At 49.5% G+C, this 60,948-nt stretch overlaps 1 long non-coding RNA gene across 1 annotated transcript; it reads right to left on the bottom strand.

Annotated features, from left to right (window-relative positions):
* Window positions 1-200: 200 nt before the first annotated feature.
* LOC144165281 (uncharacterized) lies at window positions 201-27,593 on the bottom strand. Its single transcript, XR_013321438.1, has 4 exons — window positions 20,184-27,593; window positions 20,002-20,123; window positions 18,864-19,836; window positions 201-419 (listed from the first exon to the last, which is right to left on the bottom strand). It is a non-coding gene; the product is annotated as an uncharacterized LOC144165281 (long non-coding RNA).
* Between the last annotated feature and the right edge of the window lie 33,355 nt (window positions 27,594-60,948).

The following is a 60,948-nucleotide window of genomic DNA, read 5'->3' as shown; positions in this document are numbered from 1 at the left end:
TAAATAGGAAAGAAGTATCTGCAACGCGCCTTGATAAGGTCTCTCACTTGGTTCATGTGATGGAGGCTTTGCTGAAAATCCACCAGGAACTTTCCGAGCGGCATCCGTGGCTGCACTTGAAACCTACAGCTTAAAGACCTGTGCCAGTCCTCCACGTGGTTTGTTGTTCAGAGGTTATCACTGTCATCACTGTGGTTCCACAGAGCAATTTGGCCTTGTGATGACAGCCACTGGCGCTCGAAATACGACGCGAACTCGCCGATCCCTGCGTCGATTCTGGCGTTCCCGGCCACGGGCATCAGAGCCTTGAGGCATGACATCCAATGGGGAAGAACCAGGGGGAAAGGAAGGAGTTCCAGCCCCACCAGCTCCCTTATCCAATTTTTTAGAGCTGAATCCTGCGTGTCCCTGTACAGCGACTGCAAAAAAAAAAAAAAAACGCGTTTGTTTCTGAATTAGGTAGCGAAGGGGATAAGAGAGGCAAACAATTTTCACGAATTCATGTTCCTATAAACATCGACTGATAAGAAACGCACCCGTAAGCCAAGCTCAGCCAGCTTCCGCATGAAGCACTGGCTGAAGTGAAAGAAGCATCCTTTCACTAACTCCAGCGAACACAACTTCGCAGGCGGAGATAGCAGACACCTCAAAGTCGAAGTGGCCCACCCCCAGTGTTCCCACGGTCCCGTGCCTGGCACACAGTGCGTTCAACTTCGAAAAGCTTTGTGTAGTCTGCCCTTGTTTTGCTTGGCATTAGGGCAACCACCAGTGGTAGCCCTTCTCCTCTGAGGAACCCGTGCACGCTGTATGTTTGAGAAAAATCTGGAGGGCAGTAATCGAACGTGTCATCGCATATCTAGTGCTTCGACTTATGCAAGACCTGGAGGTCTTGCTGCTAAGCAAATACCAGGAAGGGGGGATCCGCTTGCTCTAACAGCACCAGCCTTTCAGTGACATTGTTGGTTGTTCGTGACTCCCATGTTTGGGTCGACATCTCCCAGACAGCTGGGGGGGTCACCTATTCTGTGTAAAGTCGGATACCGCTGGTTAATTTTCCGGTAATACTGTGACCTCACGGTCCTTGTAATAAGACATGACATGCTTTCAAGCATACTCTTGGTGATTGTTGCTGTCAATTTGTGGGGGCATGTCTATGGGATTGGTTCAGGCGCTGGAGAGCAGCGTTACTATCGCAGAATATGGTGACCTTTGGCGGTTGAAGCTCCGAGGCAAGATCGGCCGCCAAGTGGAGGACAGCAATTTCGGCAGTGGTGGTGCTGGCGGGGAAGGGCAGGCGGCACTGCCTAGACCTGTTGGCCTGGGGGGCGATGCACGCCGCCGCCGCGCTGGCCGGGGATCACCAAGCCATCCATAAACTGGATAATTTTATTATATATCACCATCAGGGTATGCTTGAACAAGTCAACAGAAAATCACTCGACAGCTGAAAGAAATCATTCAGGGTAGTTTGCTTTTTGGAGAATGCAAACTGAATCAGCTTTCTTCCCAACTTCGGGGGGTAGAAGACTTTGCCCTGTGAATCTTAGTGTTGCTCACAGTATCTCTGAAGAGCTCTCAGATGCTTGTCAGCTGACATTTTTCGCTCCACCATGTCCTCCTCATCCTCCCCTTATTCCGGTTCATCCTCGAGGGCACGTGCACCATTTACTTATGCCAGGATCGCATCATGTGTAAGCTCTTCAGGGCACACGACGTCCACATCCGCGGAGACAAAACCTTCAAAGGACTCCGGAACATGCGCAGTCTCTTGGATGAGGGCCCAGGCTTCATTCTCAAGGCTGTCTTCCTTGGGGTCTTCCATGTGAGGCCCCTCTTTCCCCATGTCACCACATTTAAAGCCTGCTTTTGTGAAACAGTTTTTTACAATTTCACTTCTCAGGCCATTTTAGACGGCTGGAATGACCTAACAGCAAACCTCACATGAGCGACAGTGTTGCGGTCTTGCTGCATGTCGAAAAACAGGTGTTCTAGCAACCGTGTCCTTCCTGTACTGCAACTTGACAGAGTGCACAATTCCTTGGTGTATTGATTGAAGGTGAGATGTGGTGTTGGGAGAAAAAAAAACAATCTTCGTGGCTTTGAGCACGGGGACCTTTGTGCGGCAAGAGGCATTGCCCGCAAAGACGCGCACATGCTGAAACTGTAGTTCACCTCTGGGGAAAATGCAGTGTGGTAGCTGCTAGCTCAGCATACTCCAGGTGGAGTGCACACTACAAGAGCAGGAGCAGGCAAGTTGTCCCCCTGAGGTTGGTTGGCTTCGTGTGTAGTGCCTCTTGCTCGCAAAAAGCATTGCAGCGCCACTGGTGATCAAAAATATTTGCCATAAACCTTGACTTTCAAGGTAACTGAGTGGCAGCATTTGATTAAAGAGGAATTCAGGGCTCAATGGGCCAGAGCTGGACCATTAGTTGTGAGGTACGCTATAGTGCGAGGCTCTGAATTAATCTGCCCACCTTGGTTTTTTTTAACATGCACGTAGCATGTACACGGACCTTGTATAACTTTGCCTCAATCATAAATACAGTTGTTGCAGTCAGGTGTCAAACCCGTGACCTCGTGCACAGCAGCAGCATGCCCCAGCCGATGAGTTACCAGCCGGTCAAGACTCTTCTAAGTGGCTCGAAGCAGGTACATAGGCATGGAATTCACTTTTGAAGCAATTCTCGAAAACAAATTTTTAAAACGGTGAAAAATGTGATTGTTATTCATTACAGAGGAACTTGTGATCGTTCCGTTGAGAGCCAACTGTCGACTATTGTTGTTGATCTGAGAGTAGAAGATGAAGGTCCATGAATTTTTTTGTTGACCTTATTATTTCTGATGCACATTAATGAGACATTGTAGGCCAGGCAAAAATGTGCGACTGGTTTTCAGCTGGAATCGAACTACTGTCGAGCCCAGATATATCGATAATTCGATACATAAAATATTTTTTTTTGCATAGGATTTCCAAGGGGATGTTTGGACTGTTCGATAAATGCAATAATTCTATATATCTGGGTTTGATATATGCGGGATCGACTGTAGTTCAACTTCAAATGGTTTGTGGAACCGTACCCAGTTAAACTGGCCCTGTTGTTTTTCTGCAGCTCTTTCTTACGAGCTTATGGATAATAACTTGTTTAGAGGCATAACCTTTTTGCAAACAAGTTACAAGTGTACTACACGTATCGTTAGGGGTGGCGAGGCCACGCGTGCAGGAGCCTTTAGCAGAAGGTGTGTCGGCTTTGGGTTTGAGTTTGTTTGGAGAATTTAGAGATAAGGAAAAAGAAGTATACATAGGAAAGAATGGGGAGGGTTGCTGCAGGCATCCATCACAACACGAGCGTCTGTTCAGACGGGGCGGTGAGGGAGTGCCGTGTTCATTTCCTAGCATTCACAGAAGCACTCTGCGCACAACACAGAAATGGACCCCGCATGTCACAGCACATATATAACATTCATGCGCTGGCATCCTTGGGGCATCACACGCCCTTCGAACAGGCCTCACCCCGGAGACTGCTCTGAACATGCTTACGGTGATCCCACTAGATGTCAGGTGACGGGATCCAGCCACTTTATGCAATTCTTTGAAAGGCAGGCAAGCTGACATGAACTCCCTCTGCATGTGGCGACGACGCTTCTCTCTTATTGCCTCTTGTGTCGGCTGCAGTTGCTTACAATAAAATACAACAGGCCCCAGTTGAACTGGTCCCAGTTGGGATGGAGTTGGGAATGCTGCCAGCTGGAAATAAGATGGGAATGGCCCCAGTAGGAACTGGTCCCTGTTGAACTTGTCTCAGCCCTTGACTGGCATAATAATCCATGCTTAAACTAACGAATAGGGAGTGACAAATACACAATTCTATTCATTGAGACCAGGGCTGAATTTCAACCCTCAGGCTCCTCTAATTGTGCCCCGCCTGCCACCTCGCACTCCGTCCCCTCCACCACTTTGAACCGTGTCTCCTCCACCTCCAAGGCTTTGTTCACCACCTTCTTCCGTTGGGCCTTTGTGACATCCTGGATCTTCTCGGTTAAGATGCGAGGCAGCAAGGCAAGCGTTGCACTGACGTCCACTTTTTGGGTTCTTCCCCGGTACTCCGGAGGCGCTGAAAGCATAATCATCCATTTAAGTACAAGGCAATCGAAGCGATTGTTGCCATATTGTAAATGAACAATGCCAAGTACTGTATTTTCGGGATTATAAGTCGCACTTTGTACGTGAAGTGTTCGTAGTTCATGCGCCCAGTTGCCGTAAAGCTGTGCTCACCCTCTGTCATCCACGTCTCCCACAAATGCAGCAGTGCAGCTTTAAAGCTGCGATTGACGGCAATATCTAAAGGCTGCAGAAGCTTTGTCATACTGCCTGGAATTACAGCAGGCAAGCAGTTGACAGCCTTTACTTTCCTGAGCATTTCGTAGATAAAATGCGCATTCAATCTGTGATGATGAGCGCACCTTTTTTTTCGCATGGAAGAAGCCACCTGGACGCCTCGAAAAGCATCTGTCAAGCCGAGTGGCGATCATTTTTTCGTCCGTCCATGCTTTCTCATTCGTTTGGACGATGACAGCTGAAGGGAAGCTATCCATCAGCAGTGTCTTCTGCTTCAGTATCAGCAGTGGTGGCAGTTTCATCCCGTCCGCACAGCAACAAGAACGACCATAAAATGTGACTTTTTGTGCCCTGTTCTTTGCAGCAGCACCAACTTCTCGCCCTTTTGCACAACAGTTATGCCCGTTGGAATGTAAAACATCAGCAGAATTTCATCCATGTTGACAATATGATGTTCCGTGATCTCATTTTTTGTGCACTTGTTTCTTCACGAATGCCTCGAAGTTCAACTTTTCTGCAAAGTCTTCCGGCGGCTTCTTTCAAAAAGTGGTGCACGCACTGATGGTCATGCAGTTGCGCCTCATAAATCCGAGATGGTTTTCCGGCAAAACCGGCATGCTCCATTTCTTTAGCCCGTGTTTGCTCTTTGAGGCGCAGCTGCACTGTTGACAATTCCCTGCCTTCGACACGCTGTTCCAGTACCCATGCACGCAAACAGGCTTCCAGCTCGGGCCATTGGGTTTTCTTGGTACTTTTCAAGGCTGTGGGCTAACGTACGGGATAGCAGAGGAACCCGGCTAGCTTCACTAGAGAAAGTGCTATGCGCCGTACACTAGCCCCTGCGGAATCCGAAGATATGCAAGGGTTCGGGTACTCACATGCGCTAGACAGGCTCCTGCGATCCAGAGTAAGGCTTTATTGCGTGGCAGATACAAGTCATATACCAGACAACACGACTATCTCTTGCGGGGAGACAGTGGCTCCGTTCGCTCACTCCAGTCACAGGACTCGGACCTTGATATCCGTCATCATGGCCGCGGGAGCAGGGGACGCATCCAGTGCGATCGATCAGGGCAGAATCTCTCAGCAGAGTCCCCGTGGAATGCTCTCGCGGGCTGCTCGTCGGCTCAGGTGGAGGAGAGGAGGTCTCCTCCGGCGACCAGGAAGAGGGCGGCGAGGGAGAAGGCGGCGAACCAGTCCTCCTTCCCCCTTGCCCTTCGCACTCAGTCGCGGCAAGCCGGTTTGGCGCGTCGCGCAGGGTCATGAAGCGGACACGGCTTACGTGACGCGCCGGCTACCCAAAGTGGTGGCTACCAGCTTGCCCAAAAACCTGTGCGTACAAGGCCTAGGGACACTAAGATTCCCCCCCCCCCCCTCCTCCTCAAGACCGACGCCGCCGACGGGCAACCCCCCAAAAAATGCACCTACGCGGCCGCTTCCTCTGATCTGGTTTAAAGGGAAGCTGAAGCGCTTTCCAAAAAAATTGAGTTAGATTAACAGTTATATTGTTTCTTGCGCGCTGATTCCGAATATCACATTGAAATTTATCGTACATGAGTCCAAGTGGCATTTATCTTGCAAAAAGCGCGGCCCCGTTTGAAAGACGCGCGCTTTTCGTCTTCTGACGCCCCTGATTGGCGGCGCCCATCATGACGTCAAAGGAGGACACCCTTCGACCGCGCGGGTTGTCGGAAGCATTGCGAACGATCGCACGGTTGCCTTTGCGGCAATTTAGCTTGCAGTTTAATTTTCGAACATGACTGGAAGTTTGTTTTATAATTTCCCGTGCTGTTGGTTCAATTATCTTGGAGCTTAAATTTGCTTTACACGACAGAGAACCCCAAAGCAGTGACTGTGACGTCGACTAGTGGGTTCCATCAAAATATTTTTGAATTAGGCAACCAGCATAGGGCGATTTTATACCTTATGTTAATATTAGGTACTGCCTTAACTGTTTCTTATTATACACAGAACCATTTATGCCGAAGATTAATGGGCGTTTTATAAACAATCTATCAGCAAAAAGCACGTACGAGCACTGTGCAAAAAAATAGCGTTCATGCGCTGTAAACGTATATGCGAGACACATCTTGCCGGTACACGCATAAACAAACAAGCAGACTCTGCTTCCGCATTTCCTTTGTTCGTTGTCGCCCACCCCAGCCCCGTTACTCATCCCCGTACACAGACCCACACGCGCGCGCCATTTCGGCAGCGCCCCGCACGGGGCACCTTGAGCAATCTTGGTGACGGTACTGGCGATACCGCGGACCCCGAGCCCCCAAACATACGCTGGATCCAACCGTGGCAATGTGTTTATAGGTGAAGGGTTAGAAACCATGAACGGTGGCTGTCGGAGCCCAGGTCAAGCTCCGGCGGATGGGCTCCCTGTCTGTTCACCAGGCAGGGAGCTCCGGGACCTCTTTGGCTACCAGGGTAAGGTCAAAGAAGAAAGTACCCCCGTCTCCCTGCTTCCCAATGTATCATATGGCATTTTCCAAACCCCCCCCCAAACGTGATCGGCCCCCGAAAAGGGGCCGCACCGAAGCTTCATTCCCACCCTTGCCAACAATTGCATCCCAAAAGCCAGATAACTATCCGCGCTTCTTGATTGTTGAATCTCTTGACAAGTCAAATCCCATCTCCTCCCAGTCAGTGTTCCTTATCACCAAATTCCTTGAAGGCATCCTTGGCAAGTCTTTCCAAGCCAAGAAACTGAGAACCGGCGAAGTTCTGGTCGAGGTGAACACTCACCAGCAAGCCACAAGCCTCCTTACCCAGAATCGCATGGCAGATCTGGACATCTGGACACCGTAGCCTCAATAGCTCTCAGGGTGTGATTTCTGAGCCAGATCTGATAAATGAGACGGAAGCCGATCTGCTTGAAGGTCTGAAAGGCGAGGGCGTGACGGCAGTGAGGCGCATCACCATGCGGCGAGATGATAAGCAAATCATGACAAAGCATATAATCTTGACATTTGACCGTTCCACACTCCCCGAATCCATCAAAGCAGGTTTCATTCACTGTTCTGTCCGGCCTTACATCCCGAACCCGCGGCGCTGTTTCAAGTGCCAACGGTTCGGGCATGGCACCACCTCCTGTCGCGGCAAAACAACGTGTGCAAAATGTTCATCCCAAGATCATGATACAGATAACTGCCAGGCTCAACAATTAATGTGCAGCAATTGTCATGGACCTCATGCTGCGTACTCCCGCACGTGTGAAAGGTTCCAGATGGAAAAGAAAATAATAAATCTCAAAATCACTGAAAACATTACCTTCCCAGAGGCGCGGAAGAGGTTCGCCTCTTTTCCCCTGGGGAGGTACGCCGACGCAGCTCGCCGGGGGGCGGAGCGGCGTCTTGTTTCGGCGGGGACCCAGTACCGAGAGTCGGACTTGGTCCCGCCCCCGCCCCCCCCTGGGTTGCCTCTTGCAGCCCAACCCGCCTCCGCACCGCTCGCTCAGCCAGCAGCGGCTGTGGTGGCATCCACGTCCGGTGCGGATGCTGCTGCACCCACCGTTTCCCCCTCTCCACCGGCCCGAAGCACACGCAAGGGCCCGGACGAGATGGAGACGGAGGCGGTCGCAGCGACCCGCTCCCCCTCCTTACTGCCTGTGCCATCTGGGGTGCTCCCCACGCCTTCGGCACAGGCAGCGCAGGCAAAGAACACCCGAAAGGGTACCACGTCAAGGGGGCCCAGTCCGCTGGGCACCCCCTTGCCATCAGATGACGACATGGACGTCGAGCCCTTCCGGCTTTCATCGCAGCGGAAGGAACGGACTGCGACGTCCAGGTCAGTAGAGAAGGCCAGAAAGCCCCTCCCAAGAGTGCAAGCCCCGAAAGACCCTACATAATCACTCTCCAGTAGCTCTATCACATCATAATGGGAAGAGAAAACATAGTTCAATGGAACTGCAGAGGCCTTCTGAATAATCTTGACGACGTGCATGAGATTCTGCATGCCAACCAGCCAAGTTTAATGTGTGTCCAGGAAACACATCTGAATTCCAAACACACAAATTTCTTGAATAGTTACCTGGTATACAGGAGAGACAGGGATGGCTGCACACACTCTTCTGGCGGTGTTGCCATAATCGCCCGAAAATCCTTAGCATGCCACCCTGTCACCTTGAATACCGTCCTTGAGGCTGTAGCAATACGCTTAATAATATTTAATAGGTTGATAACGGTATGCTCCATCTACATTCCTCCTGATGTTACACTTTTAAGCTCTGACTTCGAGGCGCTGGTTGACCAGCTGCCCGAACCGTACATTCTAACAGGCGACCTTAATGCTCACAATTCTCTTTGGGGCTCTTCTCGTACGGATGCCCGGGGTCGCCTGATAGAGAGGTTTCTTACATCCTCTGGAGCATGCCTTTTCAACAATAAACAGCCTACATATCATAACATAGGACACAACACATACTCATGTCTTGACTTGGCTATTGGTTCGGCAATTCTCTTTCCATGTCTTGAGTGGGGTGTGGCCACGGACCCATATGGTAGTGACCATTTCCCTACTTCATTAACGTACATAGGTAAAGGCCCAAGCAGTCCATCTTCCCATAAAAGGTTTAATGAAGCAAGAGCTACATGGAATACATTTACAGAGACATCTCAACTACACCACACATCCATAGGACACCTACACGTTGAAGAAGCTACCCAACTGCTCACGGCGCACATCCTCGACGCCGCCGAAAAGTCCATTCCCCACGCCTCTGGTGCCCCGCGCAACCAGCGGAGGCCGTGGTGGAATGAGGACTGTAGGCGGGCGCGAGAGGCCCAGAACAAGGCGTGGGGTGTCCTTCGTCGGTACCCCACGTCGGGTAACCTCATTTTGTTCAAACGGGCCAAGGCGTTAGGAAAACGTGTGCGCCGTGAGGCAAAACGAGAGAGTTGGCGCTCATTCATAACATCTATAAACTCGTACACAGACACACGGAAGGTATGGACACGTATACGCAAACTCAAAGGACAACATACACACAGCCTGCCCCTGGTCAGTACAACAGGGGACACACTGGAAGACCAGGCTGACACACTCGCACAATACTTCCAACACGTGTCCAGTTCAGCACACTACACGAACACTTTCTTGAAGTACAAAGCCTCTTGTGAAAAGAAGTCCCTACACGATAACATCAAATCACAGACTTCTTACAACTCCCTGTTTTCACTACATGAGCTGAGGGCTGCTCTGAGCACGTGTAAACCCTCAGCTCCAGGCCCAGACAACATTACATACACAATGATACAACACCTACACGCAGACACACTTGAAGCACTTCTACATCTATATAATAAAATATGGCTTTCGGGGCACATTCCACACTCTTGGAGGGAGGCCATTGTAGTAGCTTTCTTGAAGGAGGGAAAGGACCCGTCGTCCCCCTCAAGTTACCGTCCAATAGCCCTGACGAGCTGCCTGTGCAAGCTCTTCGAGAAGATGATCAATCGCAGGCTCGTGTACTTCCTCGAGTACAATGGTCTTCTCGAGAGCTGCCAGGCAGGCTTTAGGGTGGGGCGATCGACGAACGATCAACTGGTTGCACTTGACTCATACATCAAGGATGCCTTCGTACATAAGCAGTACTGCTTAACTGTCTTTTTCGACCTCGAGAAGGCCTACGACACCGCTTGGCGTTATGGGATCCTTAGTGACCTCAGGTCATTCGGTGTTTCGGGTAATATGTTCAACACCCTTGTTAGTTATTTGTCGGAGAGAGCGTTCAGAGTAAGAGTTGGTTGTGCACTTTCAAAGGTTCACGTCCAAGAAAATGGTGTGCCGCAAGGTGGCGTGTTGAGTTGCACTCTCTTTATCGTAAAGTTGAACTCTCTGGGAAAGGCACTTCCACCAACAATCTCTTATTCTATGTATGTAGACGACGTGCAAATATCTTTTAAATCATGTAATATGTCAATATGCGAACGTCAAGTCCAGCTTGGTGTCAAGAAGCTTGCCGGCTGGGCAGACAAGAATGGGTTTAAATTGAATCCTGCAAAAAGCTCCTGCGTTGTGTTCTCGAGGAAGCGCGGGGTCCATCCGGACCCAGACATTACTCTGAATGGTGTGTCGCTTCCTGTGAACAAGGAGCACAAGTTCTTAGGTGTTGTGTTTGACCATAAACTCACATTCATTCCACACATCAAGAAACTTAAACATAAATGTCTGAAAACAATGAATATACTTAAGGTTCTCTCCCATCAATCGTATGGTTCCGACAAAGAACTCCTACTACGGCTCTATACTGCGTTGGTTGGGTCTCGGTTAGACTATGGCAGTGTGGTATATGGGTCGGCGACTAAAACAGCGTTGCGTATGCTTGACCCAGTGCTACACTTGGGGCTGCGGCTTGCGTCGGGTGCTTTTCGCACTAGCCCTGCTGAGAGTCTTTATGTCGAGTGTAATAAGTGGAGCCTTGAGAACCAACGAACATACATGGACTTGCTTTATGCTTTTAAGATTTCATCGCTGAATAATCATCCTTTTTATCCTGTCTTTAACGATACATCAACATCCCTGCTCTTTGTAAATCGCCCATCCGTTCCTCTGCCCTTTTCACTTAGAGTGAGAGAGCGAGCCTCGGATCTCAGTGCTTTGTTTTTAGATGTGTACAGGTCATCCTTTTCTAACAGTTTACCGCCTTGGCAAGTTCGCCCTGTGTCGTGCGACCTTTCTTTTATGAGACTTGACAAAAATCGTGTACCACGAGCTGCAATACTGCAGCACTTTCTGGCTTTGCAGTTTAAATACACATGTGCCGAATATTATAGTGACGCTTCTAAAACCTCCAGTATGGTGTCGTGCGCTGCTCATGGTCCTAATTTCAATGCAGCCAGAACCATGAACGTGCACACATCAATTTTTTCTGCAGAAGCGTATGGAATTTTACTGATTGTACGACACATACTTGAAAATCATATTCCAAAGTCTATCATCTACACAGATTCCTTGAGTGTCGTTCGCGCACTGTCATCGCATACACCCGCCAAAAACCACATAATTAATCTTGTATTTAACACTATCATGTCTGTGTATGCAAAGAAGCATGAGCTGGTCCTCTGCTGGGTCCCAGGACATGCAGGGATCGCTGGGAACGAGTTGGCAGACGAGAGGGCCGGTGCTGCTGCACTCAGGAACACTGTGGACATTACAACGGTACCCTACACAGACCTCAAGCCACACATAAGACAACACTTGCGCAGAACATGGCAAACACACTGGAATGAACAGACAGACAACAAACTACATGTAATAAAGCCACACTTGGGACGGTACACATCTGACTCGCACAACAGACACACGGAAGTCGCCTTGGGTAGGCTGCGGATAGGGCACACCCATGCAACCCACTCGTATCTGCTGACGGGATCTCCTAGACCCCAGTGCGGCAGGTGCGGAGAGGCCCTATCCGTAGTGCACATACTAATCACATGCAAGGCACTTCACACAACACGACACAAACACTTCAGAGAACTCTACAGACAACATATTCCCCTACATCCATCTTTTTTCCTAGGTGACGATGCCATTGTTTCCGTCAAACGTGTGTTTGAGTATCTGTCAGAAGTCAAGTTTTTAAACCTCATTTCCTATCACGCATCATGAAATCTGGCCCTTTACACCAGCCATCCTCACTGTCTTTTATTGATTTTACTTTTGTTCTTGCTTATTGATTTCAGTGTCTAAGTTCTCACCTCTCATATTTAACCACTGTTTTGGCGCTCTTTGCCCTAGTTGGCCTTGCGCCATTAACATCCAACCATCATCATCATTTCGGCAGCGGCGCTATACGGTGCCTCCGCGATTGCTAGCTGCTGCACTTCGATGAGTGGCGTCTTACTGCTTCACATGCATTTATTCTGAAAACACTGCAGCATACTAGTGCCTGCTCAGCATTATTGGGTGTAGTAGGGCTTGATTTTCGCTTGTGCGTTGCGCAATATGCTACAATATTACGGCCACGTCGTTATAATTAACAGACCAGTCGGACAAGACAGTTACGTTGTAGTTACGTTACTTTAGGTAACAATCACCAAACGTTTGTGATAATGAATCGTTGGCCTGTTTCAGCATTTCTAGATTTAAGCATTTACCGCGCTAGTCGGACAGAGGCCGTATATTTACTCTTCACTCCTAATTTTTTTAGTATCATCATTATATATATCACCGACTATCAATGGAGCACACTTGAGGTTCAGTGACAACAAGTGCTTGCCAGGTTATAATATGCAGCCACACGGAACCTTCGGGAAAAAATTAGGCCCCGCAGTCAACACAAATTATGGCACGGTGGTGGTTCGGAGTGGTTTTTTTTTTTTAATTCCAGACAAACATAACTTTATCGTGACATGTATACTTGCAAAATAAGTAATCTGGTTGTCTTGGTTCTTTTACTTTGTAGGAATACTGTTTACCTCTTAGCCGGGAGAGAACTTCTATCAGGATTGGCCCCTTGTTTTAGTTTCGCCAAAAAATTGTTTTTTTGAACACTGTCCTGAGCCCATAGGGAAAGAAAACCGACGCGTTTAACGAAACAAGTATTCCCTGAACAAATGTGACTTGGTTTCTGGAATAGAACGAAACATCCCCGGCCAGAGTACAGCAGTATTCCCCATCCTTCCTAAATCTAGAATCTAATGTGAACATTCACGTCCGTCGCATCAAAAAAAAAAAAAAAACGCATTGGAGCGGTTTACAAAGTATTTAACGTAGTGTAGTATATTATCTGTCATCAAGCACAGCCACCTTGGCTGTCGCTTCCGTATGTTATCAAGCATCCCGGCGTGGCATTATTCTGCTTAGGAATACGGCATGATAACGTATGCCTCGTTTGGCGTTCGTGCATACTTTTTGAACACGAACATTGTACAAATGAGTGCTATCAACCACAACAACAAGTATCATTCACAAGGAAACACGGCGAAAAGAGCATGGCCGAGGCGGCCGATCCGGCCGGAAGTCCAGGTATGACGTTTTACAGCCGGTTTTCGCCCGCGCTCTTCGGTCTTCCGGCATCGCGCGGCGAGATGGGGGCGGGGCATCGGGCCACTTTTGTTTGCTCATTGCGCCGCTTCTATTGCATGTATTGCGAACATATTTCGTACACATGAACCATTCAATGTGTACTTGCTGCTAGTCAACTTTTCTTTTAATTCTAAAACCGCTTCACCTTCCCTTTAATGAAGTTCGATCAGGTTGCTGTCAGTGCTGTCGCCGCCCGAACTTGACGTAGCATCCTGACGTAGCGACGCTCCTGCTGGCCTGCAATGTACTGGTGCAATATGCCCACCAGTTCTCTTTGAATGGCATTTGTCTCCTCATGGAGGCGGACTGTCTTCTTCGACAGCTTGTATTCTTTTTTTGCCTGTTTCTTGGCACGGTTTTCCTGCCGCTCCAGCAGCTCCACAACTTTGTCAATTGGAGATGCCTGCTGCCGCCTTTTTCGTGTGGGGCCTTGGTCGGCTGTGGAAGCAGGGGGTCGAGCCTGGCTCGTTGATGGCTCACTGGCGGACACGTCTCCAATCAACGTGTCAATGGTGGACACCTCGTTGGTCCAGGAGAGAAAGGCCACTTGGCATCGGTGGCAGCAGTGTTCGGGCAAGCATGTATCAAAATGTGAGAGATGCTGGCAACAGCAGCCAACTCACTGGTAGCACAGGTATTCAACTTCAAATCATACAAGCAGCCAAAGCCGGTGTGGGAAGGGGAGAGAGGAGCGACCATTATAGTAGATGGCGATGGAGCTGTATAGTGCTTCAAAAGAGTCTACTGCCTGTATCATTTGCTAATTTAGGTTTTTTGACGACAGAGCAGTAACCTTTGTAACCTTTGTGCAAAATACGTAGCTTTTTCAAATGGAAGCGAAGAGTTAAGTTGCATACCAAAGTAATTAGCATCATCTTCCGAAAAATGGATACATCGCCTTATTTTTGGTATCAATTTATCATGGCCTTCGAAACAGTGCCAAATATGTCCAATATAGACTGGGAAGACCCATGGTGCTGTTGCGAGTTCATGAACTATGATTTTCTACAAACAAAACGCATGCCACCCCTTGAACAAAAACTCACGCACTCCTTATTACCAATCTGCAAATTTGCTCAGGTTAGTGGGTTTGCAGACAAGAGTCCTGCTATACTTTGAAAGCTCTGAAAAATTGACAACAGGCATGTGCAGAAGTGCCGAAGTATGCATCCCTTGCGAAAATTTCGTATATGAACTTGTATAGAAAGTGCCATATGTGGCCACCACCAGGAATTTGGCATATAAGGCTGTGCATGGATGTGTCGCATAAACTGTGCCAATATAGATGTGTGCCATATTTATATGGGTGAGGACCATACATAGACATAAGCTGTATGTGGCTTTAGATGCCTAATCTTTTAATCGCTATGGGTTATGACCTGGGTTACGACCATGCAGCAAAGAGCAAAAATGGGAGGTGCGACTGGTGTGGCCAAGTGCACAGTCAATGTGCAAACCGACGTGGACTACAAGGCTTTGTAGCTGTGACGGCGAAGAAGAGGGTAGTGGGATCTGATAGATGAGACGGTAGCGGCCACAATTCTTTCTGAAGCTGCACTGGGAAACGCCAATGGCACCGGCCATATGCCATTAATTTGCGCGCAACAGATGCCGCTAGCCTAACCTGGGCCGAGCACTTGTGACATTGTCTAGCCATCACAGGAAGCGACGTTTCCCTTCTTGTCTTGGTCTTGCTCCATGCCATGCGTTCAGCATAAATTATAGCTGTGCAAATCAGACTGCAGCTATAAAACTGCTGCTGTGAATGCTGACAAACACTTCATCATCACATTCATTTCACGTTTTATTACAAAAACTGCTGTGAGGGCAGCTCAACAAGTGCTTCCAAGTTATTTACAGGGGTGCTACTGACAAATTTCAATTTGGAGCAATTTTTGGAGCACATATATGTAGATTTTAGAGCACCCAAAAGTTTCGGAGCAGTTTGGAGCAATAAATTATGAATTGTATAGAGACGTTTAAGAGGGTTTTTTGGGGAGGGAAATCACGAGTAACCATGCGTTTCATCGAGAACGAAATGCTGCCTAAACAAAAACTACTATTAAATGTCTAAAATTGGGACAATGAACACAGTACGAAGATGGTCACAATTTGTTTAGTTGAAATGAAACTGTTGACCGCACTGAACCGAATTCTAAAGCTTCTGCAATTCTTCATTGACAGCTGCCAGCTTGGCCATGTTCTCGGCAAGGCTAGAATTAGCCTCAGAAAGCAGCACCTGGCCACATTTAACGGCATTCATGTTCCTCCTATTAACCAGACTTGGTGAGCCCCTGCACGCATTCAAGCCTTCCCTTTGGCGAGTGCAGTCCTTTTTCAAGCCTTTCTTTCACATCACAGAGCTTCCACTTTTTTGCAACAGTGGACTGATTTGCAGGCGATGGTGTTCTTTTTTGTGCCTTCCGGTCTTCTGCTCCTCTTTTTAGGCGCTTGGACGTAGGCTTCGTGTGAATTTATGACTTGACCAGCTCTCTCGTCAGGGGCACAAGGGAATCATTGCTTTCTTACCGCTTCATGCAGCTCTTGACTTGACGGATCCCATTGATGGTTATTATAGCAAGCTTGACCGGTTATCCAAAATATGTTTATTCTCACTGAATCCCCTTTCACAATCAGCATTGCCGTGGGGAAGCGATAGCATAGCGCGGACAAGCACCTAGAGGAAAGGGTGTTTTGCGGAGTCAGTGGGCAGCAGCGAAGCACAGTAGCTGTCAAGACTGGTGCTGTGGGATCATGCCCGTTCGACTACAGGCCGGCAATGAGCGAATGCCACTCGTCAATCAAGCAAGTCACCTGCTCCGTTTGACCATGTGAGGAACACCAGTTGCAACATACTTCAGTGACTGTACTCTCTCTTCCATGGTCAGGGGCCTATATGGATCCAGAAAGCGCAAGCTGCTTGGTGAGATGCTTGGCCGCCGCGACGTAGAAAGCTTGAGCGCTAGTCATGAAGGCTTTCTTTTCTTGTGGATCCCAAGCCTTCATCTTTCTTTCTGTGTCCGGGCCAATCTCAGGGGCTTGTTTGAGACCAGTAGCTGCACATGACGCTTTGAAGCGGCTCAGCAATTTTTTCATACGATTGACACACTCAGAGTAAACAGTGTGAATCAGCGGTTCATCCTTCTGAAAACTTGCCTAAAAGCCTACAAATATTTCAGCAGTGTTTGCAGAAACAGTGTCTTGGCCAGCATGTTCGTGTCAGCAAGCGCAGATGCCAGTCTACTCTGAGCACGGCACCTGATGGCCAAGAATTGGTCTGTGTGTTGAAGTAGGCCTTTAGTGCTTGGTGCTGTTCAATTACTCGTTCAAGGTTGTCTTGTAAAGTTTGCCATCTGTTGCTGACATGTCGAAGGCAAACATGCTCTTCTGATGATGGTTGGGTTGTCGGGGCACGCTTCCAAAATTTTGTTATGAAGGTCTGTGGGGATGACGAGAAGATAATTCGTTCTCGTTCCGGGGCTGAAATTCTTCACGAGAACGGAGTTTTTCAGGCTGAATACTGGTAGGTTGCGTTTGAAGGTTTTAGGCGCAGCTACGTTGCATCCTTCGAGGTGGTCGATTACCATGACGCATAAGTCGGGGTCGGCAGACTGCTGGGTGGCGTGCCGACCCTGACTTACACGTCATAATCATAGAGGGGGGTAATGCCGCGAACCATGTATGGGTTTGTATATTTTTCCACGGTCGTGCAACTTTACCTCCAGAAGTTGCTGCTATTAGTTTCCCCCGCAAGAGCTGGGGGACATTCCACATGAGAAGTCAGCAGTGCTACGGCGGTTCGGCGACTCGTACGAATAGGGCGATAGTAAACGGTTGAAGCGGGCTGGTCCTCGATTGGTGTTGGAGAGGTATTCTTCGATCTCAGTAGGGCACTGGCCAGGTAGGGGGCGTGGGGCGTCGACGGAGAACCCTCGCAAACCGAGCCTCTTGTAGGGACAGCGACGGTAGATGTGGTTGGCCTCTCCGCAGTGTTAGCACAGCGGACGATTATCGGGCCATACGTCTTCCTTGGCGTCTGGTTTCAGACTACCGCGGGTCGGGCGGGCGACAGTGGGTGGCGATACGGCGGGTCCTCTTGACGATGTGTTGGAGCAGGGCGGGGTCGACGAACTGTCGCGGAGTAGGACATCGCTTGTGGCTCGCTAGCATCTTCGAATGGTGTAGAAGTTCCCAAAGCTTGTTCCATTTCTTCCCTAATCACGTCGGTAAGGGAAGCGGCGTGGGGCTGCGGCAGCGTGGGGAGAAGTTTCCGCAGATCCTCTCTCAATACTGCGTGGATGGTCTCGCGTAGGCTATCAGCCGGAATCCGCATGTTGTCGACGTAGTTGGCACTGGCCGCACCAACATAGTTGTGGTCATACTGCTTAGCACGCCGTTCGAAGGCCTTCTCAATTGTGGTTGCTTCGGTCACGAATTCGGTGGTGGTTTTGGGTGGGTTGCGGACAACTCCAGCAAAAAGTTCCTCCTTCACACTGCGCATCAAGAAGCGTAACTTCATTTCTTCCGTCACTTCGGGGTCTGCGGCGAAATAGTTGCTTCATCTCCTCAACGAAGATCACTACTCCTTTAAGTGGGTGTTGCGCCAGTTTCCAACAAAGGGTGGCTCGTTCTTTCCGCACGACGGTGGCGAATGTTTTGAGGTACTCGCTCTTAAAGAGAGTCTAGTCGGTTAAGGAGCTTTCATGGTTTTCAAACCACGTTCGGGCCGTACCTTCTAAATAGAAGAAAACATGCTGGAAAGGTTCTTCGTCATCCCACCTGTTAAAGATGCGGATGCGCTCCACTTCCTCCAGCCAGTCCTGAGGCTCTTCTCTGGGGGATCCGCAGAACAGTGGTGGTTCCCGGGGATGTTGAAGAACGAGGGCGCAGGGTCATGGTGCCTGCGTTGAGCATGGTTGTGGTCACGACATCTTCTTTCTTCACTTTATCCGGAAGCAGTCCAAACTCCGGCTGAACACCTTGCTGTCGACGGCTGACACGAGTGGTGCTTGCTTGTCGGCGTGACGAGGGCTTAGGGTGCATTTACCCAGCACCTCAACCAGATATAACGTGGCCAAAGACGGAGCAGTTGTCTTAAAGGAAAAACAAGTTTTTTTGAGCGAACTTGTGCCCCCCTAACAACTTAAAGAATACACGGGCAGTGCAGCAGCAGTCAACAAAGTGATGTGCTCAAGCGAGCGTTGACAATTCAAATGCCGCAGCGTCTGCTGTGCAGGCTTTTATCTTTTGGCGCGAGTGTTTCTGGAACCGTTGATTTACATACAGAACATCAGAGAAGATTATTCTGGGCTAGTGAGGTTAAGGCGAAACAGTCTGCTTGAGATAGCCCCGTGCGGCATAAAAATAAAGAATGAAAGAAGTGGTTCGCTTGGGACACAGATAACAGAGCAGGGCGTGGCCGGGCAGTAAAAACAAACAATAAACAAACCCATACATGGTTCGCGGCAATATTGTATCAATGCATGCTCACCTCTTTCTGATCTTTGCTCAGAAGCTTCGATGTCAAATGAAAACCCATCTGCGAGGGACAGACAGGGTTTTAGTTGCATACACCAAATGAATAAATCAAATATTTTTACTAGTTTCACTACTTTTTGCATGGGTGGGTGTTGAATGTCTGAAAGAAAGTGAGTGCTGTGTGGAGTGTTGTGCACTCAGCTCCACATTTACTGGTTGTGGTAGAAGAGGTGCCTACTGCTGGGAAGCTCAGAGGTGGCGGAGGTGGCACAGCTTGAGAGGCTCCACTTTTGTACCGAGCAGGCCTTGATGTCTAGAAGACGCAACGCACAAGGTGGGGGTGTATTTAGAGTCACGAAACCACACAAGGTACTCCCACACATACATGTGAGATATTCTTCATTCTAACACCACATCAACTGCCAGTTTACAGAATTCAGCTTGGTTAGCATTCTCTGGTTGTTCCATCTATGTCTTATGTTTCATCAAGCGGTTGCAATAATAAGCTATAATAGGCCATTCGCTGTTTATTGCCTTTCATTTCTTGGTGTCCTCGCTGTCGAGGTCGGACGTGAACTGTGCCATGTCCAGCTTCCTCCAGGCATCACTCTAGTTAGCTGGAGCAAAGAACAGCCCGACACATTAATTGCAGTGAATATAATCGGTAAGCAAGCTGGGTAAGACAACGGTGGCAACCTGAATATATGCACTGTACTGAGACTGCAGATATATTTCACTAAAGTGGTAATTTAAATAATGGGATTTCATTTTAACTATGTTTACTGCAGTTTAAGACTTACTGTATGTGTCCTTAATTGTCGCGTTAAATGTCTTCCAGCCCTTTGCTGGCGAGCGGCCCTTTCTTGCGAACGCCAACTTATTTCCAGGGCCCGCGGCCAAAAACACTTCTTGTTGGCGGTTATCCAGACGTCTGGAACCACCTCTACGCTTTGTTCGTCGACAAACTAAATAACGTGGTACTTCATCTGTAAAACATGAAAAAATTTTAGTGCCCACTTTATCGAAACAGGATGCTGCTGTTATAAACTACATCAACAATGCTTATGAAGGGGTGCATAATGTTAGGTTAGGAACATGATGCAGATTACTGAAGTGCTCTCTACTCTTAAAACTAATATGTTCATGCCTACGGTATCGCTGTGCTTGAATGTCCTGTAGGTCTTTATTTGGTTTATGGCCCTTTAAACGTGAATGCGGACAGAAGCAATCCGCCTGGTCTTCGTCACATCTTTTTCTGTGAGTTGTTTCTTTCCTGCAAAATAAATATGCAAACATTTTTAACCACCATGCTTTGCAACTTAGGGTCACATACCTTTCGTGAAGGCTGGGGTATTCAGTTTGATTCCCTGCACCTCCGCGTCATCATTCAGAATGAAGCGTCTGTCTGCCATGATTTCATCCCCCGTGACAAGGTAGTCGCCTATGCTGCTGTCCCGGGTGATGAATTTATGTGATGCACGGCCCCCATATGCTTTTTATACAAACAAAATAAAGCCACTTGGTGCAATGGCTACAAGAAATTTGATGGTGTTGTGGGCTTTATAATTGCTGTACATCTGTGCCCTGGACATGACCTTTTTGGCATGCTGTAGCATGACCTCAGTGCAATTGAGAATGCACGTGGTGCTGTCGTAGCCATTCTCGATAAAAGATGATGGCATGCTTTTGGCTATGTGGCTCCTTGGCAGCCGAACAACATTTTCATAATTTGGGAAAGTTGCCAAAACAGGACACCGATAGGCCAAAAATGCGAGCCAGGTGCCCATAGAGGTGCCCAAGGCGAAGCCTCATGCAGCACATCATTAGCTGGTCAGCTCGGGACAGTTTACACGACGTTTTTGAAAGCACCCCCACTGCCTCGACCAGCTTCCTGAACACTGTTTTTGACAGACCAGTGTAGGAAAAAATGTCTCTAGGTAGCCCCTCAACAAAAGACTGCCTGAGAAACTCAAGTGGTGGGCTTTCACCGTATGCAAGTTCTTCATGACGAGGATTCTCCAACTGTGTTCCTGTGCCACAGGTTAAGGCATGTAAAAGAATGCGAGACAAAAACTTGAACATAAGAAATTTAATCGAAATTTCAGCAACTGCCATTATGACACTCCAACTGAGACTGCATTCAGGTTTACATGATGTGAGCAGGTCCATGGCTGAGGGTTAGATAAAGCGTTTAATACTTGTTGAAGCAAGTTACACGTCTTCTCTCATCGGAGCCATTGTGATCCCCCGCAACAGGAGCTGCTCAATTCAAAGGGTAGGGGGGGAGAAGGGGGAGGCCTTGGCGTACGTGACTCGAGGCTCATTCGCATGGCGCGAAGCAGTTCGAGTATCCGTGAACATGAGACCGCAATTGCATTACGCGCACATGGAGTGGCAGGCACGAGTTCTCACATCACTACACGGACACATACACTTCACACCTGTCTGGCCTACGTGACTCGATGCACGTAGGGATGACCGCGAGTGTTCTGAGGCACAGAAATATGTGACTGCGTTGTATCACACACATGGAGTGGCAGTCACGAGTTCGCACATCACTGTACACGGAGATGCAGGCACGACTTCTCACATCCCACCCTAGCCAAAATGACCAAGTCCCTTTGGTGACGTGAAAACTGAACAACAGTCTGCTAACATTGAGGTCAAGCTTCAGATGACGCAAGAATAGGGTCGATGTAAGGTGGTCTAAATAGCTTGATCTGGCTCACATGCACCACTCTGGAGTCAGGAGTTCCCGAATTCCGGCCTACTTGAGTCACGAGGTAAGTAACCGGGGTCTTCTTTTCGAGGATCTGATAGACTCCCTTGAACCTCGGAGCCAATTTCTCTGACACATGCGGAAGAGGCTGCTGGCGGCGCACCCAAACAAAGTCTCCAACCTTGTAGGAGTGATCTCTGTGCGCCCGATCATAGTACGCTTTGCGCGCTTGCTCTGCGTTTTCCAAGTTGCTGGCTGCCTCGGCTCGCTGGGATTGCAGTGCCAAAAGGCGCTCTTGCACAGAAGTGGGCTTTGATGCGTGGATGGTCTGGTATGGTAGATTTGGCGTATATCCGTACATTAACTCAAAGGGGGAGAATCCAGTGCTGGAGTTCAGGCTGGTGTTCACGGCAAAAGCGGCTTCGTCGAGCTTTTTTGTCCACTGTGACTGGTCATGGTTGCACATTTTACGCAAAACGGTGACGAGGGTGCCATTGCTTCGCTCGACAAGTCCGTTACTTGCGGCCCTGTATGCCACTGAATAGTGTACCGTGACTCCGTGCATTCTCATGAAGTTCTTGAATTCTTTGGAGTCAAAGGCTTTTCCGTGGTCAGAGAGGCAATCACTTGGGAGTTCCGAATCTATGAAAAACAGTGAAGGTGCCTGATTACTTCCTTCGTGGACGTATTCGGTACGGGTTTTGGAACAATGTACCGTGTGGCGAAGTCAATTACATTCAGAATGTAGCTCTGTTTGTCGCTGGATGGCATTGTTATGTGGTCCATAGCGATCGAACTGAATGGTACGTCAGTAGTAGGCATGAATTCCATCTTGCCGGCGTTCCGGCTGGTTGGTCTGTTGTCTTCCTGGCAACGTTGGCATGCCTGCACGTAGCTTGTAACGGTTGATAACATGTTCGGCCACCAAAACCGTCCTTGCAGTTTGTCCATCGTGCGTTTGATATCACTGTGCCCACTTGCGTCGTGAGTGAGCTCCAAAACGCTTTGTTGAATCTTTGCTGGCACAACAGGACAGTGATGCCCCTCTGAAGTTACCCGATAGAGGATGTCATTGATTATGACAAACGGTCCTGCTGAGTTAGGTTCAGCACACACTTTCTGCTTGGTGCTCTTGCAGAAGTCGTCTGCATTTTGCATGGCCGTGAATTCATGCGTCTGAGATAGCGCTGCACATGAATGCCGAGAAAGCATGTCAGCAACGTAAATTTGACGTCCAGGGCGGTGCTCAACAGAGAACTCAAATTCCGCCAAATCCAGCAATATTCCAGTGAATCGGCGAGACGGCTTGAAGTTTCTGGTCAAGCAGGCGACCGACCAATTATCAGTGAGCAGGTGAAATTTCCTACCAAGCAGGTAATGGCGAAATTTCACTGCAATAGCCCAATGCACAGCCAATGCTTCCCAAACGTTGCTGTGTAGCTTTCGTTCAGATTCCGTCAGTGATCGGCTGGCGTATTCAAGCACGACTTCTTTTCTGGCTTGTTTTTGTGTCAACACCGCTCCAAGAGCTGTTGCAGAAGCATCCGTAGCCACTGTTGTGGGCGCGTTGCGATCAAAGTGGCCTAGTATGGGTGCTGATGTAAGGGCCGAACGGATGGTCTGAAATGATTCCTCACACTCAGGTGTCCATTTGAAGTCGGCACTCCGCATTGCAGCTTGAAGTGGCGCGCAAATCTTAAAAAAGCCAGGAATGAAACGCCTGTAAAAGTTTGCGGTTTGCACCCAAGATAGTAGCTGCTTCGGCGTTCTCGGAGTAGGGATGCGCAATATGGCTTCAATCTTTGCGGGATCTGGCTGCTTCCCGTTTTGTGAAATCAAAAATCCCAGAAATTTTACTGAAGGAACAGCAAACTTGCACTTTTTCAATGAAGCCTTAAGGCCTGCTTGTTGCAGGAGGGTCAGAGTCTCATCGAGAAGGTCGAGAAATTCTTCCGAGTTCGCAAACATGATGACGTCATCGAGGTATGTACGCACACCAGATTTGGAATCTCGGGGTTTGAGTTGGGAAAATATTTTATGCATTGCCTTTTGGAAAGTGGCAGGTGCGTTCTTTAGTCCAAAGGGCATTCGTGTCCACTTGAAAGTGCCTTGATGAGTGATGAAGGTTGTCTTGTCTTGGTCCTCTTCTTTTACTTTAATTTGCCAATATGCACAGCATAAATCCAATACAGCAAACAAAGAGGCTCCACCAATGTCATCAAAAATGTCGTCTGCTCGCGGAAGCGGCTGGAGGACACTGACTGTCATCTGGTTGAGGGCCATATAATTCACACGTAGCCACTTTTTGTCACCCTGTGTCACGACAAGAGCTGGAAATCCCCACGGTCCAGAGGTCGGGCGGATGATGTCTTTCGACAATAAAGTTGCTGTCTGGTTTTCTAGAAATATCCGGTCCGAGGCTGTGTATCGGTAAGGTTGTCGTCCGTATGGCTGGGCATCGGGCTTTAACTTAATTTCATGTTCAATTCCTTCGTAGAGTCCAATGTCATCCGGACTCCATGTGAAAATGTCAGCGTGTTTTTCAACAACGCGTTTGACAGCATCATGTTGTTCAGGAACTAGCTGTTCTCCGAGAACGATATCAGTGAAGTCGTCGTCACCGGAACTGGAAGGGGAAAGAGGGGCTTCTGGGCTGCAGAGCTTTGTTACAGCGCAGCTTATTGTGGGGGCTGGGTTCACTTCAGACGCAGCTGCTTTGGCTAGTTTGCTCCATAATGGCTCATTTTCGTCGGGCTCATGGGCTAGTTGAAGTGCATCGGCCTTGGCATCTGGAGCATCAAAGTGAGACAAAGCTGATATTGTCAGAATAACAGCGTTGGCCATACGTGGCATAAGCTGGTCACGACACTGAATGATGGTTTTTGTGCTCGGCTGGTGGATTTCAGATGGCTAGGAGGCTTTACGTGGAGCTCAGCTCGAGCAGCGCAGAACCAGTCCTCTCCAAGAATGAGTGGAAGCGCGTTATTTGTCATAACGGCCACTTCTACTACAGCTGATATTGCTCCAACTGTTATCCGGAGACAGACAGTTCCGATAGGCGTCACTGATTCTCCTCCGACAAGAAGAACGGGTGGTCCTGTCCACGGCAAAACATTTTGTTTTGTGAGCAGTTTCGACGATATAATCGTCAACTGTCCGGGAAGGCTGGAATTTCTCCGATTCCTGGTGTAACGGCAGGAACCACAGCGCAACAAAATTTTGACCGATCAAGTGAATGAGGTACGTACGTGGCGTACGCTTTTGGCTCTGTGTTCCGGTGATCCTTACTTCTTTTGCTGCACTTTGCTGCAAAATGACCGGTCTTCTTGCATTTAAAGCAAACGGCGTTCTTTATGTCTTGACCGGGTCTATGGGCTGGTGCACCGTACTTATCAGAAATTTCTTGATACCGTGCATTTTGCTCGGCGGGCGGAAGCTCAGAAATGCGCTTTGGTGGCGGGCGCAATTGCTTTTGCGATTTTTCTTTTGGAGGAAAGGTCGAGGCTGGTTTGTCTTCGTTTTTGGTCTGCGCAGAAGACTGTCGAACGTTCCGCGTTCCTTTTGTGTGCTCAACGGTACGGTCTACCTCAATTGCGATGCTCAAGAACTCATCGACAGATTTCGGGCGCTGTACAGCAATTGCTGTTGCCAGTTGGTCATCGCGTATTCCTTGGATTAGATATTCAATCCTTTCTTTGTCTGTGAGGCTGACCGGGCATCGAGAAATTACCCGCAGTTTGGCGAATGCATACGAGTGCAGAGTTTCGTCGGCTAGCTGTAATCTGGCGGTCACGGTCTCCTGCCACTGGATAAGTGAAAGCTGTTCTCCAAAACTTTCTTTCAGGCTGGCTTTCCAGATGCGCCAGGTTGTCATATGCCGACCCTGCGTTTCATGCCAATCTGCGGCTGCTCCGCGCAGTTTGCTTTGAGCTATTGCAAGGAGTGTAGAATCTTCCCATGCCGCTAGTTTTTGGGTTCTCTCAAGCTCTTCGAGCCAGCTCTCGGCGGATGGAACACCACTTCCGCGAAATGTTCGCAGTGAAGCTGATAGGTCAGGAAGAGTGTTTACTGTAATCGGTCTCACCTGAGAAGCCATTGCAGACGTCATGATCGCCATGTATTGCTGCATGTAGGTGGTGAACTGTTGAAAATTAGAAGCGCTATCTTCGCTGAAGCTTGGCATTTGAGGGAATCCAGTCTGGGCAGGAGGAGTGTGGCTGTCTTGGGCTGCGTCCGGCGAATCATCTTGGTCTCGGTGACTTTCAATGTCGGCGAGTAGACGGGCGGCAAGTTCTTCTTTGTTGCCTACGGTGTTAGGCTGTCGGCGTTCAAGTTCTTGTTTTATGAGCGGCATTGTGATTTGTGCGATGTCATCGGCGGTTGCGTTGCTCCAATTGATGAACGGCATCTCGGGCAGATTCGTAAAGACTGCAGGCGAAGATGTTTGAGAGTGGCGGAAGCGACGGCTGATTGCTGAGCGAGTTGAGCTGCTCCGGTGCTCTTCGGCTTGGGCTGAGGCTGGGCTTGTCGGGCTGAGGCTGGGCTTACTGCTTGAAGCTGCAGCAGGTAACGTTGGGCGACTGCGCCATATGTGAGCAGGTTCATGGCTGAGGGTTAGATAAAGCGTTTAATACTTGTTGAAGCAAGTTACACGTCTTCTCTCATCGGAGCCATTGTGATCCCCCGCAACAGGAGCTGCTCAATTCAAAGGGTAGGGGGGGAGAAGGGGGAGGCCTTGGCGTACGTGACTCGAGGCTCATTCGCATGGCGCGAAGCAGTTCGAGTATCCGTGAACATGAGACCGCAATTGCATTACGCGCACATGGAGTGGCAGGCACGAGTTCTCACATCACTACACGGACACATACACTTCACTCCTGTCTGGCCTACGTGACTCGATGCACGTAGGGATGACCGCGAGTGTTCTGAGGCACAGAAATATGTGACTGCGTTGTATCACACACATGGAGTGGCAGTCACGAGTTCGCACATCACTGTACACGGAGATGCAGGCGCGACTTCTCACAATGAATTACTATTTAGCTCAACACAGCAAAGGTACAGAAAGGGTGAAGAAAGTGCACGCATATTGTTGCGTATCGTTGCAACTGTAGTTCAGGAATTGTGATTGCATGTTCACGTGGAAATGCCAATGCAGCATGTGGAATGTAGGTCACATGCATATGTGTGAACATTGCCGATAGTTGCCTTCAGGTAGCAAAAACAGAACTGTTGCAGCTGAGGAACGTTCACTGCCAAAAATACCTCGTCCTTCTCAACCACGACAGTGGTGCTTTGTTTTGTGCTGTACGCAAAGAAAAAGCAATCTTTGGTGTTTCTCCCATAAGCTGTATTCCCAGGCCGGGCGGTGAGGTGATTGTAGCCACACGGCACCCCTGCTTGACGCTGGCTGAGATGGTGTCGAAGTCATGTCGCTGGTGTGGCTGAATGTAGCGGCGGCACACAAGCTTGTCGCCTCTTCAAAAGCGATGACCTCCTCGGTGCTTGGTTGATGGTCGAAGGCTGCGAAGTCATAGGGTAGGGAATACTGCCCCGCCAGCAGCCGTAGCCATGCCACCTCCCGTCTTCAGAGCTCGTTGGCCTGCGATTCTTCGATGGTATTAGCCAGTGTAAGCGTTGGCCGAGAGAAGAAACAGCCAAGCCTGCTTTGGTAGACTTCCGGTAGGCTGGACATAGCAAGACGTTATCTTCGAAAGCTCAGTCTTGATCAGCTGCCTCTCCAATTCGTCACGCTCCTGTACTTCGAAGGCAAGGTTCTTGCGTGCCCTTAAGCACCCCGCCGAAACAAGACGCCGCTCCGCCCCCCGGCGAGCTGCGTCGGCGTATCTCCCCAGGGGGAAAGACCTCCTCCATGCCTCTGGGAAGGTGATGTTCTCGTTTACTTTCAAGGTAATAATCTGTTTTCGGTGATTTTTTCGGTTACCTTAACGTTAATGGTTTTCTTCTCAAGATGAAACTTTTCACAAGCGCGAGAGTATGCTGCGTGTGGACCCTGGCAATTCGGGCAGGTGAAGTTGGTTGTAGTGCAGTTGTCGGAGAGATGATCGTGCTGAGCGCATTTGGCACATGTTGTTCTGCCGCGACAGGAGTTGGTACCATGCCCGAACCTCTGGCAGTTGAAACAGCGCCGCGGGTTCGGGATGTACGGCCGGACAGAACAACGGATGAAACCTGCGTTGACATGCTCGGGCAGTGTGCAGCGGTCGAAAGTCAGAATCAGATGTTTGGTGGCTATTTCTTTGTTGTCTCTCCTAATGACGATTCGCCTTACTGCTGTCACGCCTTGGTCTTTTAGGCCTTCGAGCAGATCAGTCTCTGTCTCGGTTAGGAGATCTGACTCAGATATCACACCCTGGGAGCTGTTGAGGCTGCGGTGGGGTGTGACTCTGATATCAAGGTCTGCCATGCGGGTTTGGCTGATAAGAGTTGTGGCTTGCTGCTGCGTGTTGACCTCAACTAAACCTCACCGGTTCTTAGTTTTTTAGCATTGTACCTCTTGCCAAGCATGGCTTCAAGAAACTTCGATACAAGGAATACGGATTGTGAAGAAAGGCTTGGATTTGTCAGCAGATTCAACCCAAGCAACACAAGCCTGAACGGCTTAAACGCAGCCTAAGAACTTCAGCCGCGTAATTTCGGCCCGGCCTTTCTCCAGTCAAAGTGTAAAGCACGCACTCAAAGGTGGGCCTCTGCCGCGTGTTTAAAGTTAACTGCTGTACACCCAATGGCCACTCTCTTTTTACCAATTCATTGCAGAGGGGTCCACAACGGTCTCCGGCCGTACAGCTCTGCCGCAGATCAGCCATTAACTTTTGCCGGAGGCTGGCTGATGAACCTTTGCCCGAGGCCGGCTGTTTAACTTTTGCAGGAGGTCAGCTGTTGACCTTATGCCGATGGTCGGCCGTTGAAATGTGTCTAATCAATGGCCTATAAGCTTTTGCCGAAGTACGGCCAGTCAGCTTTTCCTGGTGAGCGGCTCTTGAACATATTCTGGTGCCTGGCTGTTCAGCTTTAGGTATATACTAGCCGTTCAACCATAGTAGACATTCTGCCATTTACATCCCGGGTGTCCAACCACAGCAGCTTTCAGTTCGAATTGCGCACATGGGTTCCTAAAAACGGGACATGCTGTAAGTTCGTACTGCATGCATAAGCATTTGTGCCCTTTTAAAGAGCACTGTTTGCCCTTTTCAGGGACAAATGAAGTGATTTACAAAGCCTGTGGTGATTAGGTTTTTTGACTTAATTTATTTTGCTCAGTTCATGCTGTCCAGTGTCTTCCGGTTCGTTATTTTGCTCAGTTGATACTTTCCAGTGTCTTCCGCTTCGTGCGGCCGCCATCCGGTCACCGGCGGAGTATAGCCATTTCTTCCGTCTCGCTGCGTAAGTTTCCGTCTCGCTGCGTAAGTTTCCGGGAGATCTAGTCGCGAGTAGCTAGATCTCCCGCGTACCCAATTTTTTTTGAAGGCTTGTAGGATAGGGCCGTAGTCACCTTCTTTTCTGGTAAGGATCGTGGGGATGTTTCTCCGGAAGCTCTTCCTTTGTGAGGGAGCCATGGCCTGCAAGTGTGGCATGAGTCTGTGGTACTCCGTCGGGTAAAGGTAGAAGTTCTTCAGGGACCTTACATCGCCCCTGCGCACATGGGCCACCCTCCTGTACTTCCTGGCCCTCCTGTCTGCGCTGGCCCTGAGGAATCCCTGCAGCGTCGCGGTCACGTAGTCAACTGAGTGCAGCTGCAGCACGGACAGGTCCTCCAGCAAGCCCTTTATGGGAGGGTCGAACCAGGGGTGGCAGTCAGGGAGCTGCTCAATGGCCTCGCCCTCAGCTTGGAGTACGAGCTTCCAGCTCAACCTCCTGAGGTACCTACTGTTGACCATGTGGTAGAGCGCCACCCCTCCCAGGCTTCCCTGGTGTGCGATTGCACTGGAGAGAGCCGCAGCCCAGTCCCTGTTGACCAGGAGCATGTGGAGGACAGTCACCGTGATCAGGGGGCACGGAATGGGTATCAAGTTGCTGAGGGCCGTCACTGCCACAGACACCGGGTTCACCATGTCTCCCCTCTGCCATATGCCAAAAATGATGTGCACCACCAGCTCTAGGGGGACCCTGATGGCCTCGGCGCTCTCCTCACCCTCATCGGCCCTCACCCCGGTGGTTGCAAACACTATGCTCACGATGAGCAGCCTCACGGCGGGGGGTATGGCGGCAGCTAAGGGCGTTGCCATGACAATCACCACCAGTATGGTCGGGGCATTTTTGGTTAGAAATTCGACCGCCCACGAGATAAGATGGAAAATCCTCTCAACCCCACCAGTAATATGGCCGAACCAGTTGGTGAGCCAGTCATACCAGTGTTTCGGGATTGGGGTATAATCTGATGATGATGATGATGATGTTTAGAGTTTAATGGCGCAAGGCCGACTAAGGGCAAAGAGCGCCAAACAAAAGTGATTACATGAAAGTGACATGGAAGTAAAAGAACACTTTAGTAAAAATAAACAAAGTAAAACACAACGTAATGAAGATGACTGGTGTAAAGGGCCAGGTTGTCAACAAGCATGATAAGAAATGAGATGTAAAAATTTTACGTCGGTGAGAAACTCGAAAACGCGTTTGATTGAGAAAAGGGCTTCGTCTCCTAAGAAGAGTGACGGGTGTGGTGGAATATGTCGTGTGTGTAGTTGAGGGAAGTGTTTGCGTCGTGTAGTATCGAGTGCCTTACATTGTATGAGGATGTGCATCACGGATAGGGCCTCTCCGCACCTACTGCACAGAGGTCTTGGAGACCCAGTGAGAAGGTGCGAGTGTGTTGCATGAGTATGCCCTATCCGTAATCTGGCCAAGGCGACTTCAGTGTATCTATTGCGTGTGTCGGTGGTGTATGGTCCCAAGTGTGGTTTTATTACGTGTAACTTGTTGCCTGTTTGTTCACTCCAGTGTGTTTGCCATGTTTTGCGAAGTTGTTGTCTGATGTGTGGTTTCACGTCGGTGTAGGGTAATGTGGTTATGTCTACTGTATTCGAGAGTGTAGCAGCAGCAGCCATTCGGTCCGCTGCTTCGTTCCCGGCTATACCACTGTGGCCAGGGACCCAGCAAAGAACCAGTTCAAATTTGCGTACATACACCGACATAATACCCTTGACTATTAGATTTACCACGTGATTTTTTGAAGACGTTGATGACGACAACGCCCGCACGACACTGAGGGAGTCTGTATATATAATGGATTGTGGGATGTGACTTTGAAGGATATGATTAACAACAAGAAGTACACCATTAGCCTCTGCCGTAAAGATACTGGTATTACTGTTAAGAGTTCTAGTGACATTAAGGCCGGGCCCATGCGCCGCGCAGGACACAGAGGTGGCAGTTTTAGAGGCATCCGTATAAAATTCAGAATAATGATACTTCTGCAAATACAAGAAGTGCTGCTGAATTGCACATGTGGGAGCTCGGTTTTTATCTACATGTGTGAAGGATGTGTCGCATGATACAGGGCGGAGAAGCCATGGTGCTATAAAATCTGTTTGAGAACTTTGTATGGTGTCTAAAAAGGAGACAGAAAGCTCTGACGCTTCCTCTCTAACTCTGTAAGAGAAGGGCGCAGAGAACGATGGTCGGTTTAGGAGTAGTGGAGTCTGAGACGTATCATAAAAAGCCGATTTAAAAGGATGGTGTGGCATAGATGAAATTTTAAAAGCAAAAAGAAGATCTGTGTATGCTCGCTGACGTTGTAGGTTCCACTTATTACACTCCACATAGAGGCTTTCGACCGGGCTAGTCCGGAAGGCGCCACATGCCAACCGGAGCCCCAGATGAAGCACTGGGTCCAGCATTTTGAGGGATGTCTTACTTGCTGACCCATAAACAACGCTTCCATAGTCTAATCGTGAACCTATCAGGCTGGTAAAAACACATAAAAGAAGTTGTTTGTCAGCCCCATATGAAGAGTGGGAGAGAACCTTGAGTATATTCATGGCCTTTAAGCATTTATGTTTAAGTTGTTTTATGTGTTGAATGAACGAGAGCTTTTCGTCAAGGACTACACCTAAAAACTTGTGTTCATTTCTGACAGGAATTGAGACACCATTGAGTTTGATGTCTGGATCCGGCCGAATGCCACGCCTTTTCGAAAACAAAACACAAGTACACTTCACTGGATTAAATTTAAAACCGTTGCTATCTGCCCAGCCAGCTAGCTTGTTAACACCAAGCTGGACTTGGCGCTCGCAGATAGACAGGTTACAAGACTTAAAGGATAATTGCACGTCGTCTACATAGATTGAGCAGGAAATGGTTGGTGGCAGAGCCTTCCGAAGAGAGTTCATTTTTACAATAAACAACGTGCAACTCAAAACTCCACCTTCCGGAACACCGTTTTCCTGCACATGAACTCTAGAGAGTGCAGTTCCAACTCGTACGCGAAACGTTCTTTCAGAGAGGTAACTGGCAAGCGTGTTCCACATGTTACCCGACATGCCAAAGGACTTCAAGTCGCTAAGGATGCCGTACCGCCAAGCAGTATCGTACGCCTTTTCAAGATCAAAGAAGACCGTCATGCAGTACTGCTTGTGGAGGAAAGCATCTTTGATATAAGACTCTAACGCAACGAGTTGATCGTTGGTAGATCGCCCCGCCCTAAAGCCCGCCTGGCAGCTCTCGAGAAGACCGTTGTACTCTAAGAAGTACACGAGTCTCCTGTTTATCATCTTCTCGAGGAGCTTGCACAGGCAGCTTGTCAGGGCAATGGGGCGATAACTGGCGGGAGAGGAAGGGTCCTTTCCTTCCTTCAGGAAAGCCACTACTATAGCCTCCCTCCAAGAGCGAGGAATGTGCCCCGAAAGCCATATGTTGTTGTATAGATGTAGGAGTGTTTCAAGAGTGTCTGGGTGTAGGTGTTGTATCATGGTGTATGTGATTTTGTCTGCACCTGGAGCTGAAGGCTTACATGTGCTCAGAGCAAACTTCAGCTCATGAATTGAAAAAGGAGAATTGTAAGAAGTGTGCGACTTGTTGTTATCACGCAGGGACTTCTTTTCTACAGATGTTTTGTGTTTCATGAAAGTGTTTGTGTAGTGTGCTGAACTGGACACGTGTTCGAAGTGTTGTGCAAGTGTGTTAGCCTGGTCTTCCAGTGCGTCCCCTGTTGTACTAACCAGGGGCAGGCTGTGTGTCTGTTGTCCTTTTAGTTTTCGTATTCGTGTCCAGACTTTATGTGTGTCAGTGTACGAGTTGATGGAAGTGAGGAAGGTGCGCCAACTCTCCCTTTTCGCCTCACGACGCACTCGCTTTCCAAAAGCCTTTGCCCGTTTAAAAGAAATGATGTTATCTGACGTGGGGTACCGGCGAAGGACACCCCACGCCTTGTTCTGGGCCTCTCGCGCCCGCCTGCAGTCCTCGTTCCACCAGGGCCTCCTTGGGCTGCGGGACCCACTGGAGGCCTGGGGAATGGACTTTTCGGCGGCGTCGAGGATGTGCGCCGTGACGAGTTGGGCGGCTTCCTCCACGTGTAGGTGTTTTATGGTTGTGTGGTGTAGTTTAGATGTTTCCGTGAATGTACTCCAGTTTGCTTTGGATTCATTAAACCTGTTATGGGAAGATGGACTGCTCGGGCCTATACCTATATACGTTAATGAAGTGGGGAAATGGTCACTACCATATGGGTCCGTGCCAACACCCCACTCAAGACATGGAAAGAGAACTGCGGAACCAATAGCCAAGTCAAGATGAGAGTATGTATTGTGTCCTAAGTTATGATATGTAGGCTGTTTTTTGTTGAAAAGGCATGCTCCGGAGGATGTAAGAAACTTCTCCAACAGGCGACCTCGGGCATCCGTTCTGGAGGAGCCCCAAATAGAGTTGTGTGCATTAAGGTCGCCTGTTAGGATGTACGGTTCGGGTAGCTGGTCGACCAGCGCCTCGAAGTCAGAGCTCAAAAGTGTGACATCAGGAGGAATGTATATGGAGCATACCGTTATCAACCTATTAAAAATTATTGTGCGTATTGCTACAGCCTCAAGGACGGTGTTGAGAGCGACAGGGTGGCATGCTAGGGATTTCCGGGCTATTATGGCTACACCGCCCGAAGAGTGTGTGCAGCCATCCCTGTCCTTTCTGAAGACCATGTACCTATTTAAGAAATTTGTGTGCTTGGAATTCAAATGCGTCTCCAGAAGACACATCACACTTGGCTGATTAGCATGCAGTATTTCGTATACATCGTCAAGATTTTTAAGAAGGCCTCTACAGTTCCATTGAATTATGTTTTCTCTTCCCATTATTTAGTGTGAGAGCTACTGGAGTGTGTGTGTTTGTTTATGTGTCGTCTTTCGGGGCTGTGACTCTCGCCTTTTTTGGCTTGTCGGGAGGCTTTGGCGTCGGGACGCGTTCCTTGCGCTGCGTTGCAGGCAGGAACGGCCCGACATCCATCTCGTCGTCGGATGTCCGAGGGGTGCCCGACGGACCGGGCCCCCTGGACTTGGCCCCCCCTCGGGAGCCCTTCGTTTGAGCCGCCACCGCCGAGGGCGTCCGGGGCGCCAGAGGTGGCACAGGCGGTGCGGTGGCGGTGGGAACCGGTGCGGGGCCCGTGGTGTCCATCACCTCTGTACCCTCCAACGCACTGGAGGGCGGGGAGACAGAGGCGGGAGCGGCACCGGTCCCGACGGAAGAGGTTGCCACCACAACCGCTGCTGCCTCAGCAAGCGGCGTGGTGGCGGGTTGGGCTGCCAGAGGCAACCCAGGGGGGGGCGGGCGAGGGACCAGGTCAGACTCGCTGAACTGGGTCCCTGTGGAAACGAGACGCCGCTCCGCCCCCCGGCGAGCCGCGTCGGCGTACCTCCCCAGGGGGAAAGAGGCGAACCTCTTTCGCGCCTCTGGGAAGGTGATGTTTTCAGTGACTTTGATGTTGATGATTTTCTTTTCTAGTTGAAATTTTTCGCACTTGCGGGAGTATGCCGCATGCGGCCCCCCGCAGTTTACACAAGTGAGAGTTTCGGCTGAGCAGTTCTCGCTCGGATGATCGTGCGCCGCGCACTTTGCACACGTCGTTCGGCCACGGCAAGAGTTCGTACCATGCCCGAACCGCTGGCACTTAAAACAGCGCCGCGGGTTCGGGATGTACGGACGGATGGAGCAACGGATAAAACCTGCATTTATGTATTGTGGAAGAATTGCGCGGTCGAAAGTCAAGATAATGTGTTTGGTGGGAATCTCCTTGTCGTCTCTGCGGATGGTGATGCGTCTCACGGCAGTGACGCCCTGATCCTTCAAGCCGGCAAGGAGATCCGCATCGGTTTCGTTCAGGAGGTCTGTCTCGGATATCACACCCTGCGAGCTGTTGAGGCTCCGATGGGGTGTGACCCGGATGTCAAGATCAGCCAGTCTAGTCTGAGCTAGAAGCTTTGCAGACTGCTGCTTGTCATTTATTTCAATTAAGAGTTCACCAGACCTTTGTTTTTTGCATTTATACGATTTTCCTACTATGGCTTCAAGATACTTGGCGATCAAGAAGACTGACTGAGATGCAAGAGGGTGGGTTGGATTGAGGGATTCCATCACAAGAAATCGAGAAAAATGGTCCGGTTCAGGAAAGGTTAACGACGGCAACGGAGGAAAGGATACTTCGGTGCGGCCCCTTTTCAGGGACCGATCACGGTTGGGGGGTGTTTTAGACAATACCATAAAGCATAGTATAAAAGCAGGGAGACGGGGGTACTTTCTTCCACAACCTTACCCTGATAGCTGAGGAGGTCCCGGAGCTCCCTGCCTGGTAAACAGACAGGGAGCCCATCCGCCGGAGCTTGACCTGGGCTCCGACGGCCACCGTTAGAGGTTTCTACCCTTCAGTTAAGAACAGATCACCACGGTTGGATGAGGCTTATGTTTGGGGGCTCGGGGTCCGCGGTATCGCCAGTACCGTCACCAAGATTGCTCAAGGTGCCCCGTGCGGGGGGGGTATAATCTGTGGACTCGTGGACGGTCTGATGGCGTTTTTTGACACGTTATATTCTAGCCAGGTGTCTCCTGCCCTCACCGTCACTGTTGAGTGGTGTAGGGGTACGTTGTACAACAACTTGGTGGACGTCGGACCGTGCACCTTTGCCACCTCCTCAAGGTAAGTGTCGGCCACAACCACGGGGTCACATGGGCCGCTGAGGCTCTGGACCTCCACAGCCAACCTGTGTAGAACTCCCTCCAGCTGGGTGATGACCATCGTCTGGCGCACCTCTATGTGGTTCGTTCCCACACATGGCGTTCGGCTCAAAGGGTAGTCACAGTTGCCCTTAACCAGACACAGCGTCGCGTCGGGCTGGTTTTGGTCGATTCTGCCCACTGAAGGCCCGTGCGGGGTCAGTTGGTCCATCACTCTGAATGGGGCGCTGTACTCTATCTTGGGCTCCTCAACTTCCGCCGTCTCCAGTCGGTACCTCTCGAACTTGTTGGCTCGGAATACGCATTTGCCGTCTGACCGCACGATCACGTTGTGGTGTTGCCTGGCCGTTCCGTCCTGCATCTTGCCCTCTGGGACATCCAGCAAGGGGTAGAGTTCCTTGTGGCTCCCCCAGATGACTCCGTTGACGGGCCTCTCGCGGACCACACAGTCTCCGAGGTCAATCTTTTGGGGGGTCGTGTGCGTCAGGTATTTCCACAGGGTTCTCGCTCTGTCCACATTCATGTCGTATTCATACCTGAGGTACCTACCATGCTCACATCCCTCGGTGAAGGCCCTTTCATCGGAGCATTCCATGACCCACTCCTTCATCTGCCACTCCAAGCTGGAGTTCGGGCAGGATCCCGTGACTGGATATTTTATAGCTCCGGTGATGACCTTCCCCAGGGGGATGCCGTAGTCTGGGACGAGGTAGTAGGTGCTCGTGAGGACTTTATTCCAGAGTGGTCCTTTCCTCCTCGCCGTGCCAACTCCCTTGGTCGAGCGCCAGGGTCGGCATGATTCCGACGTAGCAGGCTGCTGCAATTGCAAGAGCCGCTCGCGAAATCGTACGATTGCTTTTTCGTAGGACGATGGAGGTGATGAGCGGAAGGAGCGCCGCGTCTGCCCTAGCACTTGGTCCCAGAGCAGCGATGGCGCTGAATGCGATGATATAGATGTCCCCAGTGATAAACCAGGCGACGGCAAGGACGATGAGAGGAATAGTATTGAAAGAGTTATTCCCCATGAGCCTATCAAGCACGTTCTTGACCTGGGTCGAGGCATTATTGATTGCCTGGGAGATGGTCTGGTTGCCCATTTGAAAGGTATGGCCAGCTTTCTTGTTTATCAGGTCGTTGATCTTCAAAGTCTTCGCTTCTTTGTTTCTTCTTTCCAAAGGTCAGCCTACAAGGCTGTCCGAATGGACTGTCTACGGGGTTTTGCTCTTAGGTTATGCACTTGCAGCTAGAGTGCCCGTTCGTTTAACTCAAAAGTTCCTGCGATTTTGCAGCCGCCCCATTCCATAGGGGCGATTTCCCGTGCAAGCCGGGTGAACTTCCCAAGCGTTGTAGTCCCACACAAGGGCCGAGCGCCAGGCCGGGGAGTCGCTTGTACCTATTTTACCGGTAGGTGCCCGGCGCCACCAAGGAACACGAATTCACATGGTGCCTTCCACAGCCACGATGGACGCTCAACTCGCAACCGCCTGTGGCAGGACAAGCCGCCAGACTCACCCCCGGCAATGGCGCAACGCGGCATGATGGCCGGGGGCCCCGCCAAATGGACAAGGGTCAGGGGCCCCTCGATAGGGTAAAGGCAGCTTTCCAGACGTGAAATCCCCTTTCAAGGGTCCGCACTCGACCAGGGACGCCTGTACCCATTAAAGAAACCGGTGGGTGTCCGGCGGTACCAGGATTCGAACCCCGGACCTCCCGCATACGAGGCGAGTGCTGTACCTTTGAGCCATCGAACAGAGAACGCAGCACACTGATGACTGCTGTCGATGTCGGGCTGTTCACTGGTCGCACCTCCAACCACTTGGTGAAAGCGTCGACGACGACCAAAAAGGTATGTCCCTCCACCGGACCAGCGAAGTCCCCCGCACGGGGCACCTTGAGTATTCATGGTGACGGTGTTGGCGACACCGCGGACCCCGAGCCCCCAACATAAACTGTAACCTACCGTGGTGATGTGTTTAAAGGTGAAGGGTAGAAGCCTCAAACGGTGGCCGTCGGAGCCCAGGTCAAGCTCCGGCGGATGGGCTCCCTGTCTGTCTACCAGGCAGGGAGCTCCGGGACCTCTCAGGCTATCAGGGTAAGGTTTGAGAAGAAAGTACCCCCGTCCCCTGCTTCTATTACATGCCATATGGTAAATCGTAAAACCCCCCCCAAACATGATCGGCCCCTGAAAAGGGGCCGCACCGAAGGTTCATTTCCGCCACTCCCAACCCTCAGTCTTCCAAAGCCCGATAACTACCCGCGTTTTTTGGTGTTGGAATCCAGTGACCAAGAAAAGCCTCTTGCATCACAGTCCGTGTTCCTAATATCAAAATTTCTGGAGGGCATCATTGGTGACAAATATAAGGCCAAAAAACAAAGAACTGGAGAAATCCTGGTTGAAGTACACAACCAACAGCATGCAAAGATCCTCCTTGAACAAACTCGCATAGCCAATCTTGAAATCAGGGTGACACCTCACCGGAGCCTGAACAGTACTCAAGGTGTCATCTCCGAAGTAGACCTGATGAATGAGACAGATGCTGACCTGCTGGAGGGCCTGAGAAATCAGGGTGTGACAGCTGTGAGGCGCATAACTATGAGGAGGGATGACAAAGTAGTTTCGACCAAGCACATTATCCTTACTTTTGACCGGTCCACACTCCCAGAGTACGTCAATGCAGGTTTTGTACATTGTAATGTCAGGCCCTACATTCCAAACCCGCGCCGCTGCTTTAAGTGCCAGCGGTTCGGGCACGGAACCAACTCCTGCCGTGGTCGTCTGACCTGCGCAAAATGCGCTCAGCATGATCATCCATCCGATAATTGTCCATCGTCAACCCTCACCTGCGCCAACTGCCAGGGACCCCATGCCGCCTACTCTCGAACGTGCGAGAAGTTTAAGCAGGAGAAGGCGATTATTAATGTGAAGGTAACTGAGAACATCACCTTCCCAGAGGCGCGAAAGAGGTTCGCCTCTTTCCCCCTGGGGAGGTACGCCGACGCGGCTCGCCGGGGGGCGGAGCGGCGTCTGGTTTCGGCGGGGACCCAGTACCGCGAGTCGGACTTGGCCCCGCCCCCGCCCCCCCCAGGGTTGCCCCAGGCAGCCCAACCAGCCACTGCACCGCTCGCTCACCCAGCAGCGGCTGTGGTGGCAACAACATCTGTTGGGGATGCCGCTGCATCCACTGCTTCCTCTCCACCGGCCCAAAGCACATGCAAGGGCACGGAGATGGAGACGGAGGCAGTCGCAGCGACCTCCTCCCTCGCCTCACTGCCTGTGCCGTCTGTCGTGCCCCCCACGCCTTCGGCACTGGCAGCGCAGGCAAAGAACACCCGAAAGGGTACCACGCCAAGGGGGCCCAGTCCGCTGGGCACCCCCTTGCCTTCAGATGACGACATGGACGTCGAGCCCTTCCGGCATTCATCGCAGCGGAAGGAACGGGCTGCGACGTCCAGGTCAGTAGAGAAGGTCAGAAAACCCCTCCCAAGAGTCCAAGCCCCGAAAGACCCTACATAAACAGTCACACTCCAGTAGCTCTGAACACATAATAATGGGAAGAGAAAACATAGTTCAATGGAACTGCAGAGGCCTTCTGAATAATCTTGACGACGTTTATGAGATTCTGCACGCCAATCAGCCAAGTATAATGTGTGTCCAGGAAACACATCTGAATTCCAAACACACAAATTTCTTGAATAGTTACATGGTATACAGGAAAGACAGGGATGGCTGCACACACTCTTCTGGCGGTGTTGCCATAATCACCCGCAAATCCTTAGCATGCCACCCTGTCACCTTGAACACTGTCCTCGAGGCTGTAGCCGTCCGCACAATAATATTTAATAGATTGATAACGGTATGCTCCTTATACATTCCTCCAGATGTTGCACTTACGAGCACCGACTTCGAGGCGCTGGTTGACCAGCTGCCCGAACCATACATACTTACAGGCGACCTTAATGCTCACAACTCTCTTTGGGGCTCTTCCAGAACGGATGCCCGAGGTCGCCTGATAGAGAAATTTCTTACATCTTCTGGAGCATGCCTTTTCAACAATAAACAGCCTACATATCATAACATAGGACACAACACATACTCATGTCTTGACTTGGCTATTGGCTCCGCAGTTCTCTTTCCTCTTCTCGAGTGGGGTGTGGGAACAGACCCATATGGTAGTGACCACTTCCCCACCTCACTTAGATATATAGGTAAAGGCCCAAGCAGTTCATCTTCCCATAATAGGTTCAATGAAGCACGAGCTAACTGGAACACATTTACAGAGACATCGAAACTACACCACACATCCATAGCACACCTACACGTAGATGAAGCCGCACAACTCCTCACGGCGCACATCCTCGACGCCGCCGAAAAGTCTATTCCCCACGCCTCTGGTGCCCCGCGCAACCAGCGGAGGCCGTGGTGGAATGAGGACTGTAGGCGGGCGCGAGAGGCCCAGAACAAGGCGTGGGGTGTCCTTCGTCGGTACCCCACGTCGGGTAACCTCATTTTGTTCAAACGGGCCAAGGCTTTAGGAAAACGTGTGCGCCGTGAGGCAAAACGAGAGAGTTGGCGCTCATTCATAACATCTATAAACTCATACACAGACACACGCAAGGTATGGACGCGTATACGCAAACTCAAAGGACAACATACACACAGCCTGCCCCTGGTCAGTACAACAGGGGACACACTGGAAGACCAGGCTGACACACTCGCACAACACTTCCAACACGTGTCCAGTTCAGCACACTACACGAACACTTTCCTGAAGTATAAAGCCTCTTGTGAAAAGAAGTCCCTACACGACAACAACAAATCACAGACTTCTTACAACTCTCTGTTTTCACTACATGAGCTGAGGGCTGCTCTGAGCACGTGTAAACCCTCAGCTCCAGGCCCAGACAACATTACATATACAATGATACAACATCTACACGCAGACACACTTGAAGCACTTCTACATCTATATAATAAAATATGGCTTTCGGGGCACATTCCACACTCTTGGAGGGAGGCCATTGTAGTGGCTTTCTTGAAGGAGGGAAAGGACCCGTCGTCCCCCTCAAGTTACCGTCCAATAGCCCTGACGAGCTGCCTGTGCAAGCTCTTCGAGAAGATGATCAATCGCAGGCTTGTGTACTTCCTCGAGTACAATGGTCTTCTCGAGAGCTGCCAGGCAGGCTTTAGGGTGGGGCGATCGACGAACGATCAACTGGTTGCACTTGACTCATACATCAAGGATGCCTTCGTGCATAAGCAGTACTGCTTAACTGTCTTTTTCGACCTCGAGAAGGCCTACGACACCGCTTGGCGTTATGGGATCCTTAGTGATCTCAGGTCATTCGGTGTTTCGGGTAATATGTTGAACACCCTTGTTAGTTATTTGTCGGACAGAGCGTTCAGAGTAAGAGTTGGTTGTGCACTTTCAAAGGTTCACGTCCAAGAAAATGGCGTGCCGCAAGGAGGCGTGTTGAGTTGCACTCTCTTTATCGTAAAGATGAACTCTCTTGGAAAGGCACTGCCACCAACAATCTCTTATTCTATGTATGTAGACGACGTGCAAATATCTTTTAAATCATGTAATATGTCAATATGCGAACGTCAAGTCCAGCTTGGTGTCAAGAAGCTTGCCGGCTGGGCAGACAAGAATGGGTTTAAATTGAATCCTGCAAAAAGCTCCTGCGTTGTCTTCTCCAGGAAGCGCGGGGTCCATCCGGACCCAGACATTACTCTGAATGGCGTGTCGCTTCCTGTGAACAAGGAGCACAAGTTCTTAGGTGTTGTGTTTGACCAGAAACTCACATTCATTCCACACATCAAGAAACTTAAACATAAATGTCTGAAAACAATGAATATACTTAAGGTTCTCTCCCATCAATCGTATGGTTCCGACAAAGAACTCCTACTACGGCTCTATACTGCTTTGGTTGGGTCTCGTTTAGACTATGGTAGTGTGGTATATGGGTCGGCGTCCAAAACAGCGTTGCGAATGCTTGACCCAGTGCTACACTTGGGGCTACGGCTTGCGTCGGGTGCTTTTCGCACGAGCCCTGTCGAGAGTCTGTATGCCGAGTGTAATAAGTGGAGCCTTGAGAACCAACGGACGTACATGGACTTACTTTATGCGTTTAAAATTTCATCGCTGAATAACCATCCTTTTTATCCTGTCTTTAACGACACATCCACATCTCTGCTTTTTGTAAATCGCCCATCCGTTCCTCTGCCCTTTTCACTTCGAGTGAGAGAGCGAGCCTCGGATCTGAGCGCTTCGTTTTTAGACGTGTACAGATCATCCTTTTCAGACATTTTACCTCCTTGGAAAGTTCGTCCTGTTTCCTCTGACCTTTCTTTTATGAAACTTGACAAAAATCGGGTACCGCGAGCTGCTATACTGCAGCACTTTCTGTCTCTGCAGTTTAAATACCCACTTGCAGAATTTTACAGTGACGCGTCTAAAACCTCCACTATGGTCTCCTGCGCTGCTCATGGTCCGAATTTCAGTGCAGCCAGAACCATGAGCGTCCACACAACAATTTTCTCAGCAGAAGCATATGGAATTTTATTGATTGTACGACACATACTTGAAAATCAAATTCCAAAGTCTATCATCTACACAGATTCCTTGAGTGTTGTTCGCGCACTGTCATCGCATACACCCCCCAAAAACCACATAGTTAATCTTGTATTTAAATCTATCATGTCTGTGTATGCGCAGAAGCATCAGCTGCTCCTCTGCTGGGTCCCAGGACACGCTGGGATCGCTGGAAACGAGTTGGCAGACGAGAGGGCAGCTGCTGCTGCACTCAGGAACACTGTGGACATAACAAGCGTACCATATACAGACCTCAAGCCTCACATAAAACAACACCTGCGCAGAACATGGCAAACACACTGGAACGAACAGACAGACAACAAACTACACGTAATAAAGCCACACTTGGGACGGTACACAACTGACTCACACAACAGACACACAGAAGTCGCCTTGGCAAGGCTGCGGATAGGGCACACCCATGCGACGCACTCGCATCTGCTGACGGGATCTTGTAGACCCCAGTGCAGCAGGTGCGGAGAGGCCCTATCCGTAGTGCACATACTAATCACATGCAAGGCACTTCACACAACACGACACAAACACTTCAGAGAACTCTACAGACAACATATTCCCCTACATCCATCATTTTTTCTAGGTGACGATGCCATTGTTTCCGTCAAACGTGTGTTTGAGTATTTGTTAGACGTCAAGTTTTTAAACCTCATTTCCTATCACGCATCATGAAATCTGGCCCTTTACACCAGCCATCCTCACTGTCTTTTATTGATTTTACTTTTGTTCTTGCTTATTGAATTCAGTGTCTTAAGTTCTCACCTCTCATATTTAACCACTGTTTTGGCGCTCTTTGCCCTAGTTGGCCTTGCGCCATTAACATCCAACCATCATCATCATCAACCAGCGAAGTCCACATGCAAGGTGTGCCATGGTGTCGTCGGCTGCGTCCAAATTGGAACTGGAGCCTTCTTGGGATCGCTCTGGGTGCGCTGGCACTGCTTACATGACTTGACAGTTGTTTAATCTCGGCGTCCAAGCAAGGCCACCAAAGGTAACTGCGCGCACAAGCCTTCATGGCTACAATTCCACGATGTCCCGCGTGAACCAAGGACATGGCCTGTTCTCGAGCTGCCGCAGGTATGACAACTCTTGAGCCCCAGCTAATGCATCCTCGATGGATAGCAAGTTCGGTAGCTCTTCTTCGGTATGGAGTGAACCTGTCTCCCTGTAATCGCTGCACGGTGCCATTCTGTACTGCTGAAAAGACTTCCGCAAGAATGGGGTCCTCTTGAGTGAGTGTGGATACAACGTCAGCTGTCAACGGTGGTCGCGGTAACGCCTCAAACATTAGGATGTCTCCAGGTGGGTGAGGTTCTTCAATGCGGTCTGGCAGTGGAAGTCGGCTAAGCGCATCCGCATTCTGGTGACGACTACCGGCGCGATACTGGAGGTTGTAGCTGTACACTGAGAGTTTGAGGCACCACCTTTTCATCCTGGGCGAAAGCATCTCAGGTACAGGCTTTCGTGGCCCAAGAATCCCGAGTAACGGCTGGTGATCCGTCAAAAAGGTGACTTCTCGGCCCACAATGTACTTGTGGAAATGAGTGGCTGCAAAGACTACAGCAAGTCCTTCCCGGTCGAGTTGCGCGTAGTTACGCTCAGCGGAACCCAATGTCCGGGATGCGAATGCAATTGGTGCCTCTCTGCCTTGACTGTCCAGCTGAGCAAGCACGGCACCTACGCCATAAGGCGAAGCATCACATGAAATTAAGAGGGGCTTGCTTTCATCATAGTGTGCCAAGACAGTCCTCGACAAAAGGCACTGTTTGAGCTCATCAAATGCCTTTTGATGCCGCTGCTCCCATTTCAAGTTTTGTCCTTCGCCAGCAGCTCGTACAGTGTTGACGCCACTGTAGCGCGGCGCTCCAGGAAGCGGTCATAGAAGGCCAGCATGCCCAGGGAAGACTGCAGTGTTTGCTTACTTGTGGGTGCTGGTGCCTTCACGATGGCCTCAACCTTGTCATCTGACGTGTGGATCCCTGCTGCATCAATCTTGTGACCAAGAAACTTGACTTCAGCCACACCAAACTGACACTTGGATTTGCACAGTCGAAGGTTTGCCTGGGCCAGCCGCTCCAGAACTGCCGCAAGACGGTCTTTGTGCTCTTTCGCTGTTGCTCCACTCACTATGATATCGTCCAGGTAAACACATACTCCTGGCAAGCCGCTCAAGGTCGTCTCCATAAAGTGCTGGAAAATTGCTGGAGCAGCTGAAACGCCAAATGGAAGCCTGTTAACTTTGTACAGACCCTTCGTGGTGTTGACTGTGAGAATCTGTGCTGCCTCTGGACTGACGTGAAGTTGAGTGTAAGCTTGGGCCAAGTCCAAGGTGCTGAAAACTTGCCCTCCCCTCAAAGTGCTAAACACTTCCTCTGTTGTAGGCAAGGGGTATGAAGTCTTCTTCGCAGCCTCATTTACGGTACAGCGGTAGTCACCGCAGGCACGCAAGCTTCCGTCTTTTTTCCGTACCCATACTAGTGGTGTAGCCCAGTCTGAGTGTTGGACAGGCTCCCAAATACCGTCTTCTACGTACTTGTCAATCTACGCCTCCGATGATGCGCGCATGGCAAAGGGCACAGGCCGTGCCTTGAAGAACTTGGGGCTTGCCCCCTCCTTCAGTTCCAGATTTACTGGTGGGCCTGTGTGTCCCGTGGTGTCTTCACAAAAAACGTCATCATACTTCCGTAGCAGCTTGGTCAAAATTCCTTCGTCCGTTGTCTGGTGAATGCCGTGAAGCTCGATGCCCAGCTTGTCAAACCAGTTGCGTCCCAACAAGCTGCATCCTGTGCCTTGGACAACAAGAAGTGGTAGTTGACAAGTCGCGTTCTTGTGAACAACATTAACTGTCGCTGTTCCAATGACTTGGAGTTGCTGACCTGACCAGGTGCGTAGATGAATGTCGTCCTGCTGCAGTGTAGGTGCGTGCGTTGGCCACACAGTTTGAAAAGTGTCTCTGCTAACCATGGTACACGCTGCACCGGAGTCAACCTCAAAAGTCACTGGTTTGCCATGCACTGTAAGCTTCAGGGTGAACTTCGGGGTGTTGAACCCGTCTGCCACTGTACAGAGATCATGGAGCGTTGAAACGTCTGGTTTGGTTTGCTCCGTCACGTTGGCAGTCTGTGAAGTTCCTAAGGAAATGCTGCGCTGGTACGTCTTTTTCTCAGCCTTCTTCCTTGAGATACAAGCCTTAACAATGTGGCCTTGCTTCCGGCAGTAATTGCACGTTGTTTTGATGAACTTACATGTCTTGGGACTGTGGGATCCATTGCAGCGCCAACAGCGATGTCCTTGAGAATGCGCCTTGGAGTTCGTAGCGCTGTCGCTGGCGTGCGCTGCTGCCTTGTTGACTTCCGCGTGATCAGTTTTTATCTTTTGTTGTTGCTGGACGGCGCTTTCCGCTCGAATAGCGAAATCGTAGGCCTTTGTAAACGTGAGCTCCTTCTCTGCGAACAGTCGCTGTTGAAGGTTCTCGTCGCGGAGACCACACACAAAGCGATCCCGCAACATTACATCTAACGGCAGAAGCGTTGGATTGTAGTCCGTAGCTCCCTGCTGTGTTGATGCCGCTCCACCAGCTTGCGTCGCCGGGGGTGCTGTTGCCGTCGGCAGCGTGCCGAAATTGCAGCTCGTAGCTAACTTGCGTAGTGCCGCAACGTAGTCGTTCACCGACTCGCCTGGAAGCTGATCCCGCCTTTGAAACATGGCACGACTGTAGACCTCCGGCGGGCGAGGGTCGTAGTGCGCCTGACGTGCGGCCACGATCTCGGCATAGCTCACTCGGTCCGGCGTCTTCGGTTGAAGTAGCGCACAAACCACGTCGTAAATGTTAGCACCGCACAGGGTACGCAAATGTGCACGTTGCTTGACAGGGTCGGTCACATCGTTGGCCTCGAAGAAGAATTGTAGTCGGCCGAACCACGATGACCAGTTGGAGCCCGTGAACTCCTCTAAACGTGACGAAAAATCATGCTGGCGGCCAGCCATGACTTACTGGATGCACTGGGGGTTTCCCTGCCGCGGGTGATCCGCCTCGTCGCCAATGTTAAGTACTTTGTTGAGTACTGCAAATTACTTTATTCGTCCGAGGTTTACATGACTTGCGGTGCACAAGATGGAGACGGTGCCGAGAGAGTTGGCGGGGAAAAACACAGTCACGTGATTGTCTCCCGAAAGGTGCCCACCGGCGACGTGGCGCCACCCATCGTAGCACTGGGGAACTCACGCGTGTAGTTGCGTGAATTTTAATACGCGGCGGCACCTGTCCACTTTGGAATCTCAGACACAACACTACACTAAAAAATCCACAGGCTTAGCAATGCCCTTCCTGAAAAAAAATTCAATTGATTGATTGATTATGAGGTTTAACGCGCCGAAACTGCGCAGGTTATGAGGTGCGCCGTAGCGGAGGACTCCAGATTAATTTCGACCACCTGGGGATCTTTCACGTGTGCCGAAATCTCAACACACGGGCGTCTTTGTTTTTCGCTTCCGTCAGAAAAATGGCCGCCGCGGCTGGGATCGAACCCGTGAACTTCAGCACAGCAGCACAACGCCTTAGCCACTAAGCCACCGCGGCGGGTGAAAAAAAAAGTATTACAAGCTTGCTTAATGCAATGCCTCTAGTTTTCACAACGTACAACTATTCCAGAGAGCCAATATTTATTACGCATTACCAAACAGTGTCCGTATTCATTCCTGTAAACAAGAACATTAAAAATAAGCTCTAATGGTCGAACAAATACCCTGAAATAAAGTAGCCCCTGAAAATAATCTAATGAATTCCTCGTGCATAAAATAATATCAGGGAAGCTTACCAAGAACAAGAGACACAATGTCGTCTAGCTCGCAGAAGGCCCCTTTCGCCCCCTTGGACCCTGCCCATCCAGGACAATGCCACTGGCTGCCCAATCACCATGCCCAACACCGTGCGGGCAGCCGCCTTGTCGTAGCCACCCATGTGGCTGAAGTACTGGGCCTAACAGGAGAAAGGAAATTTAAAATACACTTGTAAGTTGAATGCATCGAGGCTGAACATATGACGCAAAAGCATACCTTTAACGTGAGCACATGAGAAAGCAAACAATTTGTTGTCGTAGATAACACAATCAGTTCTGCTGCCTTTTGGTTATTGCACGGAACAGAGCTCTGGCCTTTTCTTTTTAACAGCAGAGCTGTCAAGCTTGTGCTCCTCGGAGCGATGTTAGCAGGGCGCTACAGCACACAGTCCGGCAGCCGAGTTTGCGAGGGGGAGGAGGGAGGAGACGAGGACCGGTGCACGTACAAGGGTGCTCCAGCAAGCGGTTTAGCCTTGCTGAGCGCACATGGTATGACGTAAGCAATGACATCAGCGTTCCGCACATAACTTTCGCGAGGCTGTCTGCGACAGCAAAGCCACGACTTTTCTCGCCTCCAGATCGTTTTTGCAACTCTACACCATGTTTCCCGCAGCAGACTACTTCGATGGCGAGTCCGCCGAGATGAAAAACCCCGGGACATTCGCTTTCCTCTCGGAACGCGCTTCGTCGGGCCGCTCTCTTGTTTAAGATGCTCGTCGCAGTTCCGGGCAAATACTACGGCGTCGTCGAGGTAGACTAGGAAGGTGTGCCATTTTCTGAGGCTTCCCCTCAGCTTCACTGGTCACTGCTGTTTGCAATAGCAAAGCGACGCCTCAATTTTGTTCATAATGTTTTTGAAGTCCACATTCTATGAAAAAAATTCTACATGCGCAAAAAAATGATCAAAGCGGCGCCAATATGAAAAAATTATTCTATTTTTTAGTCTAAAAATACAAGCACATGCAGTACTGGCAACGTCACACTTGAGGCCTCCTGATATGACGACAAAGAGCGGCGGCCCTACAGTTGGCTCAGCTTGAAAGTGTGTATATGCCATTATTATGACCAAACGAGCCTAAATGTTGCCTTACTGCTTGTTTTCTTAAAAAAAAGCATAAAAGCTTAACCGTGGGCTCAAAGAATACAAAAATCTATAGAGAAAGTAACAGAGAGCCGCACTATGGCTCCGCTTCGAGCACATGTGTGCCCTTTCATGGCGTGTTACGATGCACCACTGTTGACATCGCCTGGCGTCAGTGCGTGTCGCCGAAATACACGCGAACTCTTTCATTCGCGCGCCGTATGCTGATGTCTATTCACGGCAGATATTGGCATCGATGGTAGAGGAGGCGTGGTCAGGGAGCATAGCAAAAGTGGACGGCAGCTTCCAGGTTATCAGTCCGTCTCTATGTCTGGGGACATGTTTTAGCACTGGGAAATGCTGTTTCGTTCACTGAAAAACAGCAACATTTTTTTCTCTAGCGGTGATTGGCTGCCTTGAGACAAATTGAACCAAACTGTTTTTGTTGGCAAGCTATTATCCCTTGGAGACCGATGTAATTCTAGGGGCACATTCTGTAGATTGCGATCGCGTGATGCTTGTCATGAGGTAAATATGGAAGCTCTAGCTACATTGCTTCTAGTATTAGCAAAATGTGGGTTGTCTGCAAGATTGGTGCGTGAGAAACAAGCATTCTCACTGCCAGAATTTCTCAAACATGACAAGAAACAGACACACCTGGTAATATTTGTTGACTATATAGCTCTGTGCTCAATTTTTGCAAGCTTCACAGCTTGTGTATATGGTCGAGAGCGCCATATACATTTGGTGCATTCTCTTTGGTGTATATGGTCTTCTTTGGCGCTCTTTGCCCGTAGTCGGCCTTGCGCCAATAAAACCCAACCATCATCATCATCAGTACTGTTTTGCAAGTCAGTGGTTCTAATCCCGCGGATATTTTTTTTGCTGTGAGCGTTCTATAAGGTTTTTTTTTACCAGAATATGCAGCTGTTTCTTTAACCTTTCTTTGAACCCACAAATGACGCTCACATGAATCCTCAATAGCAAGGCAGCACTGAACATGGCTTCACACTAAATTAAAGAGAGGTAAAGATGGTACAGTTCAGACAAAGAGGCATCGCAACACCCATCAACACAGCGGCAGGCACGTCACTTTGCTGGTCTCGTGTGGCTGCTTGTCCTCTCCTACTTGCCGGCACGGTACCACCGAACGACAGCGTCAAGAAGCACGGAAAGGAGCTTCCCAGGTCAGGCCACCATGGGCTTAAAACTTCCAGGATGTATTTTTTGCCGCCCTCATTCGTCCCGCCATATGACATCGGGGTCAGTGAGAAAGTGAGCAGCGGATTTCCGGTTTTCGAGAAGAGGGCCGTGCTCTATTTGCTTGTATTTTTAAATTTAAAACTAAACAACTTTTTTATTTCTACACGGAGCTTGGCAATTTTTTTTGCATCTATCTGCACAACTTTTTTATTTCTACACAGAGCTTGGCAATTTTTTTTTTGCATCTATCTGCACGACATGAAGAACAGATGTAGTGCCCAAAAAGTACCAGAAAGAAATGTGCTCGAGAAATTCACGAGGGACAAACCCACACACGAAAAAAGGAAGCAGACAAAATGAGATTTGACGGACTAGCAATTGAATTTTATTCATGAGTGATAGAGATTCCACTTTTCTGCAAAATGTCTTATATAGGCAATTGGGGCGTTGCCTTAATTAAAGGTGTAAAGAGCAACCTGCACTGTGTCAGCAGATGGCTGTTTCGATGATGATGGTTGGTGTTTCATGGCGCAAGGCCAGCGAGGGCAAAGAGCGCCAGAAAAGAAGTTATATAATGAAGCGAAGTGATTACCATAAAAAGGTAGGTATAAAAACATGCAAATCGGACATTGTAAAATCAATTAAAGGTAATGGTGATGGCTGGTGTATAGGGCCAGATTTGATTATGCGTGATATGAGATAAGGTTTAAAAACTTAACATCTGACAAATAATCAAACACACGTTTCATAGAAACACTGGCATCGTCACCTAGAAACAGCGATGGGTGTAGTGGGATATGTTGTCTGTAGAGTTCTCTGAAGTGTTTGTGTCGTGTTGTGTGAAATGCCTTGCATGTTATTAGTATGTGGACCACGGATAGGCCCTCCCCGCACCTGCTACACAGGGGTCTTGGAGATCCCGTGAGCAGGTGGGAGTGTGTTGCATGCGTGTGGCCTATCCGTAATCGAGCCAGGGTAACTTCGTTGTGTCTGTTGTGAGTATCAGTGGTGTATGCTCCCAAGAGTGGCTTTATAATGTGTAGTTTGTTGTCAGTCTGTTGATTCCAGTGCGCTTGCCATGTTGTGCGAAGGTGTTGTCTGATGTGTGATTTGAGGTCGGTGTAGGGTATTGTTGTTATGTCAACTGTTGTTGTAAGGGCAGCAGCGGCCGCCATTCCGTCTGCGGTCTCATTACCTGGAATTCCAGAGTGCCCTGGCACCCAGCACACGGTCACCTCAAGGTTTAACGCATGCACAGACATAATAGTACTAATGAGAGCACTGACCACATGGTTTTTAGACTTCTGTGAGGATAATGCACGCACAACACTTAAAGAATCAGTATAAATTACAGATTTCGGAATTCGACTTACAACAATATGTTTAACTACAAGAAGTATGCCATAGGCCTCTGCCGTAAAGATACTTGTATTTCTATTCAAAGTTCTACAGACATTAAAGGTACCACCACCATGCGCAGCACAGGAAACAGTTGTGGCAGTTTTAGAAGCATCTGTGTAAAATTCAGCACACTTGTATTTGTGCTGCAGGGACAAGAAATGTTGCACGATCGCGCTTCTAGGCACTCTGTTTTTCTCGACACTTATAAAAGATACATCACATGATATCGGGCGAAGCTGCCACGGTACTAGAAGTTCAGTAGCGGAGGTTTTGATGGTGTCTGAGAACATGACATCAAGTTGTGACGCTTCTTCTCTTACTCTGAAAGCGAAGGGAGCAGAGACTGATGGGCGATTAGTAAGAAGTTGAGATATTGTTGTATCATAAAAAACTGACGTAAAAGGATGGTGAGGCATTGATGAGATTTTAAAAGCATAAAGCAGGTCTGTGTAGGCTCGCTGACGTTCTAGGCTCCGTTTGTTGCACTCTACATACAGACTTTCGACTGGACTAGTCCGAAAGGCACCACACGACAAGCGGAGCCCTGGATGAAGCACAGGGTCCAGCATTCTGAGGGATGTTTTAGTGGCTGACCCATAGACAACGCTACCATAGTCCAGTCGTGAGCTTATCAAGCTGGTAAAAACACGTAAAAGAAGTTGTTTGTCAGCACCAAAAGAAATGTGCGACAGAACCTTCAGGATAGTCATTGTTTTTAAGCATTTATGTTTTAGTTGTTTTATGTGTGGGATACATGTGAGCTTTTCGTCAAAGATTATACCTAAAAACTTGTGTTCTTTCTTGACAGGAATCGAGACACCATTGAGATGAATGTCTGGATCCGGCCGGATGCCACGCCTCTTGGAAAACAATACACAAGTGCACTTCCCTGGATTAAATTTAAAACCGTTGCTGTCTGCCCAACCAGCTAGCTTGTTAACACCAAGCTGGACTTGGCGCTCGCAGACAGACAGGTTACAAGACTTAAAGGATAATTGTACGTCGTCTACATAAACGGAGCAGGAAATCGACGGTGGCAATTCCTTCCTGAGGGAATTCATTTTTACAATAAAAAGGGTGCAACTTAAAACTCCACCTTGTGGCACTCCATTTTCCTGCACATGCACCCTAGAGAGTGCAGTTCCAAGTCGCACGCGAAACGTCCTTTCGGACATGTAACTAGAAAGCGTGTTCAACATGTTACCCGTTATGCCAAATGGCTTTAGGTCGATGAGGATACCATACCTCCAAGCAGTATCATACGCCTTTTCTAGATCAAAGAATACTGTCATACAGTACTGCTTATGGAGGAAAGCATCTTTTATATACGCCTCTAATGCAACGAGTTGATCGTTGGTAGATCGCCCCGCCCTGAAGCCTGCCTGGCAACTCTCGAGAAGACCATTGTACTCTAAGAAGTACACAAGTCTCCTGTTTATCATCTTCTCGAAGAGCTTACACAGGCAGCTTGTCAGGGCAATGGGGCGATAACTGGCAGGAGAGGAAGGGTCCTTCCCTTCCTTTAGGACAGCCACTACTATGGCCTCCTTCCAAGAGCGAGGAATGTGCCCCGAAAGCCATATTTTGTTTTATAGGTGTAGGAGTGTTTCAAGGGTGTCTGAGTGTAAGAATTGTATCATTGTGTAAGTAATCTTATCTGCACCTGGAGCTGAAGGTTTACATGTGGTCAAAGCAGCCTTCAGCTCATAAATTGAAAAAGGAGAGTTGTAAGAAGTGTGCGACTTATTGCTATCACGCAGTGACTTCTTCTCCGCAGATGTTTTGTGTTTCATAAAAGTGTTCGTGTAGTGTGCTGAACTGGACACGTGTTCGAAGTGTTGTGCAAGCGTGTTAGCCTGGTCTTCCAGTGTGTCCCCTGTTGTACTAACCAGGGGCAGGCTGTGTGTCTGTTGTCCTTTGAGCTTGCGTATACGTGTCCAGACTTTGTGTGTGTCAGTGTATGAATTGATGGAAGTGAGGAAGGTGCGCCAACTCTCCCTTTTCGCCTCACGACGCACTCGCTTCCCAAAAGCCTTTGCCCGTTTAACTCTTTCGTTACCGCGAGAAATTGACCAATTTTGAGGGGTCTAACAAAACATTTTTCTGTGCTATACATACTGGTTAGGCACACATTGCAGTGACATAAAATGCAGATTATTCCACGCGCTTTCCAACGACACCAGTTTTAATAATGTTTTCATAAATATTGATTGCGAAAAAAGTTATCAAATTCAAAATTCTTGTCCAGGCGTCGAAGAAAATAAAAAATAGGAAGTTGTACATAATATACCACCACTAGTAGAAAAAATTTAGAATATACATTTTGTAGGTAAACATTTCAAAAACCCGTCCTAGAAAAAGATTGCGTTGCGCGGTACAATTTGTCAGATATAAAAGAAAATGTTAGCACGCGTGGTGCCCGTGCCTTGCGGTGAAGCCCAACCTCTATTTCAAATATTGCTATTTTGGATGGTTCTCTAGAAGAAATCTGGTGGTTTGACATCACTAAAGACCCCAATTAGCCTTCATGTGATTTATAAACACTTTGTCAATGATTATGACCAACACAATATTGAAGGCAAGCAAGCTATGCAAAAAAATCCGCTTGGAGTTGAAAACCAAACTCTGTGGTGGATGCGTGTTGACGTTCTGATCATCGCTTATCAGTCAGAACTTTAATTTGCGGTTTATTATCATGTTCTGACTTGCTCTGGTAGCCCTGCTAGCAGGAATAAGGTAGAATGCGCTAGAATTGTGCCCAGGAAGCTTTCACCAAGCCGCCGTCGTGCTATGAAGAGAGTTCAGCATTGCAAGCCTACTACGTTGCAGCGCCACCTAACAATTTCGAAGAGAAACAATTACAAGGCTGTTGGAGACTTTGTCAGGGCGGACAGCTCTACTAAGAAGCGATACTAGACTTCCGGAAATACCCTCGGACAAAACCGAAACTGGCCGGTGAGCAGCTGGCGGTGTTCAAGGCCGATTGGTAGCGTTCTCCTCGTCTGAACTGATATCCGCCGACTCGGTGTTATCTTTTGACTTTCCCCTGAAGCTGTAATCACAGAAGTAAGGCGTGGGTTAAGTGGAAGCACGAGCGGCACGCCTGTTTCGAGGCACACTAGTGGGCAACGGAGGCGCCATGGCAAATGAGCTTGTAGTTGGGTAACTGCGTAGTAGCGCCAAATATGAATTTCGCAACGCAAAAACGAAACCGAAACTGTTGGAAAATGGCTGAAAATGCCAGGCACACTTGCTAGACATGCGAGGGGCCATCAGAAATAAGATTTGGCAGAATAAAGCTATTCTTTCTCCGAACCAAAGATCACTAGTGAATAGCTGTTGTCATTTTCAAGTAATTATCACCTCTCAACGCTGTCGGATTACAAAGCTGACAACATTATTTGGTACTTGACTTGCCAGGAGCCTTTTGACAAAAAAAAATTATGGCAATGTAGTCTAACCACGAGCGGCATGTGTTTTTGTCAAGTGCAGCGGCCACGCCCCCTTCCTCAAAAACACACGCACCTCCCCTCGCAAGAAACGCTGTCAAAAATCTTAATGTCGCCTGAGCGGGAAAATTTTAACTGATTCTAAAAGGGCAGTGCCTAGACAAACCACTGGCCGCATTAGGTGTACGAGAAACGACTACAACATGTCGAAATAGGCAATAAAAATCATCGATCACCGGTGATCGATTTGAATAGGCGTGGTAACGAGAGAGTTAAAAGAAGTGAGGTTGTCTGACGTGGGGTACCGGCGAAGGACACCCCACGCCTTGTTCTGGGCCTCTCCCCCGCACGGGGCACCTTGAGTATTCATGGTGACGGTGAGCAGCGACACCGCGGACCCCGAGCTCCCAACATAAGCCGTGTCTTTCCGTGGCGAGGTGTTTTTAAGGTGAAGGGTAGAAGCCGTAAACGGTGGCCGTCGGAACCTTGGTCAAGCTCCGGCCGATGGGCTCCCTGCCTGTCTACCAGGCAGGGAGCTCCGGGACCTCTTTGACTACCAGGGTAAGGTCAAAGGAGAAAGTACCCCCGTCTCCCTGCTTTCCAATGTATCATATGGAATTTTCAAAACCCCCCCCCCAGACGTGATCGGCCCCCGAAAAGGGGCCGCACCGAAGTTTCCTTTCCACCCCTACCAACTATCAACGTTCCGAAACATGACAACTATCCCCGTTTTTTGGTCCTTGAATCAATCGAAAAATCCAAACCCGTCTCCTCCCAATCTGTATTCCTTGTCTCCAAGTTCCTTGAAGGAATTGTTGGCAAATCTTTCGAGGCAGAAAAACTACGAACAGGCGAAGTGTTGGTTGAAGTCAAGACGCAGCAGCAAGCCACAAATCTCCTAACCCAACCCCGCATGGCAGATCTGGACATCACTGTCACACCCCACCGCAGCCTCAACAGCTCGCAGGGGGTGATATCTCAACCAGATCTGCTAAGTGAAACAGAGGCCGACCTTCTAGAAGGTCTGAAGGATCAGGGCGTAACAGCTGTCAGGAGAATCACCATCCGTCGCGACAATGTAGAAATACCCACAAAGCACATAATCCTAACATTCAGCAGTTCAAAACTTCCTGATCACATCAATGCTGGTTTCATTAGGTGTGGTGTACGTCCGTACATACCTAACCCGCGCCGCTGCTACAAGTGCCAGCGGTTCGGGCACGCTACGACTTCTTGCCGCGGCAAACAGACCTGCGCAAAATGCGCCGCACACGACCACCCCACTGAAAAATGTGATTCCACCACCTTCACCTGCGCAAACTGTCAGGGGCCGCACGCGGCATACTCCCGTAGCTGTGAGAAGTTTCACCAAGAAAAAAAGATCATCCACGTGAAAGTAACTGAGAACATCTCCTTCCCCGAGGCGCGAAAGAGGTTCGCCTCTTTCCCCTTGGGGAGGTACGCCGACGCAGCTCGCCGGGGGGCGGAGCGGCGTCTTGTTTCGGCGGGGACCCAGTACCACGAGTCGGACTTGGTCCCGCCTCCGCCCCCCCCTGGGTTGCCTCTGGCGACCCAACCTGCCATCGCACCGCCTGCTAAGTCAGCAGCGGCTGTGGTTGCATCCACGTCCGTTGGGGATGCTGATGCACCCTCTGTTTCCTCCTCTCCACCGGCCCGAAGCACATGCGAGGGCCCGGAGGAGATGGAGCTGGAGGAAACCGCAGCAGTTCCCACCTCCGCCGCACCGCCTGTGCCACCTGGGGCGCTCCTGACGCCCTCGGCGGTCGCGGCCAAAACGAAGGGCACCGCAAAGGGTGCCAGGTCCGGGGGGTCCGGTACGCCGGGTACCCCTTCCAAATCAGATGATGACTTGGATGTGGGACCCTTCCTGTCTGCTTCGCAGCGGAAGGAACGGGTCCCTCCATCTAAACCTCCAGAGGAGGTAAAGAAACCCCGTCCAAGAGTCCAAGCCCCGAAAGACCCTACATAAATAGTCACACTCCAGTAGCTCTAATACATAATAATGGGAAGAGAAAATATCGTTCAATGGAACTGCAGAGGCCTTCTAAATAATCTTGACGACGTCTATGAGATTCTGCATGCTAATCAGCCAAGTGTAATGTGTGTTCAGGAAACGCACCTGAATTCCAAGAACACAAATTTCTTCAATAGTTACCTGGTATACAGAAAGGACAGGGTTGGCTGCACACACTCTTCTGGCGGTGTGGCCATAATCGCCCGCAAATCCTTAGCATGCCACCCTGTCACCTTGAACACTATCCTTGAGGCTGTGGCAATTCGAACGATAATATTTAATAGGTTGATAAGGGTATGCTCCATATACATTCCTCCTGATGTTTCACTTTTAAACTCTGACTTCGAGGCGCTGGTTGACCAGCTGCCCGAACCATACATCCTGACAGGCGACCTTAATGCTCACAACACTCTTTGGGGCTCTTCTCGCACGGATGCCCGAGGTCGCCTTATAGAGAAATTCCTTACATCTTCAGGAGCATGCCTTTTCAACAGTAAACAGCCTACATACCATAACATAGGACACAACACATACTCATGTCTTGACTTGGCGATTGGCTCCGCAGTTCTCTTTCCTCTCCTCGAGTGGGGTGTGGGCACTGACCCATACGGTAGTGACCACTTCCCCACCTCACTCACATACATAGGTAAAGGCCCATGCAGTCCATCTTCCCATAATAGGTTCAATGAAGCACGAGCTAACTGGAATACATTTACGGAGACATCCAAACTACACCACACATCCATAGGACACCTACACGTTGAAGAAGCTACCCAACTCCTCACGGCGCACATCCTCGACGCCGCCGAAAAGTCCATTCCCCACGCCTCTGGTGCCCCGCGCAACCAGTGGAGGCCGTGGTGGAATGAGGACTGTAGGCGGGCGCGGGAGGCCCAGAACAAGGCGTGGGGTATCCTGCGTCGTTACCCCACGTCGAGTAACCTCCTCTTGTTCAAACGGGCCAAGGCGTTCGGAAAACGTGTGCGCCGTGAGGCAAAACGCGATAGTTGGCGTACATTCATAACATCAATTAACTCCTACACAGACACACGGAAAGTATGGACCCGAATACGCAAACTGAAGGGACGTCAAACACACAGCCTGCCTCTGGTCAGTACAACAGCAGGGGACACACTCGAAGACCAGGCTGACACACTCGCACAACACTTCCAACACGTTTCGAGTTCAGCACACTACACAAACACTTTCATGAAACACAAACTCGTGGCCGAAAAGAAGCCTTTACGTGACAATGACACGTCAGCCACTTCTTATAACTCGGAGTTCACAATTCATGAGCTGAGGGGTGCTCTGAGCACGTGTAAACCCTCAGCTCCAGGCCCAGACAACATTACATATACAATGATACAGAACTTACACACAGACACTCTTGTAACACTTCTTCACCTTTTCAACAAGATATGGCTTTCGGGGCACATTCCAAAGTCTTGGAGGGATGCCATAGTTGTTGCTTTCTTGAAAGAAGGGAAGGACCCTTCTTCTCCCGCTAGCTATCGACCCATTGCCCTGACCAGCTGCCTGTGCAAGCTTGTCGAGAAGATGATAAACCGGAGGCTCGTGTACTTTTTGGAGTATAACGGCCTTCTCGAGAGCTGCCAGGCAGGCTTCAGGGCGGGGCGATCCACGAATGATCAACTTGTGGCACTAGAGTCGTATATTAAGGATGCCTTCGTGCATAAACAGTTCTGTTTAACTGTGTTTTTCGACCTAGAAAAGGCCTATGACACCGCTTGGCGTTATGGGATCCTTACTGACCTGAAGTCATTCGGTGTTTCTGGTAGTATGTTTAACACCCTTGCTAGCTATTTGTCGGAGAGAACCTTTCGCGTCAGAGTTGGTTCTGCACTGTCAAAGGTACACGTGCAAGAAAATGGCGTGCCGCAAGGCGGAGTTCTAAGCTGCACTCTCTTTATAGTAAAAATGAACTCCCTTGGGAAGGCACTGCCGCCTACAATTTCTTACTCCATGTATGTAGATGACGTGCAGATATCTTTTAAATCATGTAATATGTCCATCTGCGAACGTCAAGTCCAGCTCGGCGTCAAGAAGCTTGCCGGCTGGGCAGACAAGAATGGTTTTAAATTGAATCCTGTAAAAAGCTCCTGCGTTGTGTTCTCTAGGAAGCGCGGGGTCCATATAGACCCAGACATTACTCTTAACAGCGTGTCGATTCCTGTGCACAAGGAACACAAGTTTTTAGGCATTTTATTCGACGAAAAGCTTACATTCATCCCGCATATCAAACAGCTCAAATGCAAATGCTTAAAAACAATGAATATTCTTAAGGTCCTCTCACATCAATCTTATGGGGCCGACAAACAACTCCTGCTGCGCCTTTACACGGCCTTGGTGGGGTCTCGGCTCGACTATGGCAGTGTCGTGTATGGGTCTGCTACAAAAACAGCACTGAAAATGCTCGACCCAGTGCTGCATCTTGGCCTTCGCCTCTCATGTGGCGCATTCCGCACTAGCCCTGTTGAAAGTCTTTATGTCGAGTGCGACAAATGGTGCCTAGGGCATCAGCGGGAGTATGTTGACCTGTTGTATGCATCCAAGATCGTGTCTCTGACTAACCATCCTTTTAATCCCACCATGAACGATATCTCAAATTTACAACTCTTTTTAAACAGGCCATCGATTCCCTTACCGTTCTCTCTCAGAGTTAGGGAGGAGGCTTCTGCACTCAATGTCCCCCTTTCTGACACGCACAAGACACCCATTCATAATTTCATCGCACCATGGCATCTTCGTTCTGTATCATGCGACTTGTCATTCACTCTTGTAGAAAAAAATAGGGTACCCAGGAATGCAATTCTGCAGCACTTCCTGTTCCTGCAGGACAAGTACAGGTGTGCAGAATTCTATAGCGACGCGTCGAAAACTGGTTCTACAGTATCTTGTGCAGCGCACGGACCAAATTTTAGAGTCAGCAAAACAATGAATTTTCATAACAGTATTTACACGGCAGAAGCATATGGCATTTTACTCGTTTCAAACCACATCATCAGACACAAAATTCTCAAGTCCATTGTGTACACAGACTCTCAAAGCGTTGTACGGGCACTGTCATTAGGAAGGTCATCTAAAAACTATGTTATAAATGCTCTTTTCAAGGTACTAATGTCTGCATATGCCTCAAATCTTGAAATAACTGTATGCTGGGTACCAGGGCATTGTGGAATCCCTGGTAATGAGGCCGCCGACCAAATGGCTGGTGATGCTGCTCTCATGACTACGGTTGACATTACAACAGTACCTTACACCGACCTAAAGACACACATCAGACGACAGCTTCGTAACACATGGCAATCACACTGGAGTCAACAAACAGACAACAAACTACACGTAATAAAACCACAACTGGGACGCTACATAACTGACTCACACAACAGATACACTGAAGTCGCCCTGGCTAGGCTGCGGATAGGCCACACACATGCGACGCACTCCCACCTGCTCACTGGAACTTCGGGACCCACGTGTAGCAGGTGTGGAAAGGGCCTATCTGTAGTCCACATACTAATCACATGCAAGGCACTTGACACAACACGACACAAACATTTCCCTGAATTATACAGACGACACATCCCTTTGCACCCATCACATTTTTTAGCCGACGAACCCATGTTTTCTAGTCAGCGTGTTTTTAAGTTTTTAGCTGAGGTGAACTTTCTGCAGCTCTTGTCATATCACGTATAATCACCCTGGCCCTATACACCAGCCATCTCCATTGTCTTTTGTTTAGCATCACTTTTACTTTTAGTCAAATGTTTTAGTATGTACGGTCTCATCACAATTCAGTAACTTCTTCTTTGGCGCTCTTTGCCCGTAGTCGGCCTTGCGCCAATAAAACCCAACCATCATCATCATTGTTCTGGGCCTCTCGCGCCCGCCTGCAGTCATCGTTCCACCAGGGCCTCCTTGGGCAGTGGGACCCACTGGAGGCCTGGGGAATGGACTTTTCGGCGGCGTCGAGGATGTGCGCCGTGACGAGTTGTGCGGCTTCCTCCACATGTAGGTGTTTTATGGATGTGTGGTGTAGTTGAGATGTTTGTGTGAATGTGCTCCAGTTTGCTTGTGATTCATTAAACCTTTTATGGGAAGATGGACTGCTCGGGCCTATACCTATATACGTTAATGAAGTGGGGAAATGGTCACTACCATATGGGTCTGTGCCCACACCCCAATCAAGACATGGAAAGAGAACTGCGGTACCAATAGCCAAGTCAAGATGCGAGTATGTATTGTGTCCTAAGTTATGGTATGTAGGCTGTTTTTTGTTGAAAAGGCATGCTCCGGAGGATGTAAGGAACTTCTCTATCAGGCGACCTCGGGCATCCGTTCTGGTGGAGCCCCAAAGAGAGTTGTGCGCATTAAGGTCGCCTGTTAGTATGTATGGTTCGGGCAGCTGGTCAACCAGTGCCTCGAAATCAGAGCTCAGAAGTGCAAAATCAGGAGAGATGTAAATAGAGCATACCGTTATCAACCTATTAAATATTATGGTACGGATCGCTACAGCCTCGAGGACAGTGTTTAAAGTGACAGGGTGGCATGCTAATGATTTCCGG

This window comes from Haemaphysalis longicornis, unplaced genomic scaffold (genome assembly GCF_048455015.1).
Source record: "Haemaphysalis longicornis isolate Haplotype H1 unplaced genomic scaffold, Haemaphysalis longicornis Haplotype H1 scaffold_14, whole genome shotgun sequence".
NCBI classification, from domain to species: domain Eukaryota; kingdom Metazoa; phylum Arthropoda; class Arachnida; order Ixodida; family Ixodidae; genus Haemaphysalis; species Haemaphysalis longicornis.
This window is presented reverse-complemented; position numbering and strand designations above follow the sequence as displayed.